Source organism: Candoia aspera, chromosome 5, assembly GCF_035149785.1.
Source record: "Candoia aspera isolate rCanAsp1 chromosome 5, rCanAsp1.hap2, whole genome shotgun sequence".
NCBI lineage: Eukaryota > Metazoa > Chordata > Lepidosauria > Squamata > Boidae > Candoia > Candoia aspera.
Genome location: NC_086157.1, coordinates 67,792,059 through 67,864,147, shown reverse-complemented (window position 1 = coordinate 67,864,147; position 72,089 = coordinate 67,792,059). Strand labels below are relative to the sequence as shown.

At 36.6% G+C, this 72,089-nt stretch overlaps 1 non-coding gene across 1 annotated transcript; it reads left to right on the top strand.

The window, feature by feature from the left end:
• The first annotated feature begins 47,583 nt into the window (after positions 1 to 47,583).
• LOC134499393 (U2 spliceosomal RNA) lies at positions 47,584 to 47,771 on the top strand. The gene has a single exon (XR_010068122.1). It is a non-coding gene; the product is annotated as a U2 spliceosomal RNA (small nuclear RNA).
• The last annotated feature ends 24,318 nt before the right edge of the window (positions 47,772 to 72,089 follow it).

Here is a 72,089-nt window from a genome sequence, read left to right as displayed (position 1 = left end):
AGGAGGAAAGCCTAAAATAAAAGAATACTAATTCCAGCCCAATGAAATTACATCTCTTATTTGTATATATTTTAAAAGAATGATAAATCAAAATTCTTGTATCAATTTGTCATGTCAATAACTTTTCTATTTTAGTTATGATAAATTAACAAGGAAGTAAACACATGTTCTTAATGCATACTGTTATGAGGAAGTTCTTTTGGAAAATGGTACAGATCAGCAACAGACAGACAGTTTTTATCCTCCTGGAGTTTCCAGGGAGGCTTTTATTATATAAAATTTAACAAATTTACTTATTTACCTAACTTCTACCCAAACACTTATTACTATGTCTATGCAATATTATCCTGTACCAACATCTATATCAATATCTTATTCCTAAACAGTCTATTCATCTTTGTTACCTGAGCTTACACTAAAGTCTTTAGCCACCGTTTAACCTCTTTCAAGTTGGGTTCTGGTACAATCTACTGCTATTCTAAACTGCTGCTGAAGCATTGCCTTGGCAGTTTGAAGGTGAGGTCCAAGCCTGCTCTTCCTTTACCAACAATTGCTGGTTGAGCTGATGGCTGCTCCACTCCCTTGGCTGTAAATTTCTCCTTTCTGCTCTCCAACACAACTCTTCCCCCAAACACATTCATGCTCAAGTACTCTCAGCATTTTCTTTTTATAATTGGAAACCAGGTGTGGTGTAACATTCTTCAGGATGCCTTAAGGTCCAAGGGGAGAAAACAAAGGGAAGGAAGAGCTCATGCTGGCCACTGTAAGGCTGTGTATAATTATATTTGAATATATCCAAGAATGGTTCTGTGTAATTTAATATTGTAACTTTTCATATTGAAATCTGAAGTGGAGTTATGGATAATTTCAAACAACTAGCAAGGTTGTGTGTGTGTATACATTTCTACATAGCTTAGTAGTTTTTGGTTTGAAAAATATATGATGTTAAAGTGTTGAATATTCAGGCTGTTGAGCACTTCATTAGAAGTAAGTAATTCAAAGGAGGAAAAATAGACTTGTATAATTAAAACTCAAACCATCACCAGTGAAATTAGCTCATGCATCCAGATGTCAGTGTGACAGTGGTTCTCCCTCCAATCTAATGAACTTTAATGATTATTGCTAAATTGTGCAAAATAAATCACATAAATTACTGCAGATCAACTGCAGAATGCAAGTCCACAGTGGCATTGCACTGTGTTCCCATAAGAAGAGTCAAAGTACTTTTTATAAATAAAACTCTAAATTCCACTAGTAGATGCCAGCAATAATTAAATAAATGAATTAAAAAGATAAAAAATAAAAAGGGTCTTTAAGTAAACTGTGGCCACCTCAGGTGAGAATGTTAATGTAGAAAAAGTAGCATCTTATTTTACAGAGGAAGGAATGAATTGAAATAATATAATAAGTTAAAATCCATGTAATTTTTTAATAGAATGTCACTTATGCAAAAGAACACATTGAAATGAATTATATAATTATTTGTATATCTTTCTGACTCTTTATATGTCAACCTTCAGTGCTGTTTATCTGCATACTAATACCAGCAAGTCAGAAATAAAAGTGGAGAAGTATTTTCATCCCTCTACCTACTTTTACTTTAATTTGTGTTTTATATGAACTTGCAAACAACCAGCAACAAATATTGGGGGGGGGAAGTAGGAGGAAAGCTCTAGTACCCATTTCCTTTACTTTGATTAGAAGTTACCCTCTAGTTTCAGAACAGAATCTGATTGATGCTATGGCAACTTCTGCACCAGCAGCCATAGGATTGCAGCCTATTCAGTACAATATAACTTTTAAAGCAAGTGATGATTAGCTATAGTTTTCCATGGGAGTTTGTCCACTGGATTGAGATTTATTATCTGCACCAGAGTTACAACAAATTGAATGATTCCAGACTCTGTTCAGTTACAATCTGGTACACGGCATGGCTGTCCACTTTCTACTTTGCTATTTAATTTGATTCTTGAACCCTTGGTCACCATGATAAGGCAATCTTTAGATATCAAGGTATTACATTGCCAGGGTGTGAGTATAAATTGAGTATCTGTCTATGCTGATGAAATCTGGCAATTTTAGAGCAGTATTCTATTTCTTTGCCAAACTTTATAAAGATTGAGCGGTATTTTGGAAAGTATTCTGGTTATAAAACAAATTGGGATAAATCTTGTTTGCTTCCCCTGGGACTTAATATATCCATTCAGTTGTTTAAAGAGATGGTTTTGTGATTATGTTAAATATTTGGGGCTTTATATACCTAAAAATATTTCTAAATATGTGGAAATAAATATGCTTGACCTTTTAGAAAGGGTTGAATTGGATATTAAGAGATGGCTTAAATTGCTTTAAATTTGTGGGGCAAAATTAATGTTATTAAAATGAACATTGTCTTTTTTATGTTCTTAGAGTTATTCTTATGTTAATATCAAATAAATATTTCCTTTTGACTGAAAATATTAAAAAAGGGCATAAAATATTTGATTTATTAAAAAAGGATGAAAAATTTATTTCAGCAGGAACAAAATAAAAAAGGAAGGAAGGAAGGAAGGAAGGAAGGAAGGAAGGAAGGAAGGAAGGAAGTATATAAATCTGCAACTAAAATGAGAACTTGTATTGACTGATGAGCATGGTAGATTTGTTAGGATGGAAGTTAATATGCATGGGACTTAGACTTTGATACTAGGAATCTATGCACCAAAGGAAGATAAGGTGTTGTTTTATAAATGACTTATGGGAGAATAATAGGTTTTTCTTATGAAAATTGGTGTTTGATGGGGGATTGAAAAGGAGTGATCTCCCTACAACTGGACAGAACTTCTGAGAAAAAATATTAAAATCACTCATGGCAAATTGCCAAAAGTTTTCTTTGATTTGATAGACAATTTAGGGCTGGTTGTTATATGGAGATGTAAAAATGTCAGTTCAAGAGAGTATACTTTTCAAAAGAGTATGATTTTCTTAAAGAAATAGATTCTTTTCAAGAATAGACATAACTTGAATTTCAAAGAACTTGGCTACTAAGGTTTCTAAAGTAAAAATATAACCAAAGGTATTTTTGGATCATAATCCTGTGAGCTTGATTTATAAAATCAGGTGGCAGCCTGATTTATAAAAGCACGTGGCAGCCATGGCTAGGAGAATCTCTGTGCAGCTAAGTGCTGTGCACCAGTTACACCCCTTCCTGGATCGGGAGGCCCTTCAAACAGCCTTATCTGTCATATAGACTATTGCAATGCGCTCTACATGGGGCTACCCTTGAAAAGTATCCAGAAGCTTCAGCTGCTCCAGAATGCAGCTGCCTGGGCTGTTTTTGGTACCCCTAGAGGGACACATGTAACACCACTGCTGCACGAGCTGCATTGAGTACCGGTTTGCTTCCGGGTTCAATTCAAGGTGTTGGTTATCACTTGTAAAGCCCTACATGGCATGGGGCCAGGTTACCTGAGGGACTGCCTCTTCCTCATTACATCAGCCCATCCCATCCGATTGTGCAGAGAGGGCATGCTGCGGACCCCGTCTGCAAGAAAATTCCATTTGGCGGGGTCCAGGAAGCAGGCCTTCTCTGCAGTAGCTCCCACCCTGTGGAACATGGTGCCCCTGGAGGTGAGACTGGCCCCATCGCTCCTTGCCTTCCAGAGGAGTCTGAAGACCTGGTTCTGCCACCTCACTTGGGGCAGAGAGGGGAATAGAGCTACATGGGGATGTCTGCTATAGACTGCTCCTCCCACACTTGGACTGTTTTAGATTTTCCAGCCACTTGGACTTTTTACTTTTTTCTCTTATATTTATTTATTAGAGTAATTTTATATTTGTCTATTTTATTTATTGTATGGTTGTTGTTTTAATTAATTATTGTAAACTGCCCAGAGTGTCATGAGCACTGATGGTGAGCAGGAGGGGGCCCCTATCCAGGGGGGAAAATGCATGCATAGTAATGAGGAGTTGAGCAGCCATTCAAAGAGACACAGAACAGACCCGCCTTGACTTTTGGGGATTATCTGTCTGGGTTTTCCCATGCTTCTTCAGTTTGTTAGGATTTTCTGTCTAATGTAGCAGTAATAAACACTCGAGACCTATTCCTCATCTCAGTGTGGTTCCTGACTGTTAGGACACAGAGTTCCCTAATGGGAGGAGATGGGCAGGGACAAATCAAATAAATAAACAAATAAATAAATAAACAAATAAATAAACAAATAAACAAATAAAAGATAATATAATTCTTTAAATGGAGACTAAACAAAATATTGCTACAGAAAGAAGCAATAGTGGATTGTAAAAAGAAATTGAAATATTTTTTAAAAAATAATTAACTTCGGTAAAGGCACTGATTTAAGAATGGTTTGGGATGCAAGTAAAGCTTTTATTAGAAGTTATTTTATACAACATAATAGTGAACTTAAACAGAAGAGTCAAGAGAAAAACAAGCTATTTTGGATGAAATAAAGAAAAAAAGAATTAAAGAAATTTCCAAAGAAGATAAGCTGGGCTATAAACCAGGAGTCTGTGAGTTCAAGTCCCACCTTAGGCATGAAAGCTGGCTGGGTGACCTTGGGCCAATCACTCTCTCTCAGCCCAACTCACCTCACAGGGTTGCTGTTGTGGGGAAAATAGGAGGAGGAAGGAGTATTAGGTACGTTCACCACCTTGAGTTATTTATAAAAACAATAAAGATGGGATAATAAATAAATCAATAATCTATGTTAAGAGTAAGAGACATAGAAATAAAAATGAATCATGTAAAGCAAAAAAAAAAAAAAAAAAGTTTGCAAATAAACCAGGGAGGTGGTAACATAAATTATGAAAAGAAAAAGAAAAGAAAATGATACTAAAATTACAAGAGTTAGATACTGTATTAATGGACTGTATTAATGGACCATCAATATTATTCCAATTTGTATAAAGGAAGTGATATCTCTCTAGATAAAATAGATTAATATCTAAAGGGACAAAATTTAGCGAGGATCACAAAGGATTACAAAGGAACAGAGACAGATTATGAATTGACCTATAACAATAAGGAAAGTTTATGAAGCTATAAAAAAGAGTAAACTAGGAAAGGTGCCTAGACCAGATGGATTATCAGGTTCTTATTATAAATGTTTTGAGGATGAACTTCTATAACCTTTAGAAAACATGATGAACTCTATCCTACAGGGAAGAAAGATGCCAGGGAGGTGGAAAGAGGGCAACTTGGCATTAATACATAAAGAGGGACAATATTTGACTTTAACAAGAAACTATAGCTAATATCATTATTGAATAATGCTTACAATTATATAATTATAGAACTTGTTCCATAAGTGTACAAACCTAACTATTCTCACAGATTCAGATAATACAAGTTTCAAAACATCTTGATTTATATTTCACAATGAAAACTTTCTGCTTCATTGATTAATCTTAAGAATTTAACAAGACAAAAATATACAAGATATAACTACCCCCCAAGATATCAGAATATTGTTCTAAAGATATTCTTCATTACAATTAGACTAATAGATTATATACCATCTGTTGTCTAAACATACAGTTAATTGAAGAAATATCTTTCTACGGGGAAAATTGATCCCATATCAGTCTGTTTATTACTGCTTTGGAGTTTTAATCCTGCAATAACAAAACTTATTGTTGACTGGGAAAATAGTTTTTTTTTTTTTTTTTAATTTTAGAAGAGTGTTATGAATAGTAAACAATTCCTTACCAATTTATTTTGTCAACACATTTTTATAAAGCTGAGAAATGACTAAACAAACATATGGTTTTGAAGTTAATTTGAATGCTTCAAATTATTTCTAATAAAACATTAAACTTTCTTCAAGTGAAAGTGGAGTTCCTTTTTGGCTCCAGCTCAGGAAAATAAATTGAAACAAACTTACGTTAGAAGACTCAGGAAGTATTTAGGCAAACATTTTTTTTTTCCATAGAAGGAGTAGAGAGTCATTGATGGCTGACAGTCTAATAAAAACAATTAATCAAAAGTGGCTATATACATGTTGAATTCTGTGTATAATATCAACCAAATAATCTTGAGATTATTGCATTATACTATTGTTCTCAAATAGTGTATGACAAATAATCTACCCATGTTGTAAGCCATTGTGAAAAGCAATCAGCACATCAGTTATTCTTATGCATGGTATTCTATCAAGGGGTTGAGAAATCCAGTGATATCACCAGGATACACTTTGTATTCATGCATTTATTTAATTGTTTATTATTACTAGTTCCCACCTTCCTCAGTCCAGTGTAGCCATTTGAAAAATAGCAGTGACATGGTAAAAACTGTTGCAACTACATGGATCTCTCTCTCATATTGCTCCCATGAAAATCTCTCAAAGTTCTGCATTCATATAAATAATATAATGCAATATATAAATAATGCCTGCAGTCTGTTTCTGGTGGGAACTAATCTGCTTATGAATCAACATAGGACTGGGCTACTTTTAGCCTACAGTTCCTTAGTTTTGGAATCACATATAATGATAATTTAAAGTTTAGACTGTGCAAAGTATATCATATGCTTTATCTCCATAACCTTGACAGCTGAGTCCCTATCTATTTTGAACAATATTGACCTCCATAGTAAAGATTAAGTGCTGCGCATAAGATGTACCTATAGGAGAATATCAAATATAAGACATGAATCAGGGACTGGGAGAAACCACAACACCATGGAAAAGTACACATCTTGCAGGCCGCATCTTAGATTCAATCTCTGGAATCACCTGTTAAAAGATCTAATATCCTGTGATATGAAAAAACTGATTTTTAGGTCTTGCCTGATATATCAAGCTAATCTGATTCACAGTTCAGAATACTAATTAGCTTTAATATTTTGAAGGTATGTTGACTAAGTAGATTCCAATGCAAAGACAAAATGGCTTCTATAAAATGTCCTAGGGGATATCTTTTTAATGTTTATGAGTTCCCTTTCCTTCCTAGGTCATTCTGGCTGGAAATCTTACTGGGGCTTAGCCACATGGCCCAGTTGCTTGTTGCCAGAATGAGCCGCACCATTTTCTGGAGGGCAGAAATGGACTGCTCTGTACTTACCACCTCTCATCACAAATGCATTTCCATGTATGTTTTCCTGCTGCAGATTTAAGGTACTGTTTTATTCCTTATGTTGCTTTGAGTGCTCCTGTCCATTTTTGCTGATGCACTGTATTTTGTTACAGGTTTCCCCCAGCAGTTCATTGACTACTTCAAAGGCAGGAACACACCTACAACATTCCTGAGCCAATCATTATCATGATCTCTAACCGCTTCTAAAGCTACACCTTTACCAGTAATGCTATAATAGCACAATGGTTATTAAACTTGTCTTCTAAGTAGAAAAAAAATTGGTTTGAAATCCAACAGAAACATTTTTTTTTAGTTATTAATTTTAATTGTTTTTTTTCCTGTCACAACTTCTTCCTCCTGGGCTTAAAAAAATGTCCAGGAGGCACTTGAGTCTCCTGTCACTTCAGGTAATAGGGTTTCATCCTTTTTTTTTCCCTTAAGTGACTGGAGAAATAATTTTAAAAACGCCCATGGAAAAGTAGCTCAAAGTGAGAAAAATAATAGCTTTTGAAGGTTTCTGCTGGGTTTTTCAAACAGCAACCCTTATCTTCAGAAGGCAATTCTATTGTAGAATAGTAAATGTAGCTCTTGAAGATGGTTGTTATCTATGTATGCATATATGTGCATTTTGATGTTTTAACTTTGTGTATATAAATTTAATTTCTCTCTCTCTCTCTCTCTCTCTCTATATATATATATATATATATATATATATATATATATATATATATATTAAAAACATATAAAGGCATATCTGTCCATGAAGACCTCCCACAGAAAGGCTAGTGATTGGCTATTGGTTTCCTGAAATGCAAAATTGGAAGGCCAGCAATAGGAGAATTGTCCAAAGGGAAGACATGGTAGCTGCAATCTAGACTGGAACCTTTGCCAAAAATATGGCCCCAAAATGTCTCATTCTGGACACTCTGGGCACTCTGGACCTTCTTAAGCCTCCATATAAGCAAGCATAAGCATGTTCATAGGATGAGAACAGCTTAAGGATGCACTGCATACAAAAAGAAAGTACACCCTCTTTGAGTTCTATGGTTTTACATATGAGGACATAATAAAAATCATCTGGTCCTTAGCAGGTCTTAAAATTAGATAAAGACAACCTCAGATAAACAACAACACATGACATATTACACCATGTCATTAATTATTTTACAAAAATAAAGCCATAATGGAGAAGCCATGTGTGAAAAAGTAAGTACACCCTTACTGCTTCCATAGGTATTAAGAGGCTAAGTAGCAGCCAGGTGCTGCTAATCAAATGCCCTTGATTAATTGATCATCAGCAAGTGTGCCCACCTCTATAAAAGCCAAAGTTTTAGGAGTTTGCTGGTCTTGAGCATTGAGGTGTTGTTAACACAAGGCCAAAGAGTAAAGACATTGGCAATGATCTTAGAGAAGCAATTGTTGCTGCCCATCAACCTGGGAAGGCTTATAAGGCCATTGCCAAACAATTTTAAGTCCATCATTCTACAATGAGGAAGATTATTCAAAAGGGAAAAACATTCAAGACAGTTGCCAATCTTCCCAGGAGTGGATGTCCCAGCAAATTTACCCCAAGGTCAGACTGTGCAATTCTCAGAGAATTTGCAAGAAATCCAGGAATTGCATCTCAGATTAGTTAGCCTCAGTTAGCATGTTAGATGTTAAAGTTCATGAACGTACAATTAGAAAAAGACTGAACAAGTATGGTTTTTTTGGAAGGGTTGCCAGGAGAAAACTTCTTCTCTCTAGAAATAACATGGCAGCATGGCTTAGGTTTGCAAAACTGCATCTGAACAAATCACAAGACTTCTGGAACAATGTCCTTTGGACAGATGAGACCAAAGTGGAACTGTCTGGCTATAATGCACAGCACCACATTTGGTGAAAAGCAAGCACAGCATATCAGCACAAAGATCTCATGCCAACTGTCAAGAACAATGATAGAGGGGTGATGATTTGGGCTTGTTTTGCAGCCACAGGACCTGGGCACCTTGCAGTCATTGAGTCACTATGAACTCCTCTGTATACCAAAGTATTCTAGAGTCAAATGTGAGGCCATCTGTCCGACAGCTAAAGCTTGGCTGAAATTCCGTCATGCAACAGGACAACGATCCCAAGCACACCAGCAAAGCTACAACAGAATGGCTGAAAAAGAAGAATCAAGGTGTTGCAATGGCCCAGTCAAAGTCCAGACCTCAACCCGATTGAAATGCTGTGGTGGGACCCATTTGCATAAACAAATGACTGCAAACCTCAATGAACTGAAGCAATGTTGTAAAGAAGAGTGGGCCAAAACTCCTTCATAACAATGTGAGGGACTGATAAAGTCATACAGAAAACAATTACTTCCTGTTATTGATGCTAAAGGTGGTTCTACAAGCTACTGAATCAAAGGGTGTACTTACTTTTTTCACACATGGCTTCTCCATTTTGGCTTTATTTTTGTAAAAATAAACAATGACATGGTGTAATATGTTATGTGTTGTTGTTCATATGAGGTTGTCTTTCCCTAATTTTAAGACCTGCTAAGGACCAGATGATTTTTATTATGTCCTGTTATGTAAAACCATAGAACTCAAAGAGGGTGTACTTTCTTTTTCTCATGACTTGTATATGCCCTTAGAATGCAGGGAGTTGTTTGGTTTTGCTGGGAGTGGAATCAAGGATACCCTTCTTTGTTTCTGTCACTGAAATAAAGCCTTAATGATGGATCTGACAGAAAGAGAGGAGGGAATGACTCATTAACCCATTTTAAACCAATTCTAGGCATTTACATTACCTTCCTGAAAATGCTAAATTATTACAATCTGAACAGTATCATGCAGCATAATGACAGAAAACCTTCTGACAGGGCTGAAAGCAATGTATTTATACTTTGTCACAAATCATAACAGCACATTTCTCCCAGTGCTTCTAGTGTTACACATGGAATTTTTTCAGTCAAGGATGAAAATATTTCAAGTATCCAACACTAGTATATGAGAGATTATATAAGAATAATTTACATTATTGTTTAAAGGCCATGGAAAAATGCAGTGAGTGACTGAAGTTCATTAATAGAGCAAAGTATGCCACTGTGGGAAAATATCTGTTTAGGGTTATATTTGTGGGAAACTCTTAAATGTATGCTTTTTAAAAAAAAAATAGTTAAAATAAGATTTAATAGGCAAAGAAAGCAAGAACAAAAAATACAAAGAACAACAACATCAAACAAGTAGAAAAAACTACAGAAACATTTTACATATAGTATAATGAAGGTCAACCAGTTAAATTTGAACACATCATTCAGCCTGGACTATGTGGAATAATACTGATCACTCAATCCATCACATTCCATAGCCAGATCATGAACAGAAAGCAAACATAAAACATTGATCCAAGACTGTAAAACTTGTGTTGCATGGTTTTCCCAGGATTGATAAATATATGCATATATTTTGCTGTACCTTATGCTTGTTAAATTCATATATCTTCAGAAACTGGTAAATTAATAATTGTTGATATAGGCTTCAACAATACATCACATTTTAAATTGTTGATCTCTGTAATCATATATAAGCAAACTGATGTATGTTAAAGCAAAACAGGGAAATACTGGGGGAAAAGGCACATCATATGAATAAGTAAACCCTCCTTCATTTTACACTTCAGCTTAATGATGTTGACTGCAAGACTTTTCATACAATGCATAGTAAAAGACAAGTTACAAAAGGATATTTATGTATTTTTTTATTTATCAAATTTGCCACCACCCATCTCCTCCGACCGGAGGGACTCTGGGCGGTTTACAATATAAAACAATAACTATATAATAAAATTCCAATAAAATACACTCTAATTTCTCAACTACCAAATATAATAAAATCCAGATGGCTGTGGTCTCATTCAGTCATTATGTAGGAGGGGCACTTCAAAGCACTAGCCAACCCCAAGTATGACTATTCTCCTCCCTACCCCAAGCCCGGTGGCAGAGCCAGGTCTTCAACTTCCTCTCGAAGGCTAGGAGTGATGGGGCTAGCCTCATCTCCGGGCTAGCCTCAAAATCACCTATACTGATGATAATACTTACTGGTGATAATACTTTGAGACCATCATGAATAACCACCTCCAGCCACAACCAGCGTAAGCTGCAGTATCCAAATGTCTGGATGGCAGTAAGAAATAACTTTAATTTCAGACTAAAGCAGTGGCTGAGAAGTGGGAATATAAGTTCTGAGCACCCAATGCTAAAAAAGGCAGGAGTGGGGGGAAGGGGAGACAGCCAGAAGTGAAACAAACTGCAGTGCTAGAGCACTTTGCACAAAACATGCAATTATATCACCTCTCCATCAACACTGAAAATAAGACATTAAATCTGCTTCTTTTATGCATAGCAGAGATGATGCAGTAAAATACTGTGGGATCACAAAGGGCCTATAAAAGAGGTCCTTAGGACAATAAGGTGGAATTTTGGATCTATCATTAAGTTTATTCATATCAAAGCTCTCTGTTTGGTTTCTTGCCTATCTCTATGAATTAAAAACGGAGGTTTTGAAACCATAAAAAGACAAGTTCCTTTCAGTAGTATTTTTCTAGTTATCAACCTTTTAACAGTTTTTTTTGCCCGTGTTTATTGGAAATCTCAAAGAAATAAAAAGTTTTGTGAAATAGTCTCATTTTCAAATCATAAGAAACATATTTGATATTTTTAAAATCATTAACCATTTATTGGATAATATTGGATATTATATCTCTTTACTCCAGAGTTGCAAAGAACTAATCAATTTTAACTGAATGTACTATCATTTTGCAGTTTTAGGCAATTCCTAGTTCTCTTACAAGAACTCAAAACCTGATTGGTAGTAAGCTGATCTAGTAATATATTAACATCCCCTGCTAGTCTGTGACTTTCTTGAAAAGACTGGTCTGCAATTTTCAACGTAGGATTATTCCAAAGTATAGATGTGATATGGGGATAAAAGCCAAACTCATATTTCCATCCAAATTTCTTCCAAATCTGCCATGTTGTCTTTAATGATAGAATAAAACTGTTGCTAAAAAATAGAACCGTATTATCAGAGGGTAAACATAATAACTTCTAATTCTGCCCATATTTTTTTTACTTGCTCACTTGTGTTCCATAAAGAAATTGAAGTAAAAATGCATGCCTAATAATAAAGTTGGAATTAGGAAAGTTAAGAAATAATACATTAATATCCATAAATAAAGGTCCTTTGGAATAATTATTTTCAGATTCATAAAAAATTCAAAGAAGAGAAACCTCAATTTCTGCAAATATCTATGGAAATGTTAGGGCTTATAGGAATTATGTGAGGCTTATCCCAATTAATTAATAATATAATAAATTACCAAACTGCTTCTAAAAGTATTCAGCAGCAACTCAACTCAGTTTTCCTCAATAATGTCTCTTATTCTTTGAAGCCCTTTATCTACCTACCTATGTACTAAACAAATTTAACATCATGCATAAAAACAAGAAACAAAGGAATAAGACTTGATATCAGTTTTCTACCATATATAATTTATACAATTTAACAATAATATAGTATTGCACATTTAAAATCATTGGCACAACTACACCTTAGATTTACAAGAATGTTGTTCATCCAGTTAGGGTAAGAGGTAACCTTTTCCCTATTGAGCTGGTATAAGAGACTTATGAAAGACCCAGGAAAAGAATATTTCTATTGGTATTCAATATGTAATCTCACTGGAACAAAAACTCAAAGAACTGGAAAAAGCTTTGGGGTCTTTTCTTTGTTCTTATTCCTGTAATCAAGCTTAGGGATTGATTGTATTTGCTGAAAACCTGGTATTGTCATCTGCAATGTCAGTAGAAGACTTTACCATCCAAGGATACTGGCAAAATGAACTGTTACTATTTTATTGTACACCACTAAGAGTCAATATGAACAGGCAATACAGAAATAATGTAAATAAGTAAACAAGAAAGTGAGCAACCAAATAAACAAATTGGAATAAAAACCAATTTTAAAATATTTTTGCAAGCACAAATGTCTAATAGCTCCAATATGAAGGTCAATCATAAAAAAGAATAAAATGAATTATATAACCAGACAGTTTTTTGGAGAAAATATTCAGAATCTATAGATACAAATTTCTGAGATTTATTTCTTACAGTAAATTTTAGTAGTGATGAGGCACCTTTTAAACTTATGTCCATAATCTAGAGAAAAGAGAAATATCACACAGATGTGTGCATCTCCATGTGGCTTAATGACCATGCTGCATCATTGACAAATGCAGGAACACTTTGGGATCTGTGAATAGGTTAGTGTCTCCTTGATGATAATGTCTTTAGCAAGTCTGCTGAGACAGTCTATAAAAGAACCAATTAATACAGTATTATCATTGCATGGACATCTGTATAGAAGTTGGAAGTAAGCCAAATGGTCATTAAACTATGACTTTCAGGTGTTATCCAAGCTGTATACTGGATTAAACCTTATTTCCATAGGCCAATGAGTATCCATCCTAAATATCATTAATAGTTTCCAAATAAGGTGGGGTGCATCATATATTCAATTGTCAATGTAGTCAAATTAAAATATGAATGGATGTGTGTATGTGTGCTTTATATCCAAAAATATTAATTCACATAATCACATTCAGTGTAGCAGGGCATGACCGTACAAAAAGATCTTTCCATAAGTGAGCAAAATGAGGGCTCAGTTTAGAAACCCTAGCTAGCAGTTTGCAAATGTGCAATTAAAATCCTAGCTCTTGTCTAATTATAGAACACTTAAGTTAAATGATCTTAATAGACACATAATGATAGCTTTATAAACCTACTGTTATTTATAATTCAAAGTAATTTGTAGTTCACTTTAAAAAGCATCCATTAAATGCCTATTATGATCTTTATGTAATTTAAGCAGACATTTAATGAATGCTTATAAACCTAAATAGCAATTATTTCCAAAGACAACTGGTAACCATCTAGAGAAACACAGCCATCAATGTAAATTGGCCATTCTGATGAAATTGGGGAACTAATACTTAAAGTCCATTGAACTGTACGTAAAACCAAACTGAATGTATTTTTCTTAGAACACCATCACTGCTCTTGTTCTTAATAAGCAAAAATATTGAAGTCCAAATTTGAGCATATTGTTAATTACATATCTTGTCTGCTCAACTTTTAATAATCTAGAAAGCCAACAACATGCAAGAGGTTCCTATATCTTAAAAATTTCCACTGTCTACTTACATTTGGTACTTATGGGAAGTTTAAGTTCATTCATTCACCTTAGGATCAAGCAACTGCAATGCTCGCAAAGTACAAAGAATTCCTTGAATTATAGCCATAATAGCCAGAAGTAAAGTAAGCTATTAATACTATTAAACACTAACTGACTTATACAACTAACATCCAATCCTGTAGTGTAAATCAGAAACAGCTCTATTTGGTTATCTGGAGTATTGGTTATTCCAAAGGCCCCACTGCAATTTTGAACTAATCTTCTCTAGGAATGAACATCAAACTGAACTCACCTAATGAAAATGTAAGAATCCCATTATACCTTAACAATATTTTGAAATAGCCATTAAGCTAAAAGCCTTCTGCTAGCAACTGCATGTTTTTATGATGATTCATACCAAGCAGATTGTCCATTAAAGATCAGGGAATGGTCAGGATGGGGGGTGGGTCTAAGACAGTAACTTAGAAAAGGCTATTCCAGTTGCAGTTTTGTTTAGAGAGCTCCTTGTTCCTCTTAAATTTTCATGTGTAATAACCAAATTTCCCTGTATTTGTAATTATATTAAAAGCACCATGCAATAGCTAATGTGGGAGTATGTCTTCAGTGAGGCAGTGACTGAATTAGGCAATAATGTGTCTAGCTGACTAAGCTACTGATAAATTCTCAGATTTAACTGAGAATCATAATTTGCAAGGGAATAGTTTCCTTGGTAGGGAACATACAGTATCTGAACATCCAAATCATCACAGGTTAAATAATCACAGAGGAACCTACTGTATTTTTATATAGTTTCTGCAATTATGGATCATAGAATTTCTTGTTCAAAACTCTTAGTTGGATCTGGACAAGAAAAGTTTTAATTAATCATATTCACCAAGAAAAAAACATGTATTATTTTTACTAGTACTCTGCGGCAGTGGCTCTTGTGGGGATTTTACCATTTTATTAGATATATCCCAATAGCTTGGCATATTGGCTACCAGTATGGAGTATATGACTAACATAATTTTGTATTATGTGAATATTAAAAGTTTTATGGAAGGTTTATGACTTTAATTTTTCAATAATTCTTCATATTTTTGTAATATTATAACAATAGGAAAATAGGATACAAATAAATATTTAAAGGGAAAACAAAGCTAAAGTAAAACTAATTTGGTAACTTTAGGTCATTCACTTTCTTTTAGCTTAATTTACTATACATTTGTATGAGAATCATAGGGGCTCTAGGGAAACATCTGCAGTACTATATTCTTTCAATAAAGATAGTGTCCCATACAATTAGTAAATTAAAAGCAAAAGAGCAAAGAAACTATATTTTTCTTAATAAACTGCTTGAACTGACATTTAAATTTAGGATGTCTTGTCAGAATTTTGTATTCTTAAATATAACAGTTTTTGTCTAGGAGAAGAGACCACAAAATTATCATTTGCCAATGGTGAGCTGTGAAGCAGAAATGCTACCAGCAGTACACTTATGACAAAATTTAGCTGAATTTGTCATAAGTGTACTGCTGGTAGCATTTCTGCTATGATCAGCTGCAGATTTTCCCCATTTTTGGATGCTGGGCTGGAAATAGATGGAATGAGACATTAAATCTGCTGATTCCAAAGCAAGAAGATCCATGATGATGTTTTCCTTTCATACCAGCTCATATCTCCACAAATATTCAGATGAATAGGAAAAAAACATAAGAAAAATAAAAGCAAACAAAAAGGGGAAAAGGGAATCCAACCTTTCATCCATCCATCCATCCATCCATCCATCCATCCATTCATTCATCTTGCTCGTAAGTGTGTTTGGATCTCAGTTGAATTTGTTTATATGTATGGTTACTCTGTTCATTCAATTCCTTGCACTGCAAATTCATTGATTATATTTCAAATCATCAGTTCAGGAACCAAGGCAAGCTTCAGAGTTTTCTCTATAATGAGAGTAAATAATAAAGAGATAGACATGGGTAAAGAATGGTGAACAGTTTATTAACATTTTAATAGCTGTAGTTTACATTTGTTGGACATAACAGAAAAACAATTCCCTGAATATATTGCTATGCTTTTTCTGAATCCAGCCATTATATTATTATATTATACTACTTTCTGTGCATTTCCAAATAATTACAATTAATAACAAGTTATTAAAGCCTAAATGCAAATGGTAGTTTGAAACTTACCTTGCTTTTATTATAAAAAATAAAATATGAATTACTTAGCAAATTACATAACAAAAGTAAGTTGTATAAGCAGGAGGACTGTCATTATATAGGAAACATTTATTATGTGTCCAAAATCAAACAAAAATGTGTAGAATACAGAAGTATGTTGCTTTTATGTGATGCCTTTGAAATAATCATTGTTATAAAGCATGCTATAAGAACAACATGGGAAAAGGGCGGTCTGTTTAAACTTACTACATGCTCATTACATTCCTACGTTGCTTTTTCAAAATAAATCAAACATCTGTAAAATACTAAATCATAACAACTTTACAAAAGTGGTTTGAGGCAAATAAATACGATTTTTGCAAACAATTCTCTATTTGTATGTTTTGCATTCTATATTTTAAGTTAGACAACTTTACTTTGGGAAAGAATTACAGTTGTAGGGGCATAACTCAGAAGACCTTTGTCATGAGTAAGGATGGCGAGCAGGGGGCTCCCTTCCAGACTGTTAAGCGCATGTGTAGCACTGAGGAATTGGTGAGCCATTCCAAGAGGCACAGATTGGGACCGCCTTAACCTGCGGGGTTTATATGGCTGGGTTTTTCCCACGTTTGTTCAGTTTGTTAGGATTACTGTTATGTATTAGCAATAAAACATTAGAGACCAGTTCCCTGTCTCAGAGTGTTTCATGGGAATCAGGACAACCTTACTGTTTACAATTTTTCTGAATTACATATGGAATTGCTACAGTTCAAGTATAAGAGATGATTTTGCCCTAATACTCTATTGATAGGTAGCCTTTGTTGATGTATGTCAGAAATATTAAAATGTTGTAGCCAGACTGTTAACTGCAACTTGCTCATTTATTTTCTAAACAAATATGTCCCTCGTCTTGTCAAGTGCTGGATGAGATCATTCCCAAACAGCATTTTCTGCTGGCCAATTCTGGTTGTTTCCTTGGTTTATTGAAAACCTTTGGAAACAAAGCATCAGAAATGAAGCTTAAAGTGCTGGTGAAGAAATATTAAAAGTGATTCTGAGTGAGCATGGGTATATGAGTATTTGGATGATAAGGGAGGAGTAGCATCTTTACTTTTCAGTGCCCTTTGCCCTTGTTTAGGGTAACTAATTTCCTTTTATGGAAAAGTCAATACCAAAATATCCCACTTTGATGTTGTGATCAATCTGCACATCATTTAGCTGATTAAGTTACTCATATTCACTAGAACCTTGATTCCTCATAGGCAGGTCCTTTGGTGGTGACAGGAGTATCATCTTGTTATATTACTTGGGAGTCCTTCTAGCCTTTGAATTCCAAAGAAATGGATAGGGTGATTTCTATCTTCTGCCACTTGTGCCCAACCTAGCTTTTCCTGTGGTCCAGGATAATATGACCATTTGGATCTGTGACATTTTCTGGTTATTCTTAAAGAAGTGATAGCCACCCGTCCAAAAGAAATTGCCTAGCCTCCAATCTTTCTGGAAAGGTTGTTGAGATGGTGATGGCAGATCAACTATGGAGCACCCAAGATGAAGCAGATTATCGGGTGCCCTTTCAATCAACATTCAGGTTAATACTGTAATGGAATAGAGAAGAGATTGGTTGTTCTCACTAATGACCTCTATAGGGACCTGGCTGAAAGGTGTATAATTCCCCTGTTCTTAAACCTCTCAATGTACTTTGATCTATTGGGCTGTCTAGGGAGAAACTGCTACTAGTGCCCAACTTTTGAGAGGTAAAGGAAGTGTTTCTCAGTATAGCAGTGCTGGTTCTGTGGAAAAGTTTTTCTATGGAAATCAGACGGAATCCTTCTCTGACTGCATTGAAAAAATGTTGAAAATGGAAGGCTTCCAAAGGCATTCTAATTAGATAATGCCATCTCTGTTCTATCTTTTGAAGATTTTTTTCTTCTTGAGTTCTTATATTTTAAGGTGAATTTATTCCTACCATAATATTTTGATCTGTGCTTTTTATATTCAATATTTTATTACCCACAGAGTATTGTTTGATTGAAGCAGGAAATAAATAAATACATACATAAATACATAACTTCCTATTATCTTAATGGGGGAAATTATCAAAATCAGACAAAAATCTGTAAGAATACTTTACACTGTGACTGCTTCCACTCCCCGATCCTTCTAACCGTTCAGTATGATCTGTAATTATATTCACTTCTGCTAACCTCAGATCCCTGAGAACAGGGAGCAAGATATGTCATATGATCACTGCAGTCAGATAGTTTAAAGCCACAATAAAGTTTCATCAGTTCCCTGTGCTTATTCCAAAGGGGAAAGGGCAGGCATGAGGAGAGGATAGTACAGCACTTTCTAAAGTGCCTAGCAACCCAGCGAGGCGATTACCCTGAGGCTGCTGGCTTCGCAGGCTGGCAGGCTTGTTGGAGCAGCTGATTGGGAAGGGAAACCCTTACTGGGAATGACTGGCAAAAAGTATTTATTGATAGGTCTTGGCATGATGCAAATAATGCCCAGTGATCCCTGGCATTGTTCTCAGGCTGGCATTGCAGTAAAATTCAAAGATTTGATCAGCTATCATAAATAGTTAAAACATAATATTTCTATTTTGCTCATTCATACTTGTATTAAAATATTTGCCTACATAATGTTTTTTTAAATGATTCATTTCTGATGTTAGAATGGACTATGTTTGCATTATTTTCAGCATAGCTTTTAATTAAATGAATGACCTGTTTGCTATTTTGGATTGCAGCGATTTGATGCAAGCTCCTTAGAAAGGGCTGTTAGGTCATATGTTATGAGATTAATTAGCGAAGTGTTCAGCCAGCTCCTTTATGTAAAAAACTATAATTAAAATGGCAGGGAATAATATAATTTATCATCTGAATCATGCTGGATTATTATGATCTGCATAATTTATACATAACAGTAGGACTTGCTGCTCACTGCTGGCAATGCAACAGAAGAACTACTTATGGATGTCTTTTCATCACATTCATATCCAAATGTATTATAGTGCTGATTTGAGGCAATATTTGTTGCATGAAAATATATTAAAATTTTTCAAATTACTGGATTATGCTGGAAGGCATAATTACGCTGATTATGCTCAAAGTCAAATGATGAGAAGAGTCAGTGTAGAAGATCCACATATTCTTTCCAGCCCTTTCTCCCTGGCCAGGATCAAAAGAGACCAGCTGATTTTCTTGTGTGTGTATGTGTGTGTGCGCACGTCTGTCTGTGTGTATGTATGTGTGTGTGTGTGTGTGTCTGTGGTCTGTGTGTGTGTATTTTTTTTTTTCCTCAGTCAGATTTATGCTTTTGGGGGAAGGAACTTTGGTTTACCATTTGAGAGGACATTTGTATGCCAATTCCAGACAATGTAAATGCTAGTATGGCTAGGTAAATCCAGTTTGACCATTCAAATCAAGTTGGAAAATCAAATCAATTTTGTCAAGTCATCTGAATTCAATTTTCCAAACTGATTTAGGGAGAAAAAGCATTTTTTTCTGAATCAATTTGAAGACAACATAATTATGCCTTTCAGCATAATCTCTTACTTTGGAGGATTTTAATATATTAATATGAACTAAATGTTGCCTCAAATCAGCTGCATTTGGTTAAGATTTCACCTGATTTTTCGGTTCAAATTGAAGGTCCATTTGTAAAGTCAGCTTGAATTAGAAAAGAAAAACTTTCTATCAAATCAAATCACTAAGTTAAAGCTTCACACAAACATGGGAGTGTGGTTCTAGTACCTCTTTATGGACTTTTGATCTGCCAAATCCAAGATTCTTTTATCTCACTCATTCCCACTACATTCTAGGGTCTCCCAACAGTTCTCACCAGGTTGCAGTTCAGTTACACTTGTGCAGATTTCCATGGTGACTGATTGCATTCACAGTGATATAGCAGCTCCTTCTGCTAAGTCCTAATATTATTTGGAAATTATTATTGTGTATGTTCTCTCTCTCTCTCTCTCTCTTTCTTTCTTTCCCCTTTCCTCCTTCCTTTCTGGAAAAAAAAAATCTCAAACTTAAAAGCTTCAGCATATATATCTTCAGTGCAATAGTTTTAGGCACACACACACGTACACAGAATGCTAGACTATTTATTTTGCTAGGACAGGTGTATGAATTAATGATTGCCTTTCTCTCTTCTCCATTACAGCTTCCTTGGCTTTGTCATAAGAGTTGCAGTGGGAGGAGAAATTGTCCCATATTAGATAAACATCCATAAATATGCATATGAGTCAAGCAGTTACTTTGAAGAAGAAAAAAAGGCCATAATTTAATAATTTCTAGATGACATATGACTCATAGCAGATAGCAGTTTAGAAGAGCCATCTTTCTCTGTAAAGTAGAAGATAGAGAATTTCTTAAAGAATAGAGCCATTCCTTATGTAAACTTAAGATTCTCAATATAATCTAAATTATAATTAATATATTTATTATTATTAGATTTTTATCCTGCCCTTTTATTATAACTGCCCAGAGTCATTATAATATGAGTTGGCCAGTAAGGAAATATTACAAATAAATAAATAAATATCATCATCTATATCTATCAAGGCGGCAAACATACCTAATACTCCTGCCTCCTGTTTGCTATTCTATTCTCACACAGAGTAAATTCAGGTGTAGTAGATGTACCTTATAGCTATAAAATATAAAACAAATCAGTTGAATGTAACAATATATACATGTTTCATGGCAGCTAAGTCTTCATGCTCCTTAACTACGGTGGTTATGTTGATCAATTTAAACAATATCAGTTGATACTTTATTTTTTGTTTCCTTACTATGCTTATTTCTCTTGCTAAGAGTGTTTTTACCCAAACATAAAAATGATAAAAATATGAAGGTATGACCATTATCCTGAGCAAGCGTGGGAGAGCGCTGATGGTAAGATGTACTGTATTTGGAAGGTGCCACTTGGAACTCCAACTCAAGTTTTTCTTGCCTTAAATCTCCTCTTCTGCAAAACAGTGTTTTATGTATTTTATTTTATTGGATATGTAATACATTTATGTTGGATGCTGACATCAATTTTGTATTTAGGGGAAAATAAACTTTTCTCAAGGTATTTGCAGGTAGTCAGCAAATCATTTAATATATTTGAGCTTATTTTGCACAATAATGCCCAACCAACATGGGGATATGTCTAAATCTTCTACTGAACAATAGTAAACTCTCCCATTAAATCTAATCCACTGTACTGCAAATGTCAGTCCCTCAAGCATTGCTTCCAATCAATATCTTTTACTCTCTGCTACTCTGCCAGATAAGATACAGTTTACATACAATGTACAGATTCCACTTCCATTAGAAGATGATATGACACACACCAAAATCCTCAGGGAGCTTTCTGTAGAATAAAAAATCCCATATGACAGTTACTAAGATCTACTTTTGTTTGTTCATTTTTTTAAAAAAAAGCATAGCACTCATTCAAGGAAAAATCCATGCCATAGTTCTCAGTAAAAAATAAAATATTTTGTCTTGCTAATCCCTGTTGCACAGCGTGATATTACATCTCTATAAACAGTACAAAAAAGTAGTATTGTTGAAAACATTCACTTCATGGTTAAATAAACATGCTAATAGTTAAAAGGCCACTGACTTGTATTTTAGCCTTCAATTAATTTGAAGAAATGTCCAAAAACCTGGATGTGTAGAAATTTAAATAAAAGAAATGTTAATCACATCGAGAAACAGCTGCATGAAGCACAGACACTTCTGGAATGTTACTTTCAGAAGTTTAAGGAATGAACAAGGGGACTTTCACTGCAGTGATATTACTTTATTTTAGCAATGCTTTGAGGTTTTTCTGTTGTAGTTTCAGATGTACAGTATACCTATAGTTATGAAGCTGTTCCAGAGTAAGAGGAACAACACAGTAGCAGATCACTTGTAAGAATATAATTCTGAATCTAATTTGTTTCTAGGAGAGTGTATTTTTGCTTTATCCCATCTGATACTTTCAATTTATTGTTGCTAAGTTCTTTAATTTCCAGACAGCCAGTTTCTCAAAAATAATATGTCTGGGAAATAATTACATTGAAGTCCAATCTGTCCAGGCATCAGATTAGGGAATAATTCTATTGCAGATAATAGGTTTTTAGATTATTAAAAAAATCTTAATCCTCAGAGACAATGGATTTGGAGAAAAAATGAGGAATTAGACAAAAAGTATTAGGCACGATTGTCAGAGAGCAGGGAAAGAGCTAGGTAACTAAATTGCTGTTTTCTCTTTTAAAAAATTGGATTTAAATTAAATTACTCTGATAGTCCAAATTACGTCAGCTATACCCTCTTGGCAGAACTAATTCCTTTCAAGCAGGTGCTATACCCTCTTACCGAAAAAAAAAAGTCCCACTGAGTTCATGCTTCCCACAAGATGCATTATGGTATTGAACCTTAGATTTTCTAATTCCTGGACAAAATGCCAAGATTTCTCAATTTGCTCTCCCAATGCCATTTTTAAAATGGAGAGTTTTGAAGTAGTGTGTGGGGGGAAAGATTAATAGCTATTCTTGGCATATTATGTTTGGGAGTGAGAAGAATAGCAAATACACAAAGGCTAAACACTGTTCCTTTTTGAATAAATATCGCTGATTGCTATTTGCTGTGGTTGGCCAGGTATATAAAACATGATTAAGTCTGGCATATTATTGATATATTGTAGATGGACCGAATGTTAATGGCATAGTTAGCCTGGGCAGAGTTGCCTTTCTTTTCTCATTTTCTAAGCGACAGTGGCATTGCCTTTAGCCAATAACAGCAACTCCCCAGTGAACTTGCATTACATTGAACAGATGAATGGCAGCTTTTAAAAGCAGATTTGATTTCCAAAAACATGCATGGGTGGGTTTAAAGAGGCCACGTTCAGCAGAGAAAGCAACTGGGCATTTGAGGGTTACCATATTATTGGGGGGGGGGGGTGAGGGGATAAAATGTTTCACATCAATTGTAAAATTGAGATTAATTAAGAAGTAGGGCTTGGATCAGAACATTTGATATGATACTGAAAGAAGCGGGATCAGAGATGGAGATCTGTGCTATCATAAGTCTAAAGAATGACTATTCTTAACATTTCTTTACTTTGCTGCAGTATCTATGTGAACAAAGAGGATTTATTTTGTACCTGTGCTTTCCCATATGATGTAATAACTTCAAATCATTCTAATCAGCACTTGTCAGTGAGAAAATACACTCAACAGAAAATGAAGAAAAGGAACAGGGATAGGGATAGGTGAACAAAATTTTGTCACCACCAGTACTGCATTAATCTGCCAGCTTCTGTCTTTGTCCCTGTCCACACACTTCCTGGAAAGTTAAAAGTTCCAGTACACATGTGTTTTTTTGAGTCCAAAGGATGTTTAGCATTTGTAATCAACTTATTGTTGATGAAGATTCTTCAAATGAGATATGCCAAGATGTATAAAAGCCTTGTAGAGGCCAAGTTCGAGAATTGGAAATCCTGTACATGCTAAGACCCAACAAGTATCTTAACATTATTAATGCAAAACAATAATTTTATGATTAGTTTTTAAATAAGATGTGGCCAGGAGGGCCTTTGCTCAACTTCATGTTGTGAGCCAGTTATGCCTTTTCCTGGACCAAGAGGCCCTTTGAACAGTCAGTCATGCCCTTGTCATCTCCATGTAGGCTACTGTAATGTGCTCTACATGGGGCTACCCTTGAAGAATATCCAGAAACTTCAACTGACCCAGAATGCAGCCACATGGACAATCTTGGGTGCTCCAAGGTTTGCACATGCAACACCTTTGCTGAGTGAGCAGCACTGGGTTCCACTTTGCTTACGGGTCCAATTCAAAGTGTTGGTTATCGCCTCTAAAGTCCTACATGGCATGGGACCAGGTTACATGAGGGACCATTTCATCCCCATCACATCAACCTGTCCCACCTGATTATGCAGAGCGGACATGTTATGGACCCCTCTTGTAAAAGAATTCTATCTGGCGGGGTCTCAGAAGTGTGCCTTCTCTGCAGTAGCTCCTGCTCTTTGGAACATTTTTCCCCCAGAGTTGAGACAGGCCCCTCACTCCTGGACTTCCATAAAAAACTAAAAACCTGGTTTTGCCAGCAAGCCTGGAATGGGAAGGGGACTAGCCACTCCTGGGGATGGCTAGTGCCATAGAATGATTTTAAAAGGGCCCGTTATACTCACGGACAGATAGAGAACTCTCAGGGATCTAGATTCTATCTCATTTTTACTCTTATTATATTTATTGTATTTATAATTGTTTGAATTTTAACTCTGTTTTATTGTAAACTGCCCAGAGTCCCTCCTTTGAGGGGCAGATGGGTGGTGATAAAATTTGACAAATAAAATTTGATAAATAAAATAGTAAATAATGGCAGACATGGGATCCCAATCTGTATCAGAATTCCTCTTTCCCACTAGGAACCTAATCCAAATTAATTGCCTAGGGTTGCTGAAACTGCCCAGAGTCACTGGTAGTTGGGCAATGTACAAATTTAATAAATTATAATCAATAATAACAGTTATAACAAATTGGTTATAACATACCAATTTTATACTTGCTATTGACTTTTAAGAAAAACCATGTATGCACTTGTCAATGGTATTAATACTTTCATGTCTAGTTTGGTTATACATACTGTGGGGGGAGGTTGAGGTGTCTGTGTGTGTGCATATATTCTGAATGATGGGAAAATAGTTAGGGGATGTAACAAAATGAAACAGGAAGAATATGACACAACCGGGGGCAAACTGTAAATCTTCATTTTTAGGCTGTAGTGGGAGAAGAACATGTTGGCATCTCTGAATGTTGTTATTAATATCCAGCTTCATCCAGAAAAGGCTGAACATAACTGATTGATTATGTACCATCAGGTTGGTGTCAACTCTTAGCAACCACAATCATGGATTTTCTCCATGACAATCTGTCCTTAACTTGGTCCTTCAGGTGAAGACCTGAATGGTGCACCTTTCACCACTGTAATGAGTCTGTTCACCTTGCTGCTGTTCATCCTCTTCTCTTCTTTCCTTCCACCTTTCCTAGCATCACAGCTTTCTCTAGAGAGCTAGGTCTTCACATAATGTGTCCAAAGTAGGATAATTTGAGCCTGGTCATTTCTGTTTCAGGTGAGAACTCTGGGTTGATTTGTTCAATAATCTGTTTGTTTCTTTTCAACATAACGATGTGCAAAACAGTCCACATAATCTATGCATAGAACATGGGAAATCGTCTGCAAAAGAAATATAACTGAATTTTCTTTTTATGGAAAATATAATCATGTTGGGTTTGACTTTCATGCATTGCCACCCCAGTCCTGTCCCTAAAAATATTGTAAGCGAAGCAGAGTCTCTGATATGATCAGAGAGTTACAGGATTCCTTTTATTGGAGGAGAAAAAAAGTTACTTACACAACACAATTACAGATAAAATAAAATATCAGAGGAATGATGGTAAATAAAATGGGAAGTAGAACCTCAGAAGACATAAGTGTTAATATGTTTGCTACTACAGGTTAAGGTTACTATGGTAACTAATCATTTTGGCCGGGTGAAGAGGTTGAATTTAATTGTCCTCTTTTCGGATGTTAATTTTTGCACCTGGGGGGAAGAACTTGCCTGGACTTGTTTTAGTTTCAGTTTCCCTTCTGTGTAGGCATGTAGAGAGTTAAACAGCTCTCACTGAGAGCCTGTAAATATGTTTGCTTTCTGTAAATAAAATTTACAGCATTTTTATAGAAATGCCTGGTGTGTGACTTTTCTGATCTCTCCTGGGCCAAAGGCTTTCCTAGCAATCTGCCAACAATAAGTGGGGTCTTTGGATAATGGAACAACAAATCAAGTTGTCTCTTTTTGATCCCTAACATCACCTATTCTTTGGTTTCTTTCCATGTGCTATTATACATAATATTCACTGTCATTGCACAGCCATATTTATTTATTTATTTTATTTATTAATCAAATTTATCACCGCCCATCTCCCAAAGGGACTCCGGGCTGTTTACAATAAAACATAAATAAAAATATATATATAAAACTGTAAAACACTATAATACACAATAAAATAAATATGATAAAAACCCCGATGGCTGGAAGTTCTCTGTGATTTGCAAGCAGAGCAGGGTCCTTCTAAGAACCTTCTAAGAATATTTGGAATATTCATATTCCAAATATATTTCCAATCTGAAATTGTTCATAAGGAGCATCTGAATTTTATATGTATTGATGTCCTGGTCTATTTTTAGCATAAGTCCTATGCTCCTGATTGTAGGCATCTGATTATGCATAAATATATCGGCTTCACAAGGTGAAAAATGCTTAGCTTTTCATACCCTTAGAGCTATTTGATGTTTTAGCTACTATCTGAAAATGCATCACTATGTAATCACTTATTTCCTCTAATGTGTGCTGGGCTGAGCACACAAATAGTTGTGCAGTGTAGACTTACGTATGTTACAACAATTAATAGATTTGATGAATTCTGATTAGGAAACCAAGTCACAATTGCCTTAATTAATTAACTACTTTCGAGGCTGAATTGAGACTGACTGTCAGTCACTGAAATAAACACATAATGCAGAAATAGGTAATGTGATGTATTTCAGAGGTTTTGTTAGAATGGTCAATGTTAACAGGTTGTGAACATTGTAGATCTAAAATTTGGAGGGTACCAAATTGTGTATTCCAGTATAGTTGTTTCCTTGAAATCTGCATACAGTATACATATGCCATTTATCCCTACCATTATATAGATATAACTCTCAAATAGCTTATATACCATGAAATAGGAAATAGCTATTCCCCAAAATGACAATAGGTCAGAATATGGCAATAATGTGTCTTGATGTTCCATTTTTTTTTTCTTTTTCATTCTTCATAATTCATTTAAATATTTTATTTCCATTGACTACTGCAGTCCCAAGTATTTTAATAATAAACTCATATTTATATAACAATATATATATTTTTAAAAAGTTAGCTTTAAATCATCAATAATTAAAAGCCTATTCACATAAACAATGTATTTTAATGCCTTTTGGAATCTCAACAAGGAGATCAGTTTCCTTAAGTGTACTGGGAACACATTCCAGAGATTTACTCAGTTCTAGCAGAAATACAATCTATATCTTCAGTAGCAGAAAATGTTTCATATACATAAAAAGGGACTTATTGAGTGCAAAGAATAGAACCAACTAATAAAAGAAAATGAAACAGTCCTGGTTAAATTGCAACTGTATGCACATTGATTCTCGCATCACTAAATGTGGGCAACTGTCCTCAAAAATATTTCCCTTGCTACATATGTATTGTGGACAAGAGGAACACAGAAAAAATGGAGTAGCCTTCATAATTAATAGTAAAGTGGCTAAAGCAGTGCTTGGATAGAATGATCTCAATTCGAATTCAGGGCAAGCCATCTAACATCACAGTCATCCAAATATACGCCACAACCACAAATGCTGAAGAAGCTGAAGTAGAGCAGTTCTATGACATGCCTACTGGATGACATGCGGCACCTACTGGATGACATGCCTAAAAGAGATGTTATTTTCATCACGGGAGACTGGAATGCTAAGGTGGGCAGTCAAACGACACATGGAATTACAGGTAAGCATGGCCTGGGAGAACAAAACAAAGCAGGACATAGGCTGATAGAATTTTGCCAAGACAACTCACTCTGCATAACAAACACCCTCTTCCAACAACCTAAGAGACAGCTTTATACATGGACTTCACCACATGGACAACACCGAAATCAGATTGACTACATCCTTTGCAGCCAAAGGTGGCGGACATCTATACAGTCAGTAAAAACAAGACCTGGAGCTGACCGTAGTTCCGACCACGAACTTCTTATTGCACAATTTAGGATCAGAATAAAGAGATTAGGGAAGACCCACAGATCAGCTAGATATGAGCTCACTAATATTCCTAAGGAATATGCAGTGGAAGTGAAGAATGGATTTAAGGGACTGGACTTAGTAGATAGGGTCCCGGAAGAACTCTGGACAGAAGTTCGCAACATTGTTCAGGAGGCGGCAACAAAATACATCCCAAAGAAAGAGAAAACCAAGAAGGCAAAATGGCTGTCTGCTGAGACACTAGAAGTAGCCCAAGAAAGAAGGAAAGCAAAAGGCAACAGTGATGGGGGAGATATGCCCAATTAAATGCAAAATTCCAGAGGTTAGCCAGAAGAGATAAGGAATTATTTTTAAACAAGCAATGCGCAGAAGTGGAAGAAGACAATAGAATTGGAAGGACAAGAGACCTCTTCCAGAAAATTAGAAACATTGGAGGTAGATTCCAGGCCAAAATAGGTATGATCAAAAACTCAGATGGCAAGGACCTATCAGAAGAATAGATCAAGAAAAGGTGGCAAGAATATACAGAAGACCTGTATAGGAAGGATAACAATATTGGGGATAGCTTTGACCGTGTGGTCAGTGAGCTAGAGTCACTCATCCTGAAGAGTGAGGTTGAATGGGCCTTAAGAAGCATTGCTAATAACAAGGCAGCAGGAGATGATGGAATCCCAGCTGAACTGTTCAAAATCTTACAAGATGAAGCTGTCAAGGTAATGCATGCTATATGCCAGCAAATTTGGAAAACACAGGAATGGCCATCAGACTGGAAAAAAATCAACTTATATCCCCATACCAAAAAAGGGAAACACTAAAGAATGTTCAAACTATCGAACAGTGGCACTCATTTCACATGCCAGTAAGGTAATGCTCAAGATCCTGCAAGGTAGACTTCAGCAATTCATGGAGCGAGAATTGCCAGATGCACAAGCTGGGTTTAGAAAAGGCAGAGGAGCTAGGGACCAAATTGCCAATATCCAATGGATAATGGAAAAAGCCAGGGAGTTTCAGAAAAACATCTATTTCTGTTTTATTGACTATTCTAAAGCCTTTGACCGTGTGGACCATAACAAATTGTGGCAATTTCTTAGTGGTATGGGGATACCAAGTCATCTTGTCTGCCTCCTGAAGAATCTGTATAACGACCAAGTAGCAACAGTAAGAACACACCACAGAACAACGGGCTGGTTTAAGATTGGGAAAGGAGTATGGCAGGGCTGTATACTCTCACCCTACCTATTCAACTTGTATGCAGAACACATCATGCAACATGCTGGGCTTGAGGAATCCAAGGCTGGAGTTAAAATCGCTGGAGGAAACATTAACAATCTCAGATATGCAGATGATGCCACTTTGATGGCTGAAAGCGAAGAGGAACTGAGCAGCCTTATGATGAAGGTGAAAGAAGAAAGTGCAAAAGCTGGCTTGCAGCTAAACCTCAAAAAAACCAAGATTATGGCAACTAGCTTGATTGATAACTGGCAAATAGAGGGAGAAAATGTAGAAGCAGTGAAAGACTTTGTATTTCTAGGTGCAAAGATTACTGAAGATGCTGACTGCAGTCAGGAAATCAGAAGACGCTTAATCCTTGGGAGAAGAGCAATGACAAATCTCGATAAAATAGTTAAGAGCAGAGACATCACACTGACAACAAAGGTCTGCATAGTTAAAGCAAGGGTGTTCCCCATAGTAACATATGGCTGCGAGAGCTGGGCCATAAGGAAGGCTGAGAGAAGGAAGATAGATGCTTTTGAACTGTGGTGTTGGAGGAAAATTCTGAGAGTGCCTTGGACTGCAAGAAGATCAAACCAGTCCATCCTCCAGGAAATAAAGCCAGACTGCTCACTTGAGGGAATGATATTAAAGGCCAAACTGAAATACTTTGGCCACATAATGAGAAGACAGGACACCCTGGCGAAGATGCTGATGCTAGGGAGAGTGGAAGGCAAAAGGAAGAGGGGCCGACCAAGGGCAAGGTGGATGGATGATATTCTAGAGGTGATGGACTCGTCCCTGGGGGAGCTGGGGGTGTTGACGACCGACAGGAAGCTCTAGCGTGGGCTGGTCCATGAAGTCACGAAGAGTCGGAAGCGACTAAATGAATAAACAACAAACATATGTATTGCCTTAGTAACCTCAAGGCTTTCTTTTACGTTCCCTGCAGGAAACTAGACTTTGACCTGCAACTTTTCCTGGCACATAAAATCACTGAGATGAAAGAAATCAAAAAGATATTCTAGCTAGCTTCCTGCTGCAAGTTTCACTTTTCTTTCTCCTCTCCATTAAGCTGTTGAATTCAGACCATAAGATAAGTGTCTGGGTGATGGGTATATTTCCATCTCTAGTTTTATCATGCCACAAGAATGATAAAAAGAAAAAAAAATAGGAACAAAAATATTAAGAGACAGACAGACAGACAGACAGACAGACAATACAAGTAGGCTGCAGACTTACTGTATATGGCTACCCCACTCACAGAATGTGAGTCAGGGCAGTTAACATTTTGTTACAACAATAATAACAACATAAAAAAAGACTCCAAAAGAACAAAAATAAAAAAAATATATAAAATCTGAGGCCAATTCTCAAATAATTAATCCCCAAAGTCAGGTTTATCTCGCAACTTGGTCCAATGACTGAGAAAAACACACACACAGAGACACACATTTTAAGCACCTTAAGAGACGCCAGAAGACTGAATTCTAATTTTGAGGGTAGGCTGTTCCACCATGACAGAGAAAGCATGTCTCCAGGTTCCCATCAGATGCCATTATTTAATAGAAGAAATCTGGATCATGCTTACCTTTTGGAACTTGTGCGATTGGCTGAAATAATAGGAGATAGGTAGCCCAGCAAATGACCCAGATCTGTGCCATGAACAAAAACCAGTACCTCGAATTTCACTCAGAAGCTGACAGAGAGCCAGTTCAGCTTGTAAAGCAGTGGTGTTACATCAGTGTACTGTGGTGCACACATAGCTACCCATGCTGCTGCATTCTGGACCAGTTGTAACTTCCAAGTCATCTTCAAGGATAACCCCATGTAGAGCATGTTGCAATAGTTCAAATGGGAGGTAACCAATGCATGAGTGACTGTAATCAGCACCTCCCAATCCAGGATTGGGCACAATATGGATTGCTGGACACAGCTGCCACCTGTTAATTGGACAGAATCCAAGATTCTAGGGGACCCAGAAGCTGCACACCAGGTCTGTACAAGGGTACCATATACCAAACTAATACGTCCTCAGATCTGGGGTGCTCTGAAACCCACAGCCACTTGGTGTTTCTAGGGTTAAACCAAAGCCTCTTCTTTCTCATCTGGGCTCTGTAACTTTCAGACACTGGGAGAAAACTTTGACATAATCACTTGGTTGGGCAGTGATAGAGATATATAGCATTCTCTTTCTTTCTCTTTTATTTTTTCATACAATTTATTGGACACCTCACTTTGGTGATGGGGGGTGGTTTACAATTGGGAATGTACATGTACAGGTAGATGACCTCACTTAGAGGCTTCATGTAGATGTTGAATACTAGCCTCATTTTTTCTCCCAGTGTCTGTTTCTATCATTTGCCTTTCCCAATGCCAATGGCCATTCATACTTATGTTTCTTTTGGATCTTATAGTCACAATAGTTTTGGCTTTCCCCATGATATCCATTCCAAGCAACCTATATAAAGTTTCTACTTTCTGATTCTTCATTACCAGCATTGTGGCTATTTTTTGTACTGCTTTGCTTAAAATTTCCTTCCAGCAACCATCCCTACAAGATTCACCTTCCTTTTATCTTGCTTATGTGTCTATTTGTTTTTGTTTTTTTTCTTTCTGGTTGCTCAGCTGTTTTACTTTTTTTATAGTTCTTGACATTCATATAATAGGATGAGATAGCGTTATCCATACCTGCCCAGTTAGGTCCCAGACCTGCACTGGCTCAATGCTGGTTAATTCTTCAGATGCATGGTGTCTTGTGTCCATGACTAGAATTGTTTTCCCTCCTGGATTTGTCCAAGATAAGCCACACTGAGTGTCTTTGTAATATGCTTATATATATATACATACATACACATACACACACACACACATACATACATACACACACACACACAAATACACACACACACACACAGAGTATACACACACATACCCTTGGCGACTCTGTTATACATGAGCACAGCTCCCCCTCCACATGCATCTATATAAGTGCATCTATGTGTGACAAACTTGTAAGAGGTTTGAACATATTTTACAAAATTGAATAAGAATTGTGTGAAAATAATTTTAATTGTGTATTTCATTCAGAAGTTTCCTTTGCCTCCAAGGAACAGAATCTGGGATACCACATATTTCCCCTTTTGTTAGCTATTTAAAACAACAAAAATAAAAATAAACAACTAAATAACCCTTGTGAAATGTGTTTCTTTCATTAGGAAGAACATTTGTTACCTGATTCTCAGGATTTTTTTACCAATTTTTTACCAACTTCCTTTGTTTAAAAAATCATGTCTAGAAGATCTTAAGAAGTATGTAATGTGGCAAATATTACTAAATTCTTTTAAAGATGCTGTTTACTTGATTATTTCTTCTTTTCAAGTCAATTTACTTTTACAAACAACAGATTTAATTGTTTTACCCACTATCATGTCCCATTTTGTCCTCATAGCTCAGCATGCTGTCTTCCATGTAGGAGATGAATTCTAAAGTTAGAGTGGGCCTTTTAGCCTATGAAGTCCATCTCTCCCAAATTAAAATGGGAGAGAAACTCTCTAGCCTCCACTTGAATACAACTAGACAAGGGGAGAGCACCACCTCTCTGAGGAATTGGTTCCAGTATCAAACTATGGTATTCATCCCATCAGAATTTTTTTTCTCCTAATATTTAATCAAAATCATTTGCCATATAACTTAAATCTGTTGTTCTGTATCCTACATTTTCAGGTGACTGAGAGTATGATTCAACTTTCTGTATGTGATACTTTTATGTATTTAAAGTGCTAACATATCATCTCTCATTTGTTTAAATCTGCCCAAATCCTTCAAACTTTCTTCACAGGCCTTAGATTCTAGTTACCTGATGACCCTCATTGCCCTACTCAGTTCCAACTTATCTAAATCCTTAAAATTAGAACTGGTCATAATATTTGGGATAAAGTCTCACCAAGGCCAAATAAAGTGGAACTATTATTTCCTTTTATTTGAAAGCTATATTTCTGTTTATTCAGTCTAAATTTGTATTTATCTCTTTTGCAGTCACATCACTCTATTGGCTCATATTCAGTTTATGATTAATTATTCTTTCCTTAAGCTACATTCAAATATTACATTACAATTAGCTTTTGTTAAAATCAAGAATTCCAACATTATTTGTTCACAGTTCACTTCCTTAAGTTTCTGCTACTTCCAGCACTAGTTAGTATCAAGTCAAGGATAACTATTTCTCTGGAGCTTTCCTCCATCCTCTGAAGGAGGGTTAAAAAGTCAATTCTGAAAAATCACTTCTGAAAAAAAAAATGCTCTTTTTTCTGTTCTCACTAGCTATTTGTGGACATGTTCCCTTAGAACTAAAGTATTATTGACTGATTCTGTTCATACTTAACGTTATTATATACATACCTGTTGGTTTCTTTACTATACAAGAAATGTATCTTGACCTAATGTACACTAGAAAAACTGCATAGGAGAGGAAAAATAATCCTTCCCTTCAGCCCCTTTCATATGAAAATTCATCTTCCTGTGCAACTGAAGAGGGATGTTAAAACAGCATAATAGACTCTCATATTTTAATCTTCCTGCCTTGCTTGAGTGTGGGTGGGAGTGGGAGAATATATTTTTTGAGAAACAATGGGTCTAGAGGGAAGGATTAAATTTATGGTAGAATGCATTTAAGTTCCATAATACAGTAAAACAGAATCACTGTGGGAATCAATTATGAAAATTAAGAAAAAGCAGGGGATATCCAAAGCAAGTATGAGACAGAAGCCACCTCCAAGCTTAAAACAGCTGGCTCTGTTTCTAACAGGTTCCAGTCTTTTAAACTGAGTCAACTCAAAATTAGATTTATATTTCAATCTTATTGAATTCTTTAAGCATCCATATAGTAGCTGGCCTAACACATCATAGACCACTGAAAAAGCTCAGCTAGAAAAATAGCGTAGGTTTTGGGTTTTTTTTTTTTTTTTTTGCATTTTGAAATAGTTCTTATAATTACAACAATCTGAGTTTAAATCAGTTTTATCTCAAACAAATTTTCTGACTTTAATTTATTCTAGATCCTATTTCTTTGGAAGAAAAAAAAAAACATTAATATGGGTGTTTTTTTAAAAAAATCAGTAAGATAAACCCAAAGTATAAAATTATTTCTACAGCAGAAATGATCACAAACCAAGATGTTTCCAATATTGTTTAGGAATAGCAGAAATAAGACAACATTGTTGAATAATTTAGAGTATCTTTGAAGATCTTGAATAAATGACAACTAATACATTCACAAGGTGGTGCTAGAAAACAGCAACTAATTATAAAGGCAGTTTTCAATATAAGCATTTCAGTGAACTGAATAAAAAGGCTGATTATAAAAGGATTTAATTTGCAGGCATTTTTGGAGAGGCTGCTTGATAACACCAGCAACCATAACTTTTAAAGGGATGCACTTTTTTTTCTTCCTAGCATTTTTCCTGCATGTTCAGGGTCCACTTTTTCTGGATCAACCAAATGTTGATCGATTGGTTGTGACAAGAATTGACTGACTGACTGACTTGTTGCCTGAGCCTGACATTGGGAGCTGAGAGAAGGTGACTGGCCCAAAGTCATTTTTTAATTCAATAGAATTTTTTTATATGGGGTTATAGATAGGCTTCAGGTCTCCATTTCTGTTTACATATCATGAGCTTTATTACATTGGAGGAATAAGGCAGGAGGGAGATATAAACTCAATGCATCAACAATGTTCTGCAATTTAATAAGTGCATAAAGTTGATGATTTCTGGCTTCTACATTATCCAGAAAGAATTCATTGAATAACCAATTCAAAAGGGATAGGATATTTGTCCAATTTTTATTTTATTTTTAACATATAAAATAAAATGTCATAATGACTTTCATGCTATGTGTCTTTCTTCTATAACTTCTTCTGTGTGATTAATGTCATCTGGCAGCTGGACCAGTTAAACTGTCTGTCAAAGTAAAAGATCTCTTGTAACAGACTTCTAGAAAGAAACAAAGTCATATCTGATGGGTGGACTTTGATATTGAGATGGAAGCAATTGGTGAAAGAAAGAGTTATTAAATGTTGTTCTTCTCTCATATATACTATTGATTGATTGATTGATTGATTGATTGATTTTATAACCAGCATTTTATTTGGGAGTTCTGGTGATATACACAGGAGCTTCCTTTGATTTTATCCCCTGAATAATAACCCTGTGAAAAAGGCTGGGTTAAGAGAGAGTTGCCCAGTGAACTCTAATTTTGAGTGGTTTTGACTTTCAACCTCCTTAGTCCAAGTTCAATATTTTAACTGCCACACTATACAAATGATCCAGCAGATAGGGATATTCTAGCTAAAATCTGTACCCCATTAGTTTCTTCTCAGCTTGAATCTGTGTGTCTTTTTACCCTTTTGGTCAATGTTATTCTCAGCCCCATCTGCTACATTCAGATATTTAAAATTTTGAAATGTACCAGATATAACCAGGGATCTGTGGCAAAGAAGGAAGCATGGCATTAGCTGAATTATATTTTCCTAACATTGGAGAATATTCTATACCATTAGTGAGTATTAGATATCATTAGAAGAGATATGGAAGCCAGTTTGGTGTAGTGGTTAAAGGCATTAGGAAAGAAACCAGGAGACTATGAGTTCTAGTTCTGCCTCAGGCCCAAAGCCAGCTGGATGACCTTGGGCCAGTCACTTTCTGTCAGCCCTAGGAAGCAGACAGTGGTGAACCACTTCTGAAATGCTGCCAAGAAAACTGCAGGGAGTTGTCTAGGCAGTCAGCAGGAGTCAAAACTGACTTGAAGGGATGGGTGGATGGATGGATGGATGGATGGATATATATATAAACACACACACACACACACACGCAAACACACAAACATACACACACATAACAGATATGATGTGCGCTGTGATATGTAATAAAAGAAATAGGTATCTGAAATACTCCTGTATGACTGGGAACCAAATCTAATATACCAAATCCAAACTTAAAATGTATTTCAGAGTGCCTCCTTAGAAGTTATGTATTAAGTTAAACTTCATCACAGTTTAAGGCCTTCAATTTATCAGATGAAATACCTTCCAGCAAAAAAAATATAACTTGCAAACTTGATGGAATAAAAATTCCTTGAAACAGATAAATAATTTCCCAAGACTTTAAACATAAAACTCCAGTTCAAATTGTCAAAAGCTTTCTCTGCATCTAGGAAAATAAGAGCTGATTGACATCCATTATGATACTGAAAATATTCTATAATGTCCAAAATAATTCTTACATTGTCCTTTAGCTGTCTTTTGGGTAAGAACCCACATTGATCATGGTGGATAAATTCCTGTAAAATTTTCTTCATTCTTTCAGTCAGTATTGAAGCAAATATTTTATAGTCATTGTTCAGCAATGAAATTGGTCTGTAATTCTTAATTAGAGAAGGGTCTTGTCCTTCCTTTGGTAAAAGTGCAATGTTAGCTTCTTTCCATGAATCTGGCATTGTGGAATCTAACAAAATAGAGTTCATCAGTCTTTTAAAAGGCTGAAGAATCTGATCTTCAAAACTTCTATAATATAATGCAGGTAAACCATCAGGACCTGGTGCTTTTCCCAGTTTAGTTCTTTTTATGGCTTTGAGTATTTCAAAAGTAGTTATGGGATTATTCAATGTTGCTTTTTGTGACTGTGAAAGTTTTGATAAATCTTGTTTATTCAAATATTCATCTATCTTCTCCAAGGAGACTTCTTGTTCTTTAATACAGGTTAGAGAATAAACTATAAAATGCTTTATTAATCTTATCATAATCTAATAATTCCACATTTCTATCTTGAATCTTTAATATTACTTTCTTCTCTCTTTCTTTCCTCAATTTATGTACTAACCATCTTCCTGGTTTATTAGCAAATTCAAAATGTCTCTGTTTAACATATTTCAACTTTGTCTCTTTTTTTTTCACAGTCAACATTGACAATTGCTGATGTAATAACTTAAGTTGGTACACAATATTGTTATCTGTCAGTTTTTGTTTTTGTTTTTTTTGTAGTTCACTTTCTTTCATATTGATCTGATCCAAAACTGTTTGTAACTTTTGTTGAGATTTCTTCTTGAGGCTACAGTTATGATGGATAAAATGCCCCCTCATAACTGCTTTACTAGTATCCCAAACAGTTTTTAAATCTATTTCATTGTCCAAGTTAATATCAAAAAATCATTTAATTTCCTCTTACAATCCTCCACAACCTTTTCTTTTTGTAAAATTAATTCATTCAGTCTCCATCTATATGTCATGAATGTTTTCTTTATTGTCATACTTACAGGTTTATGATCAGGAAAAGTCTTTGGTAAAATATTTACTTTAGAAACTTTATTTGCCAAGTCCCTTGAAATCCGTATCATATCAATTCTTGAAAAAGATTTATGTCTCTCTGAATAAAAAAAGTATAATATTTTGCCAGTCCATTTTTGTATCTCCAAGAGTCTACCAATACCAAATTATCCATTAAAAAAAAAGGATTTTGGAATTTCCCTTGTTTAATTTTGATTGTTTCTCAGAAGTTCTGTCAATCAGTGGAGAAATAACTTCATTCCAGTCCCCCATTAAACACCAACTTTGGTACAAAAACGATGACAATTCATTCAAAAGTTGCATAATTTTTTTACTCTTATCTTCAGTTGGTACATATACTCCCACAATAATAAATTTAAGTCCATACAGTTCTACTTCAGTTGCTACGTATCTACCATTCCATCAGCTAATAATAAACGCAGTTTCAAATGTTGTTTTGTGGGTTTAGTTTCACTTTCCGAGTCAGAGGAGGAATTAGAAACTTATCATGCTGGGTTTGGAGAAATGAATCTCCAGCACAACTAAGCAGAGCGGGAAGAATCCACAATTCTGATTGGGTGAGATCCGGAGGGGGATTTGGATATGCCAATCGGAGTGTGCCAGAGACATGCTGAAAAGTGCATGAAGGAGAAGGCAGTCAGGTGACTCCAAGCATGCCAAGGAATGGAATAAAAGGCAGAAGCACAGACAGCAAGCTGCCGGAGACAACCGATCCTCTAGACCTGCAGCACCAGAAGAAGATTCCCTACCAACATTGGAAGTGGCATGTGATCGAAGAAGCAGCAGCGCCAGAGTTGAGTTCTGAGGAAAGGATTTTCACTCCCACTGCGATTGAGGAACCAGCATCACCCAAACTGCTACTGCTCTTTGCAAACCCCTGCAAATTTCAGGGGTTGTTACTTGCCTTGTTCAGGATCTGTGTTCATGGTACACACAGTGCTCTCAGCTGAGTCCAGCCTAGTTCTGAGTTTCAAGCCTTGCTCCAAATCTCCTGCCCAGTGAATCCAGCCAAGTCCAGGGCTTCCAGCTGAATCCAGTCTAGTTCCAAGTTCCATGCCTTGCTCCAAGCCTCCAGTCCATAGAATCCAGTCTAGTCTGGAGATTCTAGCCGAGTCTAGCCTTGCTCCAGTTTCAAGCCTTGTCAAGTCTTCAGTTCAGAGTACCCAGCCTAGTCTAGAACCCCAGCTGAGTCTAACCTGGCTCTGAGTTTGAGTCTTGTGCCTGTGATTCCACATATTTCAGTTTGCTGATCATAGCCTTGCATCCAGATCCACTGAGCCAGCCATCCTGTGTTGTGTTGTTCCAGGTTTATTCCAGTTTGAGATCTGCTGTCTCCAGTCCTTGTGTTCCATTTGGATCCAGTCTCACTCCCAGATAATACCTAGTGCTGTCTTGCTATATTGTCTAGCCTTGAATACTCCAGTCTTCTTATTCCAAGGACTTATTGATTGTAAATAGTTCTTAATAAAGAGTTTTATTGAGAATTTGTTTGGTGCATGGTCTGAACAGGACAGGTTTAACATATAATACAAGGCCATTAATTTTCTTCAAATCTGCTGAAATAAATTCTTGTCCCAATTTTTTATTCAAATATTTTATATATTTTTTTCCTTATATGAGTTCCTTGTAGTCATATCACATCATGTTTCATTTTTTTCAGATAATGATTTTTTTTCTTCTTTTTGGAGAGGTGTTTGCCCCATTTATATTCCATGTGAGACAGTTCAAGGTCATTTTTATGCAAACAACCCACCAAAGTCTTTGGATATAGCACACATCTCTTCATCTTGTACTGTGGAATCCATTTGTTTAGTTTCAGATGCGACCTTTTCAGTTGCATCCTGCTCCAGCTTAGTTCCATGCTTGACAAGGAAATTTTTGGCTTTAGGGATTGAAGTTAGTCTAAACCTTTGTTGTTGGTAAGTGAAGCTTACCCCTTCCAATTTCTCCCATTCCATTCTTTTTCAAACATCAGTTAAAAAGGTATATTCTTTTCTCTTCCTTAAAATTCTCACAGGAACTTCTTTCAGTACAATTATATCCACTTTGTCAATATTAAGTTTAGAGTCAAAGTGGCCTTGTGGGACCAGTTTTCTTGTTTTTCTCCTGGCAAACTGAACAAGAACATCTCTTCGCTTGTTATTTATAGTTGCGTACCTGGAGTTAATGCAAAAGACTTATTTCTATTTCTTCCATTATTTGTCATCTTCCCATTCAATTAAAGCTGCCAAAGCATGTGAAATCTTATTTTTAAGACTCTCCTCCTTGGCTTCAGGAATCTCCCTGAGACTTAAGCAAAAAAATTTATCCCTTAATTCAAGCAGTGCAATTTTGTCAAGTTCTTTCTCCCTTTCACTTTTCAATACATCAACTCTGCTAGTTACTTGTTTCACATCTCCTTCCATTTTCCCTAATTTCTGCTCCAATATTTTTTTGAAATCAGTAAATCTTGTATCCATCTTTTTGCCAAGAACCTCGAAAGATTGGGCAATAGACTGTGTAGATTTAGCTGTGAACTCCTCAGACATGCTCTTTAATCCATATATGTATATGTATATGTAAACTTGAATGCTTTAAAATGTAATACTTTGGTTCCCTCTACATAGTGACCAACAATAATACTTATAGTGGAAGATGACTCCAGTAATAGAAACTAATTGAAGAGGAGAGAAATTTCCAATTACAGAGTATCCTATTACAAAGCCACAAGTTGAAATGGAAAGTCTTTCTTTATCAGTATTTAAAGAAAGTAACAAATCCAGCTTAAAAAAACAACTGCAATAGATACTTTCCCACAGCAACTAAAAAAAGACCAGTTCCAAATCCAATAAAATCTTTTACTTAATATATATATATATATATATATATATATATATATATATATATATATATATATAATATAAAATACAACATTTATTCCCTTAAAAAATATCCTCCAGCAAGGAGCAGCTGTCCACAGGGCACAAGGAATGTTTCCTTGAATTCTCCATTCCCAGAGTATATTTTTTGTCTCTAAGGTCCTGCCTGAGCCACCAGACAAACACCGCATTGTCGATCCTAATCCCAGTACGACCGATAACTCTGCGATTTTCATCCACCAGAAGTTGATTCCTTCTGTTCCCTTTTCTTGTCCTTTGAGATTTGAAGCCTCAAGATATCTGCTAAAAAAATACTTGGAAAGACGCTTTCACAGTGAAAAGCAAGACACTCATATTTCATAATTAAGATAAGTGACAGAACCTTGTATTCTACTTATGAGAATTTCACTATTTTTTTTTCTTTGAGGAAAAAAATCATTTCAATCAAATGGAATTAGAAAATTTGCATGGGAATAACTTGGGAAGCAATTTTTGGTAGAGTGTGAAATCATTCAGTAATATTAGTAATGTATAAAACTATATACAGTATGTACACACACACATACATGCCAAGTTCCTGCTTCAACTTTGTTTGTTCCAAGTACTTCCTTTGCTACCTATTCCCTTAATGACTTATAGTGGCTTGCTCCCTACAAACAAAAATAAACACCTCTCCATAAATATAATTAAAATAAAACAATATTAAAACAATGAAATGTTAAAACAATTAAAATGCCTGTTAAATCACAAGTGTGATTTAATACACCTCCCACCCACCAAACAGACTGGAAATGTTTTAACTCCAATGCCAGTTTGTCCCATAACATGGCCTCACCATAGAGAAAACAGAGTTAACTGTAAGTATCAAATATATCCGCAACAAGATATACAGAATCTAGGAACTGATAATCTATGAATACAGGATTGAGTAGGAAAAGGGGATCCTATAAGTAGTTTGGTCTTAAGCTATATATATACTATTGGGAAGCACCCTGAATTGAATTCAGAAGGCAACCAGAACACAGTGAAGTTGTTTCAACATGGGAGTTGTGTAGGATATTTAGGAGGCGACACTTATCACCAGTGCTGCCAAATTTGGGGCCAGTACACACTGGATTGGACAGCAACCTTTCAGCATTAATGTCTAATACCACTCCAAGAGACAGGAACAGAACTGCCACAAAGCAGCACCTTTAACCTCCAGCTTTATCATAAACACCAACCAAATGCCACCATGGTCAATGGCTTCAAAAACTGCACAGAGGTCCAGGAGTATCACATGATCAATCTCCCCCATCTCTTCCTTAATGTCAGGTCATTGATAAAGACCATGCCAAATCCAGTTCTAAATTCTGACTGAAAGGGGTCAAGATAATCTATCTCATTTAAGACCTCCTACAACTGCAACACCAATGTCTTCTTCCTCAGCTGGCTAAATATGGATTATTTTACCCTGGCCAAGAGTTCATGAAATCATTTAGTCTAAAAATGGTTTCTTAAGCAAGGGTTTCACCTCCACCTCCATTAATGGGATATGAAACTTCACCTACAAACCAAAATATTAATAATATCAGTGGGAGGAAATCTTTAGAGGTCCTTTTCATCCAAGCTGCAGAGGGAAATTTATTGATACATTTGCTAGATTTTTGTCTCTCCTTTTGTTCTGGAGCTCAAGGTGGCACTGTTTTCCTTCTTCCTATTTTCTCACGCAATGATAACCCTGGATTGAGTGGCTAGCTAATGTCAGCCAGTGAGCCTTCATGGTGACATGGACTTGAACCTAGGTAGGTCCAGTACTAGTCCAACATCTTAATGTCATGAATAGATGCAGATTAGATGCAAGGATGTTATCTACTTCCTCATGACATAATTCAACATTATTAGATGGTTCAGTGACTATGAACAGTATTGAGATAACAGAACTACAAGGAAAAAGGAAATTATATTTATTCATCATTTATCTTTATTTTTAGTTATTTATCATAGATATATCACCATGGCTGTGCTTGGCTTGTAGCTTAGAACTCCCTCAATCCACTCTAATTAGGCGAGCTGCAACTTAACTTATTTAATGAGAACCTGCCCCTGCCCAAAAGTCAATACCTAAAACACATTAAACATATAATTTAACATTTGTGAACATATAATTTAATCTTCAAATCTGAGACTTAGAAATACTACTTCCATACTAACAGAAATGTACCAGTAGTGCAAAACCAGTAAATTATACAGTTTGTCAATTTTGCATGACTGGGTAAGGAACTATGCAGATCATTAGATACTATAATTGACAATCTCTCTGGCTTTTGAGATTTCATACATGATCCATAACTTATGCATTAAGCCATGGAAACTAGAAGCAACAACAGTAATTCTTGGAAAGCATATTTTGCATTTAATATTGATTCTTGCAGATTTCTTTGCATTTCTACAGCTTGCAGGAAATACTGTAGAAGTCTGGCTGTAATAAGACATAGTACAATGACAATATTCTACAGCTATAGGATGCTAAACAATACATGCTATGAAGTTTATTTTTAATTCATTTTGCAGAGATTTTCCATCCCTTCATCCTGTACTAATTTCACAGATTCATAGCTTTCAGGTCAATTGAAATAATGAGCTTCTATCCTTCTTACTGCATGGATTTTCAAAATTGCTCAAGCAAAGTATATAGTGCATTTTATAACCATTATTAAGAATGTAAACTTACTATTGTTGTGTCAATACAATATTGAAATTATGCTGTCGGGGTACATAATGTTTGGAACAGAAGGATTGCTTCCCATTTTCTACTTTCCGAGCATTTATAAAAGAATTAGTCAATAAAAACAAATGTTTTCCAAAATTGGCTTAGTATTTTTATGTTCTTTTGAATCTTCCTACACATATGTGCAGCTTTGTATTTCTCCCTACCCACCCATCCCCTGAAAAAAAGCTCTTTGCTTGATGACAGAAATTACAGTGCAGATACTAGATACTGACTTCCATAAAGAACCACAATCTTTTACATTGTTTCTAAATACATATTTATTCAGAAGTAAAATTTTCAGGGTCAAGGACAATCTGAACAATAAATATACTTTTAGAAAGCAGTCTTTAAGAGATTGGCTGATATTCAGAATTGTTATGAAAAAATGGTTGGCAAAGAACATTGTACCATTTTATTGCAATATTTGGCACAAGAGATAATATTGCAACATCAGTTACCTGCCAAATGCAAACCCAGAAAAAAAATGAGATTAAAAAAAAGTATTAGTAGGCTAGGCTGCACCTGTTATTCTGCCCTGAAGCCAATATTGGCCACTACATCATGAAAATGAAACAAATGTTGTTGCTGCTCATGAGAGTTGAATGTCAATCAGACTGGTTTCTTTATGGTCTACCACAGAATGTTCATAAAGCTATAGGTTTTCCATCTGTTCCTGAAAAGGCAAATACTTAAGAAGTCAGGGTACAATACTTAAAATACCTTCTGAAAAAAGTGTGTCTTTGACCCAATTAACACTGCTGGTTTATTGCCTTGGGAGAATCATATTTTTCAATGTCTGAAAGTAACCATAATGTCAAAATAACAGTTAAATAGTTAATAATAAAGGTATTTTTTCAATGACATTGATATTTTATTTGACAAATAGCTATCAAGTTGCAAAAGGGCAAAACAAGATTACCCAATAAAAATGGAATACAGTAAAATAGTGAGTGGAATTTAGTATTCCTGAATTGAAGCCCAAATCATCATTCATTATAGCAACATGACGTCAAAGATAATACCATACAAAACCATCATCTCTTTTCTTTTGTTGCTCAAATTCCAGTAGTGTATTAACGTATATGCATACTTTACAGACAGCAGATAGACCATAAGTATTTGATAGGGTGGTTCACATGGTTTTTCACAACCTATTATAAAAATATAATTTTTGTATACCCTCAATTTTCATACAAATTTTCCTGCAATTTGGGGGGTGATGGGTTCAAGGAATAAATGTTTATGAAATTGTACACAGACTTTAAAAGAATAACTGTAATCCTTTCTCCTTGTTGTTAGGATTGCAGGGCCTTCTTTTTGTACTATGGTTACCGCTATATCAGGTGGGAGAAATAGCTCAAGCACAATCATTGTTCAAATATCCAGATTGTTACATGAAAACTGAATCTTACTTTAAAGAGGTAACATCAAAAAATTTCAATTCTACAAATATAGAAAAAAATAAGCAAAGAGACGTTTTTGCTTCAGTTCATAGGTTCCCCTCCTACACTACTTTTAGTTGCATATGAAGAATAAGAAGCCTCTTAACCTTATTTTTAGGGTGACCATATGTCCCATTTTGAATGGGACAGTCCTGTTCTTTTGACATTTCCAGACCGTGTCATCGTTTTAATATAAATGTCCATTTTGCCCTGTTTTCTTAAAAACCTTACTTAAAAATGTGAAAGTTCCCATGAACCTGTCAGAATGCAGTCTGACTTTGAGTGGAAGGAGGAGGAGCTCAGCAGAAACAGCAGGAAAAAAGCCACAGAGCTCAACCTGGGGGGAAACCATAAAAGTAAAACACAGGATCAGGAGATAGGTGGTGATCAAAGGGTGAGCCGACTGGCTTCTGCCTTGAAACGGCAGGAAGAAAAGAATGTAAAAGCACAGCCAAAGGAGGAATGTCTTGTCGGGGACAACCATTCACTAGACTCTCCAGCCCAGCCTTGCCTCTCTCAAACAAAGGAATCTGAAGAGTCCCAGCCCAAGAAAACCAGAGAAGTTCCTGCCTTCCGATTCAGCCTGTAACCCAGACCTGCCCCGTTTTGCCATCCAATGTCCCATTTTTAACCCCATCCCATTTTGCCATCCCATTGTCCAGTTTTTGTCTCAAGGAAATATGGTCAGCCTATTTATTTTTGAACAAAAGCAGTGTGGAAAAGGTCCCTTTAAGTACTATGTCAAAAGAATATTATTTACCAGTATATTTAAATGAATAATAATTGATGTTTTTAATCTTTTAAAAACTTGAATGTCATCTCCATCTCTTGTAATAGCTATTAGGCTGTTGTGTGCTATTTATTGTTTTAGTTAATATAATATGCAAGTATTACTGATTGAAATCAGAAAGGTTAGCTCTAGTCACTCTCTCTCAGCCCAACTCACTTCACAGGGTTGCTGTTGTGGGGAAAATAGGAGGAGGAAGGAGTATTCGATATGTTTACCACCTTGGGTTATTTATCAAAATAATAAAGTCAGGATAGAAAATAAATAAATAAATAAATAAATAAATAAATAAAGTATAGCTACAAACATTAATTAGAGCGGAGTTACACATTATTACAATTTCTTAATAAAAAATATATATATTTTGCCAGTTCTTATATTTCATGCATATATTCATTCTATGATTATCTCTATATCTATAAAGGATTGTATATTATTATTGTTATTATTAACACAGATTCTCAGACAACTGATAACAAGTATCACATACTATGTTTGTCTGATGTTATCCTAGATGTGTAGAGTGAAAACTTGCTGATGAAAAGCTAGATTGTTATGCTGTTCTGAGTTAGTTATTAAGTTTTAATTTTATTGGCTGCCATGCCACATTATTCCATATGTGCTATTCTATAACTCCTAGTCTAACAGTGTTTAACAGTGCTTTTCAGCAGACTAGTCCACTAGTCCTCATTTGGAGGGCACAGATTAGAAGTGACTATATTACACTGTTCCTCTTTTAAAAGCAAATAGAACTTCTAAAGTACTTTTTAACAAGGAACTCACAGTTCCTTCACTAGTTCATCCAGATTAGGAATGTAAGGGTCAGTCTAAGAAGTAGTAGCACAATATAACATTTTAAAAAGTAGAAAGGATTATTTAATTACAGTGATTCATGCAACCCCTTTATAATTCCATCATAGACAATGGCATTCAAGTTGATATATAATATCTATCTCATAAAAGAAAGGCAATCACTGTGATCATAATGGTCTTCATGTTCTTTAACCATCTTCCTTATCCATGAGAAAGACTACCACATCATTAGGCTTGTAGAGAGAACTCCTGCACTTTATTTTGATAAACTGGCATATGAGAATATAATCTACCTAAGCCTAGATTTTTAATAAATGATTACTACTATCAATCATGTATTTCATAGTTACTTAGAACCAAATGTTTAAAAGAAAAGAACACTCTAATATATTTCAAATAACTTAAAATTAAAAGTATATAATGTATAATGATGAAATGATGAAAGGCAGGTGGTAGAATTTTGGAATGTTCTGACTACTCTGTTCTGTTCTTGCTTTCCTCCTGGTCATGTGAATTAGAATAGAGTTACTACTATTAGGAAAGAATTATCAAAAATATGTTCCACGTGATTACCCTAAATCGTTACTCTTTCTATTCTATTTTCTGAAAACAGAGAACAGGTCAGATTTAGGGTGGGTAGGAGAAGCCAGTCAAAGAAAGATTGAATTAAAAAGAAATGGGAAATATTAAATTACAGTCTTCAATGAAATGTATACGTGCATACCCACCACACATAAAAAAATTCCCCAGTGCATCCTGATGGGCAGAATGCCACTGACTGTTCCATTTAAGTCCCCTCAGTATGTCTGGTCACATGGTCCAGTGCAAAAACCTGCACCATGCTTTCCAGTGCACACATGCCCACACACATACACACACACAGAGGCAACAGACTAGAATATAGACACATGCCTCCTATGGCCACTTCCAGTAAAAGAATTGGAAAGAATTCCATGCTTACCCTGCCTTGTTATCGCAGGAACTTTGCAAATCACTACACTTCAGATCCAAATTAGAGATGATACAGTTCCCAAACATTCTTGCTTAGGAACTGACATATTGCTTAGTTTAGTTACTTCAAGATCGCTTCTCAGCCTTTTGGCTAAGATCAAGTGTAGTCCTTCAAGATCCCATATAATGAATTTGTAAATTATGGATGTTTTGAACATGAAACCATAGTTTAACCTATTCTTGTGGGCACTTGTCCTGTTAACTCTGCTTTTCTTTTCTAAACAGCTATCAAAATCTTTGTTGTAAAATGAGAATTTTCCATTGTTTCCTTTGCAAGTTCTTTTGCACAATGTGTGTAGAACAGGATGTGTGTTAATGTTGTAAGTTCTTACATGAAAGGAGAGGTGCATATTTTCTAAGACTTATTTTCTGAAGCATAGCAAATACAAAATGTAGATAAAGTAATTTGAAGAGTTAGGAACAAACAATGGAAAAGCTTCATTTTTGAAGAAATTTGACTAGAGATACAGTAATTCTGATAAAATATGCACATTAAACTTGGTAAAATATGTGTTTACTTAACATAGGCAGCCCACAATCTATGTCTGCATCTCTCAAATTGCATGGATACCAGAGAATGCAAAAAATGGTTGTGAGAGAATGACTTGTATTTAAAAAAAAGAGTTAAATTGAATAATGCATTGTCAACAGCATTTTATTATCTTAATGGTAGTTTTGATATCAGTATGTTGTCAAGATGATATTTATGAACCACATTGAATTTGTGAAACGAAAAGACTGAAGCTTGAATCATTTTAATCTTCACTGATTCAAATATTTTAGAAGTGTGCAATTCTCCCTGAAATCATTTTATCCTTTCTTTTGGTTTCACTTTGAAGCATGCCTTTTGGTTCATTTCTCAGATACAAAATTTGAAATTTATCTTCCAGGCAGAATTGTTCTATTAATTAAGGAACACACTTCAAATTCTTTAACATACTTATGGGTGACTTGGAAGTACATTATCTCCCAGGCAGCTTTCTGAGCTGTTATCTGACTTTCACACTATGCTCATATCTTCTCCATCACACTCATGATTCTTTGGCTTTTAATTTTGTTTGTTTTGTTGTTCTGTGGTGGATTAAAACTTATCTCTTTTCAACAAAAATTCAAGATCACTTAAGCAGCCCAGTTTCCTTTTTCCTTTCACCAAGGCAGAGACAAAGTTGTCAGCACTGTTTGGAGATGCATGTTCTCCATAACTTAAGGTGTAGATAAATACCCATTTTAAAGCAAAAAAAACAGGATCTTGTTTAACTTCTTCCAAAACAGCCAAATCAAATTGAGTTTATACAGGTGCAAGTAGAGGGAGTGAACACAGCAGTTACACAGTGGTTACTTTAGTATTTACTGTATGTTTATTATTTAATAAAATAATCACATACATATGGATTTTATGATTGAATACTAACTCCTAATTTGGTTTTCAAGGCCGGTTTGTGCGTGCGCGCACACACATACACACACACACTAGATGAACATTAAAAGGCACCAAGTTGTTTGCCATCTGCAACTGGTGAGTTCATTTGGGCTTCTTTTGATAACAGATTGCATGATGAACTAAATCAAAATAAAATAATGCACTGAACAGCACGAGAAAGGACCTTGAAATTTTAGAAGTGTGCATGGATATAGTAAGCTTTAGGAAGTTGTTACAAGGTGGTCTTTGAAGTTGATCTCAAAGCTGTAACGAATGCAAAATGCTATCAGTACATCACTGAAGCTATAATAAACACATATTTTCTGAAGTACATAAATAGGGATGCCACCAATCCAAATTCAAGATGGTTGTTCTGAGGACTTGGATCTCATGGATTACCTTATTACCATCACTGACATAGTTCTGGTTCAATTTTTGTAGATTTGGCATAGTTTAAATTTATTTAAATTCTGAATTGCTTTACTTTTGCATTTTTGCATATATAGCTATATTAGTTTATTTTCCTTCATTTTGAGGTTTTTTTCACAATCAGTTTGTGTAGCGATTTCAGAATAGCAATTTTGTTAGTTTCATCCTTGACTCAGTCTTTAACTTTTTGACAACAGTGCTCCATGCCTCCATTATATGTACTGTTGAAACCACACCTCCATGTGTAAAATTAATTTTGAGCTTGAAGAACATAGAAATCACAACAAATGGAAACAGAAATACTGAAACGTCCCAAGGCATTGAATATTATAGTTTGCTAGCTCCACTAACTTCATTCACTTTTCTTCTGAAGAAGAATTGTGAGGTCTATGTTAAGTGACTGTCTATTAGTGATGCTGCTATATTTCTACATCTATATTTCTATGGCTCCAGAAGTCATCTGGAGTACAATTCAGTAAATTCATTTCGTATGCATACAGATGTAAAATGCAAATCCCCAGAATGATGGTACTAGATAATTATAGCAAAAGATACTAGGACAATTGAGGGTGACAAAGACGCAGGGCAGCCCACATCACTTAAATAAATATTCTGTTACAGGATCATGAATTTTGACTTGGCATTACAAATATGTTTTCAGGATAGGTTTTTGTATCAAAGTAAATCCTACTTAGGTATTCTTTTCTTTCATAATGGTATGATTGTATGGATGACATGGCCAGAAGAGATCTTGAAAGAATAATCAGAAACTTAGAATTCCTGGGCAGAAAGGTGAAGGAACTGGGAACACAAGTAGTTTTTTCATTAATCTTTGAATATCAAAGCACAAGAAGTTGAAACAGAATCAAAAGTTATGGAAGTCAACAACTGTTTATAAAAACTGTCACCAAGAAGGTCTTTGCTATGCTATCTTCATGGCAGGCTCCTAGGAAAGATGGGCTCCTTCTTACTAACATGGAAAAGCAAGTGTTTGGCAGGTGCCTTGACAGTTTTTTTCAGGGAGGAATTAAAAACAGGGAATGTGGCATAAGCCCAGAATTGTACTTGCAGCCAATACTGGGCCCAGAAAACAGAACACAAGGGGAGAAGCAAGAGGGTGGGACCTAGAGTTTCATGGGACATTGAAATATAGAAGCCAATATGTGGCGCCACTCAAAACATCAGAGGTTGGTAAGATTATACTCATGATTTGTCACGTACCAATCAGAAGTTACAACTTAATAAAAAAGGAACAGAATCCAATAACAGAAAGGGAGTAGGTATTGTGCTGTGTATAAAAATGTATACTGGAACAAAAATGTACAAATTGGCACATGGAAATTCTGCTGAAGATATTTGGGTAAGAATAATAGGAGAGAGAAACAAAAGTGAATTCTTTACAGACCACCTAGGCAGGCAGAAGATATGGAGACCTTCATGTCAGTTCTCCAATCTTTCAAAGGATTATGAAACAGTGGTAACAGGGAGATTTCACTTATCTTGACATATGCCAGAAATATAACTCTGCAAAATTGAACATGTTGTCCTTAAATTGGTGATATCCAGCAGAGAAGGAATTGAGAAAATCAGTACACTGGACTTCAGAAGAGCAGATTTTGATGTGCAAGACGGATGGGAAGTCTTACAAAACAATACTGAATGTACAATCACAAATAATTATGATAAGAAAGAAAAAAAGAGATTAAATCTAAATACATTCTCTAAAATGTTGAAAGGAAAAAGGGTGTGTATAGGAAATAGAAGGGGGGTACAGAACAAATGCTAGAATATAAGGTAAGAGTTGTATCAGAAAGGCTAAAGTCCAGAATGAGCTTCAGCTTTGAGATATATTAGAAACAATTAAAATGTTCTTTGGGTACAAAAAACAAAAACAAAAACAAAAAAGAGTATGGCCTTTGCAAGAAGAATGTGGTGAATTGGAAATGGGTAATGGCGGAAAGGCAGAACATAGCTCCTACTCTGCATTTGTCTTCTTTCAGAAGGCAAATAAAGCCATAGCTGATGATTACTATGCAATTGAGAAAAGGAAGGAGCTGCAGCTTAATGTAGACTAGGAGAAAGTAAGACAGAACTTTGTTGTTGTTTATTTGTTTAGTTGCTTCCGACTCTTCGTGACTTCATGGACCAGCCCATGCCAGAGCTTCCTGTCAGTCGTCAATACCCCCAGCTCCCCCAGGGACGAGTCTGTCACCTCTAGAATATCATCCATCCATCTTGCCCTTGGTCGGCCCCTCTTCCTTTTGCCTTCCACTCTCCCTAGCATCAGCATCTTCTCCAGGGTGTCCTGTCTTCTCATTATGTCGCCCAAGTATTTCAGTTTTGCCTTTAATATCATTCCCTCAAGTGAGCAGTCTAGCTTTATTTCCTGGAGTATGGACTGGTTTGATCTTCTGGCAGTCCAAGGCACTCTCAGAATTTTCCTCCAACACCAATGTTCAAAAGCATCTATCTTCCTTCTCTCAGCCTTCCTTAAGGTCCAGCTCTCACAGCCATATGTTACTATGGGAAACACCATTGCTTTAACTATGCAGACCTTTGTTGTCAGTGTGATGTCTCTGCTCTTAACTATTTTATCGAGATTGGTCATTGCTGTTCTCCCAAGAATTAAGCGTCTTCTGATTTCCTGACTGCAGTCAGCATCTGCAGTAATCTTCGCACCTAGAAATACAAAGTCTTTCACTGCTTCTACATTTTCTCCCTCTATTTGCCAGTTATCAATCAAGCTGGTTGCCATAAACTTGGTTTTTTTGAGGTTTAGCTGCAAGCCAGCTTTTGCACTTTCTTCTTTCACCTTCATCATAAGGCTCCTCAGTTCCTCTTCGCTTTCAGCCATCAAAGTGGTATCATCTGCATATCTGAGATTGTTAATGTTTCCTCCAGCGATTTTAACTCCAGCCTCGGATTCCTCAAGCCCAGCATGTCGCATGATGTGTTCTGCATACAAGTTGAATAGGTAGGGTGAGAGTATACAGCCCTGTCGTACTTCTTTCCCAATCTTAAACCAGCCCATTGTTCCGTGGTCTGTTCTTACTGTTACTACGTGGTCGTTATACAGATTCTTCAGGAGGCAGAAAAGATGACTTGGTATCCCCATACCACTAAGAACTTGCCACAATTTGTTATGGTCCACACAGTCAAAGGCTTTAGAATAGTCAATAAAACAGAAATAGATGTTTTTCTGAAACTCCCTGGCTTTTTCCATTATCCAGTGGATATTGGCAATTTGGTCCCTAGTTCCTCTGCCTTTTCTAAACCCAGCTTGTACATCTGGCAATTCTTGCTCCATGAATTGCTGAAGTCTACCTTGCAGGATCTTGAGCATTACCTTACTTGGCATGTGAAATGAGTGCCACTGTTCGATAGTTTGAACATTCTTTAGTGTTTCCCTTTTTTGGAATGGGGATATAAGTTGATTTTTTCCAATCTGATGGCCATTCTTGTGTTTTCCAAATTTGCTGTCATATAGCATGCATTACTTTGACAGCATCATCTTGCAAGATTTTGAACAGTTCAGCTGGGATGCCGTCGTCTCCTACTGCCTTGTTATTAGCAATGCTTCTTAAGGCCCATTCAAACTCACTCTTCAGGATGTCTGGCTCTAGCTCACTGACCACACCGTCAAAGCTATCCCTGATATTGTTATCCTTCCTATACAGGTCTTCCGTATATTCTTGCCACCTTTTCTTGATCTCTTCTTCTTCTGTTAGGTCCTTGCCATCTTTGTTTTTGATCATACCCATTTTTGCCTGGAATTTACCTCTGATGTTTCTAATTTTCTGGAAGAGGTCTCTTGTCCTTCCTATTCTATTGTCTTCTTCCACTTCTGCGCATTGCTTGTTTAAAAATAATTCCTTATCTCTTCTGGCTAACCTCTGGAATTTTGCATTTAATTGGGCATATCTCCCCCATCACTGTTGCCTTTTGCTTTCCTTCTTTCTTGGGCTACTTCCAGTGTCTCAGCAGACAGCCATTTTGCCTTCTTGGTTTTCTCTTTCTTTGGGATGTATTTTGTTGCCGCCTCTTGAACAATGTTACGGACTTCTGTCCATAGTTCTTCTGGGACCCTATCTACTAAGTACAGTCCCTTAAATCGATTCTTCACCTCCACTGCATATTCCTTAGGAATATTAGTGAGCTCATATCTAGCTGATCTGTGGGTCTTCCCTAATCTCTTTAGTCTGATCCTAAATTGTGCAAGAAGAAGTTCGTGATCTGAACTACAGTCTGCTCCAGGTCTTGTTTTTACCAACTGTATAGATGTCCACCACTTTTGGCTGCAAAGGATGTAGTCAATCTGGTTTTGGTGTTGTCCATCTGGGGAAGTCCATGTATAAAGCCATCTCTTAGGTTGCTGGGAGAGAGTGTTTGTTATGCACATTGAGTTGTCTTGGCAAAATTCTATCAGACTATGTCCTGCTTCATTTTGTTTACCCAGGCCATGCTTACCTGTAATTCCAGATGTCATTTGACTGCCCACCTTAGCATTCCAGTCTCCCGTGATGAAAATAACATGTTTTTTAGGTGTGTTGTCCTGTAGGTGCTGCAGATCCTCATAGAACTGCTCTACTTCAGCTTCTTCAGCATTTGTGGTTGGGGCGTATATTTGGATCACTGTGATGTTAGATGGCTTGCCCTGAATTCGAATTGTGATCATTCTATAGTTTTTTGGATTGTATCCGAGCATTGCTTTAGCCACTTGACTATTAATTATGAAGGCTACTCCATTTCTTCTGTGGTCCTCTTGTCCACAGTAGTAGATTTGGTGGTCATTTGATGTGAAGTGGCCCATTCCAGTCCATTTCAGTTCATTGACGCCCAGAATGTCTATCTTTAATCTTGACATCTCACCAATTACCACATCCAATTTGCCCTGGCTCATAGATCTTACATTCCAGGTTCCAATGGTGTATTGATCCTTAGAACATCGGATTCGCCGGTCACCACCAGCACTGTCGGCCTCTAGCCTTCCTTTCAGCTTTGAGCTAGCTTTGTCATCACGTCTGGGGCTAGTTGAACTTATCCTCTGTTCCTCCCCAGTAGCATTTTGACCATCTTCTGACCTGGGGGTCTCATCTTCCGATGGTATACCGACATATCTCTGGTTGTACTGATCCATTTAGTTTTCACGGCAAGAATGCTGGGGTGGATTGCCATTACCTTCCCCAGGGATCGCATTTAGTCTGACCTCTCTGCCATGACCTTCCCATCTTGGGTGGCCCTTCACGGTTTAGCTCATGGCATCACTGAGGTGCTCAAGCTCCAGCACCACGACAAGGTAACAATCCTTTGCTGAAGAAGAGAGAACTTAGTTAATTTAAATGAATTCTGGTATCCAGCACTGGGTGGATTATATTGTAGGGTAATGTACCAGCAAGATTATTACAGACTTGCTCTGTCTTCAAGAACTCCTGGATGACTGATGAGGTCCCACAAATCAGGAGAAAAACAAATGTTGTACCCATATTTAAGAAGGAAAAGGACTCTGTAACATATGTACCTCTGAACTTAATGTCTATACTAGGTATGTTCTTCTACTTGGATAACCATTTTACAACTGTGTTCTGGTTAGACTATGAGATGACCAGAGGAGAGTAGAGTGGAATTCTTTATTTACAATACAACTATATACAAATGGTGATAGTCCTTTAAATAATAGTTCAGTTCAATTCAAACCCTAACGGGCAATGACAGAGTTTTTGGCAAAACAGTGAAGTCAGGTTCAGCTGTAGGACACACCAAGGTGGTGGGACTGGACTCGACTAGGAAGCACAGCAAGGTGGCCAGGCACTGTTTAACTGCAAGCTGAAGCACGGTGACTGGCCAGGACTCGATGGGAGACCGTGGCAAGGTGGCAAGGCAGGACTCAGCAGGAGTTGGCGGCAAAGTGACTGGGCTAGGTACAATGGAAGTTCCTGGCCAGGTGGCACAATGGGACTTGGTGGGAGATGGCGACAAGGTGCCTGGACCAGCCTTGGATGGAGAACATGGAAAGACTCAAAGTAAAACTATGGATCACAATGAGGATCACAACTGGACTCTGTGGCAAGGTGGCAAGACTTGACTTGGCTGGACTCCATGGCAAGGTGGTGAGATTCAACTCGACTGGGCTTTGTGGCAGGGCAGAAGGGCTTGACTTGACTGGGCTGGGTGACAAGACAGCGAAGCAGGACTTGACTGGATTTTGTGGTGAGGCAAGAAGACAAGGCTTGGCTGAGGCTTGCTGCAAGGTATCAAGGCAATTATCGGGGGGATGGGAAGGGTCTGGTTCTGTAGCGGCTACACAGCAGGGCTCTGATAATGATTCTGGCTTTCCTGAGAAGCTCAGTAGAACATTTGTCTCCGGCTGTCCAGTCCTTGTGCTGGCTCCTTTTTAAGCTGTTCCCTTAGTGCCATTTTCCCTCTGGAGCCAATTGAGCTTCCTTTTGCTTGATGTGCTTTTCAGCTAACCTTTCACTTGCACTGACTAGCAGCTTTGAATCCAACTCCTGATTTCACCAAATCAGCTGCTCAAGACTTTCCCACTTTGCTGAGTCACTCATAGTTTCAATTTCCCTGTTTTGCCTAGTATGGGTTTGAATTTCCCCTTCCTCAGAGTCAGACTCAACCCTTACAAACTGACAGGACATAAACTATTAACTACATCTCCTTCTTTAGCAGGGTTATTGGCTTAATAAAACAGGGTTATTCCCTAGACAAGTTTGCAGATCACACAAAGCTGGGAGAGGTAGTTAATGCTCAACAGGAGGGAAAGAAAATTGAAAAAAATATCTAGATAGGCTTTAGCAGGAGATTGTAATGAAATGAACTTAATATATCAGGGAGAAATGAAAAGTTCTGGGTATGGGCATGAAAAATTAAAAGATATGAGCATAGAATGGGGGAGACGTGGCTTGGCAGTAGCACATATGAAAGGATCTGAATATCTTGGTTTGTCACAGCTAGATATGAACCAGCAGTGTAATGCAGCTGCTTAAAAGGCAGATGCTCTCTTGGATTACATTAAAGGTACACAGAGTCCAGATCATGGGAAGTAATTATTTCCCTCTACTCTGCACTGGGCAAACCCCACCTGAAATACTGTGCTCAGTTCTGGGCACCAGAGTTCAGAGAGGACACTGACAAATTGGACTGAATTTAGAGGAGGGCTAAGGAAGCTAGAGGAGGATGGTGAGGGGTCTGCAAACCAAGATATGGTTATAAGACCTGGATATGTTTGGCCTTCAGAAGAAACAACAACAGAGTTAATACAAAGCATCCAGATGAAATTGAAACAGGAGAAGATGTGCTAACAAACAAGTCCCAGAGAAAGTGAATGGAAAGCTGAAAGTTAAAAAAGGCAAATCTGAGTGTAGGAAAATATTCAATCCTTCAGATTCAGTACAAAAATAAATAAAATAAAATAAAATAAAAAATAATAACAGGAAGGCAATTATTTATTCTCAGTCCTCAATCTTTAAACGGGAAAACAAGCCAAAACTTAAAAAGATTTTTAAAAGTAATCCAGAAATAATGACAAAAACCAAGAGAGTACGCTTGTTCTTACTGTAGAGAGCCTCTCTTAGGGTTCAAAACTTTTCAAAAAAGTAAATAGGGTGTTTTAGAAATAGAGGTGGCTGGACTTACTGTCCCTTTAAGGGCTGCAGTGCGGCTTGGAAATGATGAAATCCCAGCCTCCTGGCAAAGTCTTACCTGTCACTCGCACATGCTGTCCACAATCTCCTGGCTGCAACTTGCTGTTCAGAGGACAAATGGTCGATTCCAAGTTTTTTCCTTGCTCAAAGAAAAAAATAAATAAAAGCTCTGGGCTACAGGAGAGACCAGCCTGAGCCCAAAAATCTGCCACAATGCCAACTCTGCCTGAAGAACTCATGTGAGCAGCTGCTCAGTCCTCCATATTCCCACCGGAAGTCATTGGCTCCTATCTGCATTAGTTAAGTATCTAGGGGGCACCGTAATCTACTGCCTGAAACATGGAGAATTTCAAAGAAGATTTTTCAGAATTAAAGCAGATCTTCAAAGAGATTCTATCAGAGTGCTGTCAAGCTATTCTGCAGAATATTTGGGATATTGGGAAAGAGGTTATTTCTAAAATTTGTAATCTGGCTGAAAATGTTATGGAAGAAGATGAAGATTTAGAAAAAGATGCTGATTGTTCTACTGACAATGAGGCTGAAGTAAGGCCAGACGAGGACTATATTCTGATGCTGAAGGGAACTTAAAGCAAAAGTTTGAGTTGCAGATTAAAGCTGTTTTTCTAAGCGATTGTTATGACTTTCTGAGGAAATGTTATGGGAGAGAGGAGAATCTGTGTTTCGCAAGTTTTTTTTACAGAGAAGTCTGAATTTTTGACAGGGGCAGTTGGGCTGTTTGGGACATTTGCAAGAAAAATGGGTTTAATTGGGTTTAATTGGGAGATAAGTAAATGATCTGGTTTATTTTGAAGCAGGGTAGACATTTAAGAATGCGTAATTGGATTGATTATGAGCTATTATGGTTTTATTTCTTTTTATGACTTGGATTAATCTTTAGTGGACCTTTTTTCAGGTTTGATTGATTTGTAAGATTTATAAGGTATTTATAAGATATAATAATAATTGCTTGGTTTTTAGGTTTAATGGGGTTAAGATTGTTGTAGTATTATTAATTATAAAAGCAGACAATTTACATGTTTTTATAATTTGATTTTTATTATAGTGGATAGAAATATATAGAACAGTGGTAGGAAGGAAATAATTAAATGGATGTTATCTTATGGGGGAGGTAAGTTGATTTAGAAATATATATATTTCTAAATCAACTTCCTTCTTCTAAATCAACTTCCTTGCTGCACTTGGGCAGCGCCTCACTGGATCTTTGCACATCCTCATGCACAATCCTCCCTTGTACAGCAGCCACTCCAAGACTCATTGCATTGGACCCTTGCACACCCTTACACACCCTCCTCTGCCCCATAGCAGCCATTTACTTGCTTGCTGGCCTGCTTGCGAGTCTCCTGGGACTTGCAACTTCCTGCTGGCTTTCCCACTGACTTTGGTTGTTGGAAGCTAGCAGAAGTTGCAAGGAGGTCCTTGGTTAATGAACCCCAAACCTCACTTAATGACAGCAGCGGGAATTTCTGGGACTGCCATCACTGCAATGCAGTCACATAATATCACACTTTACATTGCTTCGTAATAGAAATTCCAGTCCCAATAAGGAACTTTCTTTTTGTAAGGGGAAGGAGCAAGTGCATTAGTGATTTGTATATGTGGTAATGGAAGGATTTATAGAAATAATGTGATCTTGGTTTGATATAGAGTAAGGGACTGATTATGGAAATTGCTGTATATTCTTGCTGTTGAAGTTCAGAAGTCATCTTTGTATGTAATCTTTAAAATTCTTTTTTCTTGTGTTTCTCACTTTTTTAGGGTTTTTTTTTTGTAGTTTTTTGCTTTTTTGTAGTTTTTATTTTTATCTTGAACTTAATAAAACTCTTGAAAAAAAAAGAGGAAATAACTGATAGGAGTTATAGTAGCAGTTTTCAAATATAATGGTTGTTACATAGAAGAGGGAGTAGTTTATTCTTTTTTGCCCAGAAGACAATACCAGAGCCAGTAGGTTCAAAACTACAAGGAAGTAGGCTCAGAATCAAAGTCAGCAAGAGTTTCTTTATTGTATGAACTGCCAGCCAGTGGATCAGGCTGCCACATGAAGTGGTGAGTTCTCTTTCACTGAAGGCATTTAATTAGAGTCTGGATGGTCATCTGTCAGATCCATTCTAATGAATCCTGCACAGAAGAGGGTTGGACTAATTTATTTCTAAGGTCCCTTCCAACTTTAAGATCTATAATTCTAAGGTAAGTCTTTAATAAATTGAAGGATAGGGCAAGATATAATCTGTTGTGATTTCACTCCTTGTTCAAATTTGTTCAGTTCAGAAGCAAAATTAGCTGTGATTTCTCAGAAAACAATTAAATAATATCAGTGAAGAAACCTAGGTCTTTTAGCTCAGCTACTTGCTTATTTATTCTGTTCTGCTTTTGCTATTTCCATCTTTATTGTGTTTCAAGAACAAATGCTTATTCCAATAAAAGGAATCAGTACATCATTCAAAAAGTACCCAAACTAGTGACCTTTTAGACTGCAACAACTGAAAATATTTTTTTCTCCTTTGCAGAAGTAAATAGCTTTTTTAACCTTATTTATTCTGTGAAGACAGCAGGAGTTGGCTTCTATCCTGGTGTTTGGTTATCTGTGTTCAGGATGATTAGACAAAATGAAAGACATCTGTTTGTTTGTTTTTTCAGTGTCATAGATTCCTAAAATATATATTTTTAGTTTCCATACGTCATCTCCAAAAAGTGCCTATCAGTGCAATCACATACCGATTAAGATAGTTAGCATCACTATGGGACAGTAATACACCCTATGACTTATTGGTGGCATACTCTATCAATGATATATTTCTAGAACGTAAGTTGGTGTGACAGACATGCAGCTTAGGTGCTAAGAAATATGGGAATATCTCCTGGAGTATAGCCTCCAGACTTTGCCTGTGAAGTAGCTTATATATATTTCAGGAAGGAAGGGAGGGAGGGAGGGAGGACGTACAATACAGGTAGTCCTTGGTTAACAATGGTTATTGGGACTGGAATTTCTATTACTAAGCAATATAAAGTGTGATATTATGTGACTGCCTCACAACTCATTTGGTGCCATTGTAACTTCAAAAGGTCACTGAATGAGTGGTAGTTAACTGAGGATTACCTGTAACTAAGTATAATAATAAGCAATCATACAGAAAACAGAAGAACATAATTCAGAAAATAAAGTATTGAGGAAAAACTAAATAAATAATAACAAAAATCAAACAAATACAGGTTAGAATAATTGAATATAAAGCAGTATCAAGTCTTAAAACATAAATAAAACCTTGACCACATAGTCTTATGTTCAGATTTCCCATAGGATTTCTATAAATTTATTTCATAGGTCAGAAGTATATCCAGGATTTTAAGTTGAATATATTAGAAAATTTCCAATGTTGGAGATGAGAGAGCAGGATTTTGACCTTGAAATCAATAAAATTTTTAGAGTTAATTCAAGTTATGCTAGAGAAAGAAAAGTCCCAAGAGACATGTTGATACATTTTGTGAGAAAAATTACAAGAGATCAAGTTTTGAAAAGATATTATAATACTGGATTGAAAGTAGAAGGAAAAGGAGTGATTATTTTAAAAGAAATACCTTTAAGAATATTAAGAAAAAGAAAAGATTACTCCTTCCTTACAGATAAATTAAAGCAACATAATATTTTGTTCAGATGGGAGAAATTACAAGGGGTAAATCTTATGTATAAGGAGCAAAGATTTAGATTAAATTCTATCCCAAAGGCGAGAGCATTCTTAGAGAAATATAAGACAGATTTAAGTGGTGCAGGTAAAGATTTAGAAGAAAAAGGAACAATTTTAGAAGACACTGAAACAGGTGGGGATCTATATGAGTTGTTGGCTTCTGGATCGGATTAAAAAAAAATTAAACATAAACATGTCTATGGATTATAAATACCTAACTTGGAATGTAAATGGAGCAAACTCACCCCAAAAGAATGGAATATTTTCCATTCTTTGAAGAAACTGAAATTGGATATAATTTGCTTGCAAGAGACTCATATTTGTGAAAAAGATATCAAGTACCTGATTCATAAGCAACTTAGAGAAGAATTTATTTCAGCTGGATTAAAAAAAACTAAGGGCATTGTCTTTTATATACAACCAAAACTGAATCCACAATTGATATTGACCGATGATGAAGGAAGATACGTTGGAGTTGAAGTTAATATACAAGGGACTAAAAAGTTGATTATCGGGCTTTATGCCCCAAATGTTGAAAAAGGAATATTTTATAAAACACTAAATGGATAAATTGTTGGATTTACCTTATGAGAATTGGTGCCTCATGGGAGATTGGAACAGGGTAATCTCCCTGATGGAAGATAGACAATCTCAAAAAGGACTGAGACTTATGCAGGGAAAATTACCCCAAACATTTTTTGATCTGAAAAATGTTTGATTTACAAGATGTATGGAGACTTTTGAATGGAAATTCTAGAGAATATACATACTTTTCTGATAGATTTAGATCATTTTCTCGAATTGATATGTTTTTGATCTCTAAAAACCAGATGATGGATGTTATTAAAGCTGAAATATTACCTAAGACCTTTTCAGATCATAACCCAGTCATGTTGACTATGAAACGGAAAAGGAATACATTTTGATGCAGATTAAATGAGACAATTTTAAGGAAAATCGATATAGTTGATATTTGGAAAAAAAAGTTAAGATAATTTTTTCAATTGAATCTAGCTAAAGGCACTAATATATATACTGTCTGGGATGCCAGTAAGGCATATATGAGGGGTTATTTTATACAGTATAATGCTTAGATGAGGAGACAAAAACAAGAGAAAATTCAATTGATTTTAGATGAAATTAAAAATAAAGAGATTGATTTGAGAAACAATCCATTCAATGAGACCTTGATGACCCAAATTAATTTTTTACAAAAACAAATATCAATGTTGATGATACAGGAATTAGAGATTCAGATGAAATTTGTGAAATAGAAACATTTTGAATTTGCAAATCAACCAGGTAGATGGTTAGCTTATAAATTATGTAAACAAAGACAAAAGAACTTAATCTCTAAAATACAACATGAAGGGAGGGACTTGATGGATAATGTAGGTATTCAAGATGCATTCTATAGCTACTACTCAACATTATATAAAACGCAGGATGTTCTGATAGAAGACATTGACAAATATCTGAGTAAACAAAAAATATCTGTTCTAACTGATCAACAGAGGCTAATACTTAATGGTCCCATAACAGTAGAGGAAATAACAACTGCTCTTAAGAAAATTAAAAGTGGAAAAGCACCTGGTCCTGAAGGTTTGCCAGTGGCTTATTATAAATGTTTTGGAGATGAGCTTTGCCTCCCTCTACAATTGACTGTGAATTCGATTTTAAAAATGGGTGTAATCCCAGAATCTTGGAAGGAAGCTAATATTGCATTGATTCCAAAAGATCAAGAAGATTTGACTTTAGTGAAGAATTATAGACCAATATCTTTATTGAACAATGATTATAAAATATTTACAACAGTGTTGGCAGAAAGAATGAAAATGATTCTTAAGGACTTTATCCATCAGGATCAGGCAGGTTTTTTGCCTAAAAGGCAAATCTGAGATAATGTACAAAATGTTTTGGATATACTGGAGTATTTGGAACAACATAACAGGCTGTTTTGATATTTTTAGATGCTGAAAAAGCCTTCGACAATTTAAATTGGTCTTTTATGTTTAAAGTATTGGAATCTATGAATTTTGGGAGAAACTGTATTAAATGGGTTAAATCAATATATACCCCTCAAACAGCTAAAATAATTGTCAATGGGACCCTTAGCAAACCATGTGAAATTCAAAAAGGTACAAAACAGGGTTGCCCCCCCCCCCCCCATCTCTACTCTTCTTTATATTGGTATTAGAGGTGTTACTTTGAGATATTAGGCAGGATGAGGGCATTTCTGGTATACGTGTTAAAAAAGAAGTTTATAAATTAAGAGCTTTTGCTGATGTCCTGGTTATTACTTTACAAAATCCATTGGATGGGATTGAGGTATTAATGGAAAAATTGAAAGAATTTGGGTCGCTAGCAGGATTTAAAGTGAATCTACAGAAAACAAAAGTTTTGACCAAGAATATGGATTGGTATCAACAAAAGAACTTGGAAGAATTAACTGGATTTACAATAGAAAAAAAAGTGAAATATTTGGGAATATATTTAACAGCAAAGAATGTTAATTTATTTCAGAATAATTACATCCCACTTTGGTTAGATATAAAAAAAGACTTCAATTGATGGGAAAATTATGATTGTCATTATTAGGTAGAATATCAGTGATTAAAATGAATGTTTTGCCAAGAATCTTACATCTTTTTCAGACAATAACTATATTGGCTACAGAAACGCCCTTTAAGCTATGGCAATGCGACATCTCTAAATTTATATGGCAAGGGAAGAAACCTAGAATAAAATATAAGGTATTGCAAGATGCAAAAGAGAGAGGTGGTCTGGGCCTTCAGGATCTTAAGTTGTATTATGCTGCTTGATGTTTAGTATAGCTTAAGGAATCGATAGTTTTGAAGAATGACAAATTATTGAACTTTGAAGGGCCATAATTTAAGATTTGGATGGCACGGATATTTATGGTATGGTAAAGTCAAAGTTAATATGGACTTTAAAAACCACTACGTTAGATGATCTTTGCTAAGGATTTGGAACAAATAGAGACCAATTCTATGTCCTAGGATGCCCTTGTGGACCTCTCCACAAGGAGCATTTTATAGAACGGAAACAAGAGATAAAGATAAATGGTTGTGTTACCAGGATTTATTAGAAAAAGAACAAGGAGAATACAAAATCAAATCAAAGAACAACTTGCTTTAGAAGGATATACCTTTCAATGGTTTTCTTATATATAACTTACAGAGAAATTTAAGTTAGATGAAAAAGACTTTGGATTTGAACAGAATAAATCGAAATTTGAAGTACAACTTTGTGAAATGGATGAACATTTAATTGCTCAAATGTATAAATTATTGTTGAGAGGGGAAATGGTGGAAGAAAAAGTGAAAGAATGCATGATTAAATGGGCCAAAAACCTTGGTCATAATATATCTATGCAGCAATGGGAACATATGTGGTCTAAAGGGTTGAAATTTACCCTCTGTTATAATCTTAAGGAAAACTTTTATAAGATAATGTTCCATTGGTATATGACCCCCAAAAAACTCTCTAAAATGTATGGTAATGTTTCCAATGTTTGCTGGAAATGTAATAAACAAGAAGGGTTGTTTTACCATATGTAGTGGATGTGCGAGGTTGCAAAGAAATTTTGGTCCCAAATACGTATGTTGATGCAGAGTATATTAAAGATACAGGTACCATTGAAGCCAGAATTATTTTTGTTGGGGATATTGGATCTACAAATAGAAAAGCACCTTGTCAGAATTATACAATATATGATCACCGCAGCAAGGCTTCTTTATGTACAATTTTGGAAAACTCAGACTTTACCAACAATACAAGCATGGTTGTTAAAATTGATGGACATGGCAGAAAATGACAAATTGACTTTTTTGTTGAAAGAAAACTTAAGTTGTTATTATCTCAAAGAGTGGAAACCATTATTGGATTATTTACGAAATGCAGGAGGGGCAAAGCTTACATGGGGATTTGAAGATTAGATTGTAAATATAATAGGATATATTAGACAAATAATTATTTCTATATATTGTATGAAAAGCTAGTACTTAGGATAGCTTCTTATGTTTTTATGTCCAGAGATAGATTGGAAGTTATTTATCTTTCATACTTTTTTGGTCTATTACTTTACTACACTTTTTCTTTTCTTTTTCTTAATTTTGTATTTCTATTTCCTTTTCTATTTCTAGCTTTTAATTATGTATTTAAAATTTCAATAAAAATAAATTCAAAAAAGAAAAAAGAAAATTTCCAATGGAGTAGAAGCATTTTCATAATGGAAACCCACACATGATACATTCAAAGTTAATTATATTTCAATTAAGTCCCAATTATTCAGAATATAATTCAACATTACATTCTCATCTTTGACCTGTTTTTTTCTCTGAGGTGTCCCATACTATCCATCCATCCATCCATTCATCATCCATCCATCCACACACATGTATATATAATATTCCATTTTATTATTCCAAATTATTTGCTAATTATTGAGCTCTACCTTAATTCAACTTTTCAATTGTAAATAAAATTCATTGTAGTTTTAGGAACTTTATAAACTTTTTCTAGAGATATTAATAGCTTAGGAATGTCAGATACAGGTAATTCATCAGACCCAAACTGTACAGTCAAGCAATGTTTTAACTCCATGTATTGCTGTTAAACAGCCTTAAACCAAACTGATTTCGAAAACATCAATGTTTTGAAAAATTAAGTAGTAATAACATAATTTAAAGTATTATGCCTTTATTTTTTTGCCCATGGACTCCATAAAAATGATTTAAGGGTTAAATTATCCCATAATGTCAACTGCACATGAGAGTTCAGATCAAATTTAAATCTTTTATCCAATATATTACAAACATGTCTTGCGTCTTTTAATGTAGGAAAAACAACTGAATTATGACTAAAGCTAGAGTCAAGTCTCTGCCAAGATATTAAAGGGGTAAAATAAAAGCTTTTCAGTTTGTGCCTATAATAGTTTCTAAAATAAATCATTTTAATTTCAAAATGTAGAAGAGGTCCAAATATAAACCCAGCGGTATAAATGAAAATCAGGAAAATTAATATATCTTGTGGGAGGGTGGGAACCGATCAGAACAAAGTCAGACACACACAGGCAGCTAACAAGTGTATACAGTGGTATTTATTGCTATAAAAGCTTAGTGCAAAACGTATTCATAAGAATTATTTGTGTGTATGTATGCACACATATATGAAAATGTATGTGTGTACATGTTACATATGTGTCTTCTATTTCTACTCCTTTATGACTTAAACTGCTCCTTTACTTTATAATAAAAAAAATGCTTAGCTGCTAGTTTCTTCTTCCACTAACACTTATTTATCAACAACCCAGGGTAGGACCCAAACAGCTTATCTCCTTCTTAGCACACTTTTGCTCAGTTACCCAACCCTGAACCACTTGGAGATCACTCTGCCATTGTCTATAGTCCAGGCCTGCATTTTCCTTTCTGCTGGTTATTTTTTTCAGATTCCTTCTTTGGCTTCAGCTGCTTCAGGTTCTTTCCTGGTGTTGTCTTCCTGGCTGTAGATTGTCCAGTTCCTGGTTCTCTCAGCCATTGCTTCTACTTTCCAACATCCCATTGGATCACATTTCAGCCCAGCAGCATCTCCTCACAAACCTAGATCCCTCCCCTTTTTGGCGGGAGGAATATTTTTGTTTTTGGTCTACCTGCTCTGACTTCTTTATACTTCTTTCTTTCAAAAACCTATGCCAGTTTGAAGATGATTCTAAGAGTTTTAACACCTTTATACCTGCTGTTTGCCTCAGGACAGTGATGTTGTGATCTGGATTTGAGGGATATTAACATCAATTCCTTGCCACTGATGGCTCACTCTCTATTGGCCCCAGAGTTCTTCGCAGCTGCCCATCACTGCAGGGAGGCAAAGACTATTTAATCAGCCTGCCCCAGGTGCCTGATGGACCCAGAGTGGTTTCAGAGGGAGCTTGGGGTTTTCCCCAAAGCTCTGGCACATGGTTCAGCAGATGCCCTTATTGCAGCTTGGAATGAGCAGATGACAGGGCCCTGGACCAAATCACACTGGTGCGAACTCTGTGTATGTAGATCTCATAGAGTGCCATGGTTTACTGAGCAGCTCCGAGAGATAAAGCAATGCAGGAGATGCCTAGAGTGCCGCTGGAGGAAGGCAAAGAGTGAGGCTGACTGAGCACAGGTAAGAGCCTACATTAGAACTACCATTGTGGCAAGAAAGGTGGCGAAGCATATTTACTTCTCCACCCTTATTGCATCTTTGGATAGTTGCCTAGTGGCCCTGTTTTGGGTAACCAGATCCCTCCTGGGTAAGGAAGAGCCAAGGGAGCTCTTGAATGGCTGCTGTGAGGAATATTCTCAGCATCTATCAGATAAAGTCACTTGACTTTGCCTGAAGTTGGACTCTGGTTGGGCAGAGTCTGAGACCTGTTATCTGGTAGGAATTTGAGCCAGTTGATCCTGAGGAAGTAGACAGGGTCCTTGTGGCTGTGAGCGCAGCCAGCTGTGTTCTGTATTTGGGAGGTGGCATCTGGTTGGTCCAAGTGGTGGTTAATGCCTCATTGTGGGAGGGGGTGGTACCACCTGCCTTGAAGGAGGGAGTGGTGCACCCCTTTCTGAAGAGGTCATCCTTGGACCCAACAGTGTCAGACAACTTTCATCCGGTCTCCAACCTTCCCTTTTTAAGAAAGTTTGTTGAAAGGATGGCTAGTGCTCAGCTACAGAGGGCCCTGAATGAAGCGGATTATCTGGATTCTTTTCAATCAGGGTTCAGGCCGGGGCACAGCACTGAAACAGCATTGGTCCCACTTGTAGATGACCTTTGGAGGGCTTGGGATGGGTGTGGTGCAACCATTCTGGCACTCCTGGATCTTTCAATACCATTGACCATGGTATCCTTCTAGACTGGTTTCGGGGGTTGGGGTTGGGTGGCATTGTTTTGCAGTGGTTCTCCTCTTTCCTCCAAGGCTGGTTCCAGTTGGTATTGGTGGGGGAGGAGAGGTTGAGACCTAGGCCCCTGAAATGTGGGGTGCCTCAGGGCTCAAGTCTTTTGCCTCTCCTCTTCAACATCTACATGAAACTGCTGGGGGATGTCTTCTAATGGCATGGGGTGTGGTATCATCAGTCCACTGATGATACCTAGCTATACATCTCCACCCCTTGCCAGGTAGGTGATGCTCTTGCAGTGCTGACCGAGTGCCTGGAGGCAGTATGGGTCTAGATGGTGAGAAACTGGCTTTGGCTCAACCCTGGCAAGACAGAGTGGCTCTGGGTCTTTGGCCCCCAGACCCAGGTGATAAGTCATCCCCTGGACTGAGCTGGTGCACAATTTCAGGGGTCCTTCTAGACTCCAGCTCTTGCTCAAGGAGGAGGTGGCAGCTGTGGCTAGGAGGGGCTTTGCACAGATTTGTCTTGTGCACCAATTCTGCCCTTTCCTGGACTGGGATGCCTTGCTCATGGTTACTCATGCCTTGGTCACTTCCCACTTGGATTATTGCAATGAGCTGTACATGGGGCTACCCTTGAAGACCACCCAGAAGTCACAACTGGTCCAAAATGTGGCAGTATGCACAGTGATGGGTGTCCCTAGGTTCACCCACATTAAAACCTCTGTTGCATGAGCTGCACTGACTCCCAGTTTCCTTCTGGGTGCAATTCAAAGTGCGGGTTGTTACCTTTAAAGCCCTCTATGGCATGGGACAAGATTATTTGCAGGAACATCTCTCCCTAAGGACATTTGACATCCTACCAGATCAGATAGGGTGGGCATACTCCTAGCCCCTTCCCTTAAATGTTGCCATCATATGGGACCTAGGAAGTGTTTCTTTTCTGTGGCAGTTCCTGCCCTATGGAACCCCCTTCCCTGTGAAATTCAGCAGGCCTCCACCCTTTTAACCTTCTGAAAAGCATTCAAGACCTGGCTTTTTCCCTAAGTGCTAGGGTAGGGTGAGCTAAGTTTAGTTATGGTGTCTGGTGTTTGGTTTTAATATTTTTGTTGTACATAGATGTGATTTTATCTCTTGGTTGTGAGCCACCCAGCGTTTGGTACAAGATGGGTAGCTGTATAAATGTTTTAAACAAATAAAATTAAAATTAATAAATATTTATTTTCTTGTTTCCTCTGCAACTGTGTATGTGCCTAAGTTGTGCACCTGACAGTCAGACCACCTAATGGAGTAAAAACATTGACCTTGACAATTGCACATAACATTTCCTTGTTTCAGGGCAGTTCATCCTTCCATACCTCATAGGAAATGTTTTTACTGGTATTAACATGGGAACCCCTCTAAAAATACATATCAATCTTGGAGTGAGATTCATGATAACATTTGTTTTTCCTCTTAAATTAATGGGGATTTTTAACATTCATTGAGAGAAACAATTGGGGATTTTTAACCTGCACCAAGAAATGGCTTATTTGTGTTAAGTATATAGTATATTGTCCTGCCAGACTGCTTTTACAGGTAAACCTTTGATTCTATCTTATTATAGTAAGTGACAGCATCATATCTATTTAATAATAGATATACCATTAAGGTCTTCAGCAAAGGATCGTTACCTTGTCGTGGTGCTGGAGCTTGAGCACCTCCATGATGCCATGAGCTAAACCGTGAAGGGCCACCCAAGACGGGAAGGTCATGACAGAGAGGTCAGACTAAATGCGATCCCTGGGGAAGGTAATGGCAACCCACCTCAGTATTCTTGCCGCGAAAACTAAATGGATCAGTACAACCAGAGATATGTCGGTATACCATCGGAAGGTGAGACCCCCAGGTCGGAAGATGGTCAAAATGCTACTGGGGAGGAACAGAGGATGAGCTCAACTAGCCCCAGACGTGATGACGCAGCTAGCTCAAAGCCGAAAGGACGGCTAGCGGCCGACGGTGCTGGTGGTGAACGGCAAATCCGATGTTCTAAGGATCAACACACCATCGGAACCTGGAATGTAAGATCTATGAGCCAGGGCAAATTGGATGTGGTTATTGGTGAGATGTCAAGATTAAAGATAGACATTCTGGGCGTCAGTGAACTGAAATGGACTGGAATGGGCCACTTCACATCAAATGACCACCAGATCTACTACTGCGGACAAGAGGACCACAGAAGAAATGGAGTAGCCTTCATAATTAATAGTAAAGTGGCTAAAGCAGTGCTTGGATACAACCCAAAAAACGACAGAATGATCTCAATTCGAATTCAGGGCAAGCCATCTAACATCACAGTGATCCAAATATACGCCCCAACCACAAATGCTGAAGAAGCTGAAGTAGAGCAGTTCTATGAGGATCTGCAGCACCTACTGGACAACACGCCTAAAAGAGATGTTATTTTCATCACAGGAGACTGGAATGCTAAGGTGGGCAGTCAAATGACACCTCGAATTACAGGTAAGTATGGCCTGGGAGAACAAAACGAAGCAGGACACAGGCTGATAGAATTTTGCCAAGACAATTCACTCTGCATAACAAACACTCTCTTCCAACAACCTAAGAGACGGCTTTATACATGGACTTCACCAGATGGACAACACCGAAATCAGATTGATTACATCCTTTGCAGCCAAAGGTGGCGGACATCTGTACAGTCGGTAAAAACAAGGCCTGGAGCTGACTGTAGTTCAGATCACGAACTTCTTCTTGCACAATTTAGGATCAGACTAAAGAGATTAGGGAAGACCCACAGATCAGCTAGATATGAGCTCACTAATATTCCTAAGGAATATGCAGTGGAGGTGAAGAATCGATTTAAGGGACTGGACTTAGTAGATAGGGTCCCGGAAGAACTCTGGACAGAAGTTGGCAGCATTGTTCAGGAGGCGGCAACAAAATACATCCCAAAGAAAGAGAAAACCAAGAAGGCAAAATGGCTGTCTGCTGAGACACTAGAAGTAGCCCAAGAAAGAAGGAAAGCAAAAGGCAACAGTGATAGGGGGAGATATGCCCAATTAAATGCAAAATTCCAGAGGTTAGCCAGAAGAGATAAGGAATTATTTTTAAACAAGCAATGCGCGGAAGTGGAAGAAGACAATAGAATAGGAAGGACAAGAGACCTCTTCCAGAAAATTAGAAACATTGGAGGTAAATTCCAGGCAAAAATGGGTATGATCAAAAACAAAGATGGCAAGGACCTAACAGAAGAAGAAGAGATCAAGAAAAGGTGGCAAGAATATACAGAAAACCTGTATAGGAAGGATAACAATATCGGGGATAGCTTTGACAGTGTGGCCGGTGAGCTAGAGCCAGACATCCTGAAGAGTGAGGTTGAGTGGGCCTTAAGAAGCATTGCTAATAACAAGGCAACAGGAGACGACGGCATCCCAGCTGAACTGTTCAAAATCTTGCAAGATGATGCTGTCAAGGTAATGCATGCTATATGCCAGCAAATTTGGAAAACACAAGAATGGCCATCAGACTGGAAAAAATCAACTTATATCCCCATACCAAAAAAGGGAAACACGAAAGAATGTTCAAACTATCGAACAGTGGCACTCATTTCACATGCCAGTAAGGTAATGCTCAAGATCCTGCAAGGTAGACTTCAGCAGTTCATGGAGCGAGAATTGCCAGATGTACAAGCTGGGTTTAGAAAAGGCAGAGGAACTAGAGACCAAATTGCCAATATCCGCTGGATAATGGAAAAAGCCAGGGAGTTTCAGAAAAACATCTATTTCTGTTTTATTGACTATTCTAAAGCCTTTAACTGTGTGGACCATAACAAATTGTGGCAAGTTCTTAGTGGTATGGGGATACCAAGTCATCTTGTATGCCTCCTGAAGAATCTGTATAACGACCAAGTAGCAACAGTAAGAACAGACCATGGAACAACAGACTGGTTTAAGATTGGGAAAGGAGTACGGCAGGGCTGTATACTCTCACCCTACCTATTCAACTTGTATGCAGAACACATCATGCGACAAGCTGGCCTTGAGGAATCCAAGGCTGGAGTTAAAATCTCTGGAAGAAACATTAACAATCTCAGATATGCAGATGATACCACTTTGATGGCTGAAAGTGAAGAGGAACTGAGGAGCCTTATGATGAAGGTGAAAGAAGAAAGTGCAAAAGCTGGTTTGCAGCTAAACCTCAAAAAAACCAAGATTATGGCAACCAGCTTGATTGATAACTGGCAAATAGAGGGAGAAAATGTAGAAGCAGTGAAAGACTTTGTATTCCTAGGTGCAAAGATTACTGCAGATGCTGACTGCAGTCAGGAAATCAGAAGACGCTTAATCCTTGGAAGAAGAGCAATGACAAATCTCGATAAAATAGTTAAGAGCAGAGACATCACACTGACAACAAAGGCCCGCATAGTTAAAGCAATGGTGTTCCCTGTAGTAACATATGGCTGTGAGAGCTGGACCATAAGGAAGGCTGAGCGAAGGAA